Below are 65,863 nucleotides of genomic sequence, written 5' to 3' on the forward strand. Positions count from 1 at the left end.
ATCTCCTATTCAGTTGAAGCAAGGACCTCCACATGCACCATGTCCGTCCTCTATAAGAGCCAAATGCCTCCCGCGAAGCCAATAGAATCCGCGACCACCGATCCATCAAAAGGCAGAGACTCAATCATTTCCTCAGCCCTTGCCCCACTCAGTCTAGTTTCTGTGATAACCATCAGCATTGGAGCGTGCCACTCCACTAAGTCTAACACAGTTTTCCTGAACAGAGGTTTCATAGCACCCCTACAATTCCATATCAAAGTATTCATCATCTTAATAGAAGAAATAGACGAACCAGAACCCACAGAGGAAGAAGGAGCCTCATTGATTCTCAACTTCCATGCCCCCATTATCTCTGTTTTGCTCATCAACATCTCCCGGAATAGAGTTACCGAGTGATGGATTATACCCCTCTCCCCCACTGACATCTTGGATAGGAACGTGCCTAGCATCCTTGTCTCTGCACATTGGATCATCTTCACCATGTTCAGATTCCCCAACATAACGCATTCCACAGCTTTGTCCGTGAGCACCTTCCTCTCTGAAATCTCCCATAACATCGTTTCCCTTTCTATTTCGGTCAGCAATTTTTCCGAGATTTGCTCCTCTGAATTTTTCTTTAACAAGATTGAGCTTGGAAGTGGAAGGGGTGGCATTGCTGGCCTGTCCGTCACAAATCTCCACCACGGATTTGGCGTCGACTCCCATGCCGAGCTCAACAATGGCAGGAACCCCATATCTCTGCTCTCCGCCGTCAACGGAAACATGTTCTTCCATGCCAGCATCAACTCCAAGTCGAACCATCCCCAAATCTCCGTTGGGTCCTGCTTGATCCACCTGATTGTTTCGTCTCCTATTGGGACTATTTTTCCTTTGTAGAACAGCGCCCAATTTTCTGCTTTCTCCATGTTTGCTACCACTCTGACTAAGCCCTTCCTTACCTTTACTTCGTGAAGCTGGTTTATAACGTGTATCCTGGAGTAAAACATCAGGAAGCACTTTTGACCCATTATGCTTATTTGGGCTTGAGCTAGCCCCAAAGGTAAACCTTTCTTTCTCACTAGCCGGGCCCAAGGCCTTCTTTTGAAAATCAAAATGGCCCATCTCCTTATGACTATTACCGGCCCGGTTATCCTTCAAAAAAATACTCTTCCCATCAGCTATATTATATTGATTTGACTGCTTTGCTGTTGGTGCCTTTCTCTTCACAGCCACCCTACCACTGTCCGAAGAGCTAGTCCCAGACTTGTCATAGGCCGAGTTGGAAGACTCCCCCATCTGGCTCCCACTAGCGCCATTCAACTTCTCTCGGCCCTTGTTAAATGGCTTGCGCCGAGTCGCAAGCATCCATTCCCCAAAGTCATCTTGTTGGCTTCTCAAGTTCTTCTCCACCTCAGAGTTATCGGCACCATTACTCTGTTCTTCATGGCCTTTATTAGCAGGACTTTCCTGTGTGTTGTTGGAATACTCACGCACCACAAACGGACAAACTTCCCGATAATGGCCTATCCTTCCACATTCAAAACAGAGGGTTCCAATCCCCTCGTACTGGATGACTTGCTTAAGTTTCCCAAGATAAATAGACTTCTCAAGCGGCTTGTCCAGGTTCACTTGCACGCATAAACGGGCAAACCGCCCTCGAATTCCATTAGCCGTATTAGCATCGATTCGTAAAACCGGTCCAATAGCTCTGCCTATCTTTAGCAAAGCATTGTGCTCATAAAATTCAATAGGTAGCTCGGGCAACCTGATCCAAACTGCCACTGAAGAAAGAGTTGCAGAGGAAGCTTGGAATTCAGGCTCCCACTGCCTAATGGCAAGGAAATTCTGACCTATGAACCAGGGTCCTCCTTTAAGAATGTAGTCCACATCCTCACTGAGCTCAAACTTTATAAGAAAAAAATCAAAACCCAAATCTATACAGTCCATACCTCCCTTCGGATTCCACATGCCACGAAGCTTAGATACCAGATATGTGTACCCCACCTTGCTTCCAAAAGGCTTGATGATAAGGCCTTGATACCAAGGAGAACGCATCCGTGACTTCTCCTCTCTAGAAAAACAAACTCTGAGTCTACCATCTTGTGCACTTTCATCTTCATTATCAGATTCAATATCCTCTTGCATCTCACTATTAAACCCAAAAGCTCTCTCAAAAGCTCCAGGAATGCATCCCACCAATTTATCTCTGTAGCTACCAATCTTAGCATGAGCCTTAACTAGATATGTGTACCCCACCTTGCTTCCAAAAGGCTTGATGATAAGGCCTTGATACCAAGGAGAACGCATCCGTGACTTCTCCTCTCTAGAAAAACAAACTCTAAGTCTACCATCTTGTGCACTTTCATCTTCATTATCAGATTCAATATCCTCTTGCATCTCACTATTAAACCCAAAAGCTCTCTCAAAAGCTCCAGGAATGCATCCCACCAATTTATCTCTGTAGCTACCAATCTTAGCATGAGCCTTATCTCCTTGTTCCCCTTCCAAGTGATGGCTTTCCTTAAACTTCTTAGTGCTACGGGCCAAATTATCAGCTTCCTCATCAGTGCGCTTCAAGTTTTCTCTCTCCATTCTAGAGCTTTTCTATCATTTATCTATACCATTTAAATATTATTTCTTCATTACTTTTTTAATTTTTTTTATTAATTCACAATAATGTAATTTGAAATTGATCAAATCTATGTAATTTGGAATGAATTCATTAATTAATTTTTCCCTAAAAAAATCATAAAATTTACCTTTTTTGGATTATTAATATTATAATTATTATTCATATTAATGATTTATTATTATTATTTTTATTAATCTATCATTAACCATTATTGGATTAAAATCGTTATTATTATTATCCCTTTATTTCTTTAGCCTATTGGAGATGCTCTGAAATGAAAAATCACCCCCAAGCCTATATAGGCCCAACAAACCTCCTCCAACCATATAACTAAGGCCCATTAGTCCTTTAAGAGGGCAAATACACAAGATACTATCTCACAACAATCTCTACTTCTACTCAAATTTTCATAGAACATCGTGAAGAGTGCTTATACAACTCAATGCTGTACGTAACTCTAGAAGTCACCTTGCCTTCCCTTTGAGGCTATAGCCGCTACACACATGCTTGTAGCGGCAGTAATTACATCCGTATTTTGGCAAAGCTTTCGTATTATAAATTTTAAAATAAATATAAAATGTCACGTTATTTAAATTTTAAATGACATTGTACTCTATACACTATTAAAACCAAAAATTTATATTTAAACTACAAAGTGGATTCTCTACAATTCAATTGAAATGGGGAGAATCATAAATTTCCTTAGAACAGTTGATCGAAAATCTTCATTATCATATTTGCCGTAAAGATGAAGGAGAAAGAATAGCAAATTACAAACCCAAGCAACAATGAGCCCCAGCAACTATAAATTAAGCAACAATTCTTACCATGTTCATTATGACATTTATTCAATAAAAACCACAAACATAATAACCGATAAGGGTTTCCTAAATTTTGCTGAACATAACCTCGACCCCGTCAACTGGTGTTGGATGTGGAAGATAAACCATCTCTGCATTCGGGTTGAACAATTCCCACCTGAGATTTCATTTAAATATATGCTTAGCAATGTCTTCATGACACGTGTTAGAAATACAGAATAATCGTATTGTGTTTAATGATATAAGCTATGTAACACAAGGTTCTTTTATATAAAAAAAATATATGATTATGATGCAAGTAGGTGTGAAGTGCAATACAATAAAAGTGGGCTTAGACAGAGCCCAATGGACCTATATATACCAATCACAGGGATTGGTTTACTTTATTTATTTATTTTTTTTGAAAAGGATTGGTTTTCCTTTAGTCCTTAATTAAGCCAATAGGCAAATGATGGAGAAAAAGTGCAAGTTGTGTCCTTGCGAGCATGTTTCCTGCACAGGTTCTTAATCCGCTTCCAAAAGCTTGGAATGCTCCAGGCCTTGTTGGTTCCTGAGAGTGAAAAAAACACTGTTCTTGTGGAACCATTTGTTTTAGTTGCAGGAGGGCAACAAGAAAATGGAAATAAGAGAGCACCACTCGCCAGTGGTTGGTTTCCCATGTTGTTAGCCAATCCCCCAGCCTTTGTTTTACTCAGCTTTCTCTTCCTTCTTCTTCTTCTTCTTCTTCTTCTTCTTCAGTTTTGAGAACTGAGACTGTAATGCTCTTGTTGCAGTGTGTGGCTCTTGGTTGTTGTTGTTTAAATGCTGTGTGAGTTCTGACTCCCCACGTGAACTCTAATGAGTTCAAATTTCTTTTTTTTTTTTTCGGTCAATCAAGATATAACATAGAAACTAGGAAATAACCAGTCTATTACAAAATGTGTTGGCTTTATCAGCAGCCAACAAACCTTCCACCACAGGCGGCGGATTACAAAAAACATGAAAACTATACAAAGATTGCGCGCCCATTTTAGCTAAGGCATCAGCGCATTGGTTTGCTTCCCGAAAAACATAGGTCACAAGCTTTCCTAGAAAATCCTTCAACAGGTTCCTGCAATCGGTCAAGAGTGGTTCCATTAATAAATTTTCAGTACAATTATTCAAAAGCATCACAACACTCAAAGCATCAAGTTCAATAATCAGCTGCTGAATTCCCATCTCCTTAGCAAGGATCAACCCATCCCTTAGAGCCCAAAGTTCAGCCAAGGCACTGTTAGTGAAGCCGAACCCTCTCACAAAACCTTTCAGCCAATTTCCTTCATGGTCACGAAGTAAACCTCCTCCCCAGCTCTATCCGGATTCTTCATCACTGATCCATCCGTATTGATCTTCACCCAACCTCTTGGTGGCTTCTCCCACCCCACTTGAATCACATTTTTCAATTGCTTGGCCTTGTTTTCAAAGCCAATAGAATAAAACTCAGCACTACTTTGAATACATCTCCTCCAAACTTGCGGGTTAGTAGTACCCGATTTAAACACAAACTCATTCCTATGCACCCACAGCTGCCACAACCCCATCGGAAATAGAACTTTCCAAGGCACCCCTTTGACAGTTGTATTCAAAACATCTTTACAATTATATTCCAACCATTCCTTTAAAGGGAGTTTAAAAGAGTTTCTATAACAATGGGGAACTTGAACTTGCCTCCAAAATAAATGGGCAACCTCACATTCTCTAAACAAGTGATCTATGGTTTCATTGTCTTGACTACACATTCTACACATTTTATCAAGGTTTAAACCTCTTGAACCCAGCACATAGGCCGTGGGAAGACTGTCGTGGAGACAAAGCCAAATCAAAAATTGAATCTTTGGAAGAGTATCAGTTCTCCACACCCACTTATAAGATAAAGAAACCGGGTTCAGGGGATTTAAACCCTTAGCAAAAAGGTAGGCTGCTTGTATAGAAAATGAGCCATTCTTAGTATGAGCCCACATAAGACTATCCCTAGATTGAGTATCACAAGAGAAAGGAGTAGCTCGAATGGTGTTAAGGATATTACCTGGAAGTTCAAAAGATAAGCATGAATCCATCCATACAAAATTTTCATCAAAGCACTGTCGCACAGTTAGCTCAGCCTCTCCCCGGTTTAAGGGGCCTTCCACCAGCTCTCTTAACCTCCCACAAGGCAGCCAGAAATCCTTCCACAAATTAACAGACTCACCATTATTCACCATCCATTTCAATCCCCTCACATAGATAGGGCCACCCTTTTTGCAAGCGGCCCAAATACGCGAACATGGCAGCTTATTACCATCCACAGACACTCTATTGGAACATAAATATTTGGCTGCCAACAATTTAGCCCAAGGCTTTCCCTCCTCATGAGCCAACCTCCAACAAAGTTTGGCTAGAATGGCTTCATTCCTATGTTTCATTGAGAAAATCCCCAAGCCACCCAACTCTTTTGGAAGAGTAACAGTACTCCATTTTACCATATGCATTCTTCTTTTCTGCTCAGTTGACCCCCATATAAAATCTCTCATCATTTTATCAAGGGATTCACAAACTCTAACCGGGAGGATGTGGCACTGCATATAGTACTCAGCAATAGGGGCAGTAGCTGTCTTGGCAAGCACAAGTCTCCCTGCTCTAGACAGAAATTTAGTTTTCCAGCCAGCCAACTTGCTCTGGACTTTATCAAGTATAAAATTGAAAGCATTTCCCACTCTACCTGTATGAATGATGGGGAACCCCAAATATCTTCCAATATTATTAGTAGCTAAGATGCCAAGCCTTCTGCATATAGTCCTTTTTCTCCTACCAGCAACATTGGGAGAGAAGAAGACTCTAGATTTACCAACATTCACCTTCTGGCCAGCTAAGTTACAAAAATTCTGAAGGACCTCCATAATGGCCGTGCAATTTTTATTGTTCGCTTTAGCAAACAATAGAATGTCATCCGCAAAAAGCACATGAGAAAAACCAGGGCCATTTCTTGAAGCTTTGATCGTATCCCACCGCTTCTCCTCACACATACTAGAAATTTGAGCCCCCAAAAACTCCATACATAGGAGGAACAGGTAAGGGGATAAAGGATCCCCTTGTCTGATGCCTCTTGAAGGACAAAAGGAACGAAGCTTACTTCCATTAAAGAGCAGCGAAGTAGAAGTAGTGGATACACAACTCATGATAAGATTGATAATATTATCAGGGAAACCAAAGTGTATGAGCACCATCCTTATGAAACTCCACTCTAAACGGTCATAAGCTTTCTCAAGATCAATCTTCACCACCATAAACCCCTCTCTTCCTCTTCTATTTCCCAAAGAGTAGATCAGCTCCTGAGCAATAATAACATTATCCGCACCCCTTCTTCCTTCAAGGAACGCAGCTTGCATGGGAGAAATGAGCTTAGGTATAAGAGGCCTAAGTCTAAGCACAAGGATCTTAGTAACCATTTTATATACGGTGTTACATAGGCTAATGGGACGGTACTGGCTGACAGTTTCAGGACCCAGCTGTTTGGGAATCAAAACAATCAAAGTCTGATTAAGGGCATCAGGCATTATTTGATTGGCAAAAATACTCTTCACCTCATTCTTCACCGAATCACCAACCACAAGCCAGAACCTTTGATAGAACCCAGCATGAATCCCATCACTCCCTGGCGCTTTATAAGGTTTCATGGATCGAAGAGCATCCCAAATCTCCTTATCGGTTGGCATCCGACCCAAAAAACTTGCCTCTTCTACTTCTAACTTCATACACCAGTTAGAATCCCAATGCTGCACCCTCGGACAGACTAACTGGTCTGTTTGATACAGCTTGACAAAGCTGTCCAGAAAAATTTCTTGAACTTGGTCCAAATTATGCACCCACTCCCCCTTATCATTCATAATGCTGCAAATTCTATTCTTGCTTCTTCTAGCCAATGTAGTAAGATGGAAGTAATTAGTGTTTCTCTCTCCGTAAATGGTCCAATTGACCCTCGATTTCATAGCCCATAACTCTTCTTCAAGTTGGAGAATTTCATTGTACTCTCTGGACAGTTGCTCTTGGAGCTTTAACAAAAAATTGCTAGGCCTATGGGCAATGCTTCTCTGTGCCCCGAGTAACCTTGCCAAGATAAGTTTTTTTCTTGCAAATATATTCCCAAAAATTTCCTTATTCCATCTTTGTGTGTTGATAGTAAACCTACTTACAGCACCCAAAAGATCATTCTCCATACCATTCCAAGATTCACTAACAATGGCGGGAAAATCGACATGACTCATCCACATAGGTTGGAATCTAAAAGGCCGACTTGAGGAATTAGAAACATGAGAAGATAAGCAAAGTAACAGAGGACAATGGTTAGAGTTAACTCTAGCCAGATGGGTAACAAAAGCTTCAGGGAAAGCAGTTTTCCATTTAGGGTTGGCCCAAACCCTATCTAATCTGCATTGTATAAGACCTCCCACTTCTCTTTTATTAGTCCAAGTAAATTTGGGCCCCGAAAAACCCAAATCCATCATATGGCACTCAGACATACAATCCATAATAGCCCGAACCCTCCTTAGACATATAGGATTACCCCCAGCCTTTTCCTCCTCAGAAATAACCTCATTGAAGTCCCCCAGCAGAGCCCAAGGCAGGTCATGTAAAGTAGCAATCAATTTAAGATTATCCCAAAGCATGCATCGTTCAACAAACCTAGGACTAGCATAAATGGCACTAATAATCCAGCTAAGGGATTGAGATCTTACCCGGATAATTGCATGTATCTCCTATTCAGTTGAAGCAAGGACCTCCACATGCACCATGTCCGTCCTCTATAAGAGCCAAATGCCTCCCGCGAAGCCAATAGAATCCGCGACCACCGATCCATCAAAAGGCAGAGACTCAATCATTTCCTCAGCCCTTGCCCCACTCAGTCTAGTTTCTGTGATAACCATCAGCATTGGAGCGTGCCACTCCACTAAGTCTAACACAGTTTTCCTGAACAGAGGTTTCATAGCACCCCTACAATTCCATATCAAAGTATTCATCATCTTAATAGAAGAAATAGACGAACCAGAACCCACAGAGGAAGAAGGAGCCTCATTGATTCTCAACTTCCATGCCCCCATTATCTCTGTTTTGCTCATCAACATCTCCCGGAATAGAGTTACCGAGTGATGGATTATACCCCTCTCCCCACTGACATCTTGGATAGGAACGTGCCTAGCATCCTTGTCTCTGCACATTGGATCATCTTCACCATGTTCAGATTCCCCAACATAACGCATTCCACAGCTTTGTCCGTGAGCACCTTCCTCTCTGAAATCTCCCATAACATCGTTTCCCTTTCTATTTCGGTCAGCAATTTTTCCGAGATTTGCTCCTCTGAATTTTTCTTTAACAAGATTGAGCTTGGAAGTGGAAGGGGTGGCATTGCTGGCCTGTCCGTCACAAATCTCCACCACGGATTTGGCGTCGACTCCCATGCCGAGCTCAACAATGGCAGGAACCCCATATCTCTGCTCTCCGCCGTCAACGGAAACATGTTCTTCCATGCCAGCATCAACTCCAAGTCGAACCATCCCCAAATCTCCGTTGGGTCCTGCTTGATCCACCTGATTGTTTCGTCTCCTATTGGGACTATTTTTCCTTTGTAGAACAGCGCCCAATTTTCTGCTTTCTCCATGTTTGCTACCACTCTGACTAAGCCCTTCCTTACCTTTACTTCGTGAAGCTGGTTTATAACGTGTATCCTGGAGTAAAACATCAGGAAGCACTTTTGACCCATTATGCTTATTTGGGCTTGAGCTAGCCCCAAAGGTAAACCTTTCTTTCTCACTAGCCGGGCCCAAGGCCTTCTTTTGAAAATCAAAATGGCCCATCTCCTTATGACTATTACCGGCCCGGTTATCCTTCAAAAAAATACTCTTCCCATCAGCTATATTATATTGATTTGACTGCTTTGCTGTTGGTGCCTTTCTCTTCACAGCCACCCTACCACTGTCCGAAGAGCTAGTCCCAGACTTGTCATAGGCCGAGTTGGAAGACTCCCCCATCTGGCTCCCACTAGCGCCATTCAACTTCTCTCGGCCCTTGTTAAATGGCTTGCGCCGAGTCGCAAGCATCCATTCCCCAAAGTCATCTTGTTGGCTTCTCAAGTTCTTCTCCACCTCAGAGTTATCGGCACCATTACTCTGTTCTTCATGGCCTTTATTAGCAGGACTTTCCTGTGTGTTGTTGGAATACTCACGCACCACAAACGGACAAACTTCCCGATAATGGCCTATCCTTCCACATTCAAAACAGAGGGTTCCAATCCCCTCGTACTGGATGACTTGCTTAAGTTTCCCAAGATAAATAGACTTCTCAAGCGGCTTGTCCAGGTTCACTTGCACGCATAAACGGGCAAACCGCCCTCGAATTCCATTAGCCGTATTAGCATCGATTCGTAAAACCGGTCCAATAGCTCTGCCTATCTTTAGCAAAGCATTGTGCTCATAAAATTCAATAGGTAGCTCGGGCAACCTGATCCAAACTGCCACTGAAGAAAGAGTTGCAGAGGAAGCTTGGAATTCAGGCTCCCACTGCCTAATGGCAAGGAAATTCTGACCTATGAACCAGGGTCCTCCTTTAAGAATGTAGTCCACATCCTCACTGAGCTCAAACTTTATAAGAAAAAATCAAAACCCAAATCTATACAGTCCATACCTCCCTTCGGATTCCACATGCCACGAAGCTTAGATACCAGATATGTGTACCCCACCTTGCTTCCAAAAGGCTTGATGATAAGGCCTTGATACCAAGGAGAACGCATCCGTGACTTCTCCTCTCTAGAAAAAACAACTCTGAGTCTACCATCTTGTGCACTTTCATCTTCATTATCAGATTCAATATCCTCTTGCATCTCACTATTAAACCCAAAAGCTCTCTCAAAAGCTCCAGGAATGCATCCCACCAATTTATCTCTGTAGCTACCAATCTTAGCATGAGCCTTATCTCCTTGTTCCCCTTCCAAGTGATGGCTTTCCTTAAACTTCTTAGTGCTACGGGCCAGATTATCAGCTTCCTCATCAGTGCGCTTCAAGTTTTCTCTCTCCATCCTAATTTTGAGTTTGGGGTGTTTTTATAACCTGAACTTTAATGAGTTCAAATTTCAAATGTACTTGGACTTAGCTTTGGGGAAAGAGAAAGTAACTGGGGTTATTTTAATTTAGTTTTTACTTTTGATAATAATACTTTTTTTATTTAAAGAAAAGTTAGAGGAAAAGTAAATATTATTATTATTATTATTATTTTCATGAGCTACTTCAAATATGATAGAATAATATCATCAGAATTAAGTCTTTTCCGGTCCTTTTTGGTAATTTGCACCAAAACAACAATTTTAGATTAATACTATACACAAATTTTACCAAACGTTTTAATATAATTTTTAAAATTGTGTTTTCCAAATGCACATTTTAAAAACACTATTTTCAAAAATGCTCATTTTTAAACAGCTTATCAAACCAAACCCATTGTCTATGTAATTTCCATCTTTGAAAAATGTAACTAGGACCTAAAGTCATACAACTTTCTCTTAGATTGTTTTGAGGACCAAAGTCATGTAATATAGTTATTTCAACAAAGACATACATTTTAAAATATCAATAAAGTTTCTTTCATTTTAGGTTTTCATGTTTTTCCTATATAATTAAAATAAGTTATGAATCCATGTAAAACTCTCAAACTGGGGGGAAAAATATAATCAATCAAATTGCCATTCTACGGGGTGCCAATGTGACTTCGCCTGTTCATGTAGGTTTGGCCCAAACCAAAAGTCAAATGCTATTTCCCACCATGTGCATGTCCTTTTAGTAATCTCCTTTTGCCATATAATTTGTCCATTAATTATAATTTTTTTAATAGAGAGTATAAAAGTTGTTATTATTATTATTCTTTTAATTTGTCCTCATGAATTCCAGAGGTACATTTTAATAAACCTACAATGTGTGTATTTATTTATTTGCAACTAGTACATTATTGTACATATTCAATAACATATATTTTTATACAAATATCACATGATATGTTTATATTTATATTATGTTTAAATTAGTTGAAATTCTTAAATTTTAATTATAGATTTATATTTTTATCAGAAGTGCAATACTACTAGTTGTTTATATAGTAGGAATCTCCTAGTTTTAGTTGTTTATATACTTTGTAGTACTGTTTATTTCATACCCAGTAAAAGCCCTATCTACTAGTTATTTCCCCCTCAATAAAGACTTTCTTATAAGTAGCCCTGAATTTTTAGTGAAGCAACGAAAATTCTATGTTCCAAAAACAAATCTCAATTCTAACAAGAGAGTAAAACTAATGGAAATGCGAAAGAATCAGTAGGTACACTATATTTCAAATGTTTGCCACTTGGTTTGCCTAAACAAAAGGCAAACTATCTTTCAACCATGACAATTCGTTTATTTAAATTGATCTTAAAACTAATTATGTGATATTACATACAAGTAATAATTTAATTTTAAATAGATGTTTTTAGTGTATGTAAGCAACATAATTCTCAATTTTGGTATAAAAGAGGGGAAGTAAAAACAGTTGTCAAGAAGAAGAAATAAATGTGTATATCTTCATTCCTGTATTTTTTGCTTTCATATAAGGAAGAAAATATTTATTGGAGAGTTTGTTGTGATTTTTGGTAAATTTTTTATGAAAGGGAAGTCTATCTATATTACGAATCATTTACTACTGTATGCAGCAATAAGAGGATTAGTGACTTCCATGTTAATAAGCATTATGATTTTATGATCATATAATTATATGGACATTTTATAGATCTTCTAAATTAATATTTCATAATAATGATAAAATAATGCACACACTTTGGAAAAAAATATTCCTCCCATTTTAATCATTTCTTTTTGCAATGCAATTTTATAGTGTAAATTTAGAAAATTTATTTCATAAGATAACAATAATAAACTTTTTATGTTTTTAATTTTGAAAAAAAAAAAAAACGTTTTAATGAATCTACAATGTGTGTATCTATTTTTTTTTTTTTTTGAGAATGAACAATGTATGTATTTGTGTGCAATTAATACATTTTCATACATATCAAATACTATATGTTTATACATATAAAACATTATATGTTTATACTTTATACATATATTATATTTTGACTAAAGTTCACTTTTGGTTTGTTTGGGGTTATTTTAATTTTACCTCCTAACGTTTCAAAATTTTCATTTTGGCCCTTTAACGTTTGGTTCTAATTTCAAATTTGCTTTGTTACCATTGTCCTTTTAAATACCAAATAGGACCTACCAAGTAGCACATATTAATTTTACATGACACTTCTAGTTTTTTGTCTTGTGTGAGAGGGCCATAATGTATTTTGGGTTTTGAATTTTTTGAGACTATTCTTGTGCCTTTGTCGTATCTCCTTATTTTTATAGTGAAATTTTACCATATTGCCATCTGTAAATGTAGGCAGTTTACTAAACTATGTAACTTTTGGTGTTTTTTGTGTGTGCTTATTATTTATTATTGCTTTTATTGTTATTGCTTTGAATACCGAGGTGCTATTTGTACAACATTATGAAAAATCTATAATATGTTATTAAAGTTAGATCCCACAATTGATGGATACATACAGTGGTGACACATGTTTCTTTTTCAATGTATACTACGATGATATGTGGTGACTTCCTAGATTTAGTTAGTTTTATATGAACAAATAAAGCCATGTGTCAAACAATTATTTGTACATGTCAGTATGTTTGCCATGTGTCAATAATAATTTACAAATTTGAATGAAATAAATGTATTTCTTTAATATGGTATTTATGTTCATGTTTTAATTTTTATTTATGAGCACTAATTCTTAATTTGTGCCTCTTAATTTTCCTAACCGTTACCTTCCAATCACTATTCAAAGTGTTTTCTTAAAAATCTAATTATATCTTTTTTTTTTACATTACTAAATCTAATCAATATATATATATATATATAGATAAAACCGAAACCTCCTACGTTTTTGCTAAGCTCCACAAATTTCCACGTTAGCATTATTTAAAAAACAAAAAACAAAAATTCCAATTTTATATTTCTAAAACCCAATAATAATAAAAACACAATAACAAAATTCGACTACGAAAAACTAAACCCTACACTCATGTTATGAGAAATTAACTACAAAACCCTACACGCAAGTTTTGAAAACCTAACTACAAAATTACATCCATGAAAAACATGTAGGAAACCGATATTGATTCTACAACAGAGAGTTTTGATTGGTTGTGCAAAATCAAATTTGATTGTGTAAACTATAAAGATATCTCTTGGGGGGTTTATATCTTTAACAGATTGGAAATTGAGTTATTGGTTTTGTTATGAATCTTTTATTCGTGGTTTTTATGTGTAAAGGATTTTTGTCCAACTTGAATATTGTTGGTTGATGTAGGCTGTAGCAACCGTGCTATGATCAAATTATCAAAAATTTGTTTATGCCTTGAGCATATATGAAATTTTGTTTAAACAAACCCGTGTGATTGTACAAAGACATAAAAATCTTGCTTTAAACACATTCATGAGAATTGCAAAAGAACTATTGGCTAAGTTCATTAGGTACAAAGCCAGATACATATTGCACAAACTAACTCTATTGTTTTCATTGTTGCACGTATAAGGGCAGAGTCCCTGTTGTACTTGTTGCATCTCTCATAATCCTGATTTGATTTGATTAAGTTTTGGATAGATTTTCATTCTTTGATGATGGACTTTATTTTTTTGGAGTCTATTTGCTTCTCTAATTAAAGAATGAACTGATGATGGACTTTTATTTGTAAGCATATTCTCATTGCTTCCCTGTTTTTCAAATTTATGCTTTGTTTAGTTTTGATATGCCTGCATTTTGCTGTCTAAATTTTACATTGAACGCAGGATAGGAGAAGGCTCTAGAGTGTTGGTGTTGGAAATGAGTTGAAACATCTCTTTTTTGAACTTTAGATTTTTTTTTCCCTTTCTTTCTATCCTTATCGAGTATTTTTCACTGTTTTTCATTTGGTTTGGTATTTTTCTTTTTTCTTTGTGAAGGAACTTGAGCATGCAAAAGAACCGAGGTGCAAAAATCTATGCAGAGATTCGTGGCTATGTGATGTCAAGTCGTTCAACATGGACAAAAATAACTATTAAATCTCTCATTATAATGCTTTTGTGGATGATTGGGTTCTGAAGATTATAATAAAATTTAGGTGATGCATATCACATTACTCAACCACATACTGATGGAAGAGGTGCTATTTTGGCCATGAAGCGTGCCTTAAGTCAGGTAACAATCTAATTGATTGCATTGAACCTTTTATGTAATGTACACTAACTGTTGGCATGCATGTGTATTCTTGTATATGCCTATATTATCATTAGCTAATTGTGCAAATGATATATGTAGATCAATATATCTTGTAGATCAATTCTATTTTTATTTTTGTACTCTTTTGTGGTGGCAGCACATATGTAGAATGTTGGAGACTATTAGTGGATATGTATTAAAATCTAACAAATTGTTATGTGCCTACAATTTATTTAAATGATTGTTTTAACCCATCCAAATCTCATGCGATTAGTTTCACATGAGAACACATAAAATTTGGGGGATGTATGGTCATAATGGTCAGGTGCAGGGCTAATTGTCTTGGTGACTAATTTCATTGCTGTTTCACTCTTTTCATTTGCCATCTTAGTATGACCCTTAAAAATAGTTCTTTTGTAGGATTGATCTAACAGTTGCCTCAAAAAAATGCTTTTGATTAAGTTAAATTTTATGCCAATGTGCCTGAAATGATAATTGTGGTTTGTTATAATATGCTCACTTTTTTATGACTTGCAGTCTAGCCTTCATCCTAACCAGGTGGATTATGTAAATGCCCATGCTACTTCTACACCTTTTGGTAAATCATATGGACCTTCACAACTTGCTGCATTCTGATTCCATAAAGTTGGCTTAGAATGTTATTTGCTCAAACTAATGCATATGGCCCTGTCTCTAAACCCCTTATTCAGGTGATGCGATAGAAGCCAATGTTATCAAAAAATGTATTCTCAGAACATGCAACATCAGGTGCTTTGGCCCTATCCTCCACAAAGGTAATTTTTGGTACTTCAAATAGGTTCATAATAAAAGAAATTTTCAACTTGTGTCGATAACACCTACTATTCTAAACTTATGAAATTTTACGTGTATTACTTTTGCGATCTATTGCCTCTAGGAAATTATATCGCTTTAGGTTTCTACAAGTGTTGTGATTATAAATGTGACAAACTGTATTGTTTATATTTATTTGTGAACTTTTATTTTGAACAAATTGTTTTATTTTCATATATTTTCAAGTCAATACCTTAAATAATATAACTATATTTAATTTTTATTTAACTATCCCGTGCATCGCATGGGTTTGCAACTAGTTATATATATTAATGATAGATTTAAAAACAAAAGATTAGCTTTTATTTTTGCTCTTCTCCTATGTGTCACATTGGATTTAAGGAGTCATGGTTAACCAAGCATTTAGCTTCTGCCACATTAATTGTCTTTAGCTGTTATGTTTATTCTTATAATAATTACCAAACACCAAGGACATCTATTTCTCTTCAACTTCCCCTCTTTTTTTGTCTTTCACTCCAAACATTTTCTTTCAACAAGAATATATGTGCTAGAGGATTTGGAATTTGGTCATAAAAACAAGCTTTTTAATTTGTTTCTTTTCCTTTTTGAGTGATTAGTAGTTTTTAGTTTATATGAATATTATTTTGTTTATCTAAACCAGCTGCTTTTAAGGATCGGTAACACTAAAGAGTGGGAAGTTGCAAAAAGAAAAAAAAGGGATGTACATACGTTGGAAAACTTGACAAGATATGTTGGTTTAATTCATCTTAGCACTCTCCGTTAGGTCCTCCCAAATCTGCTAATAACATTATTTTCCTGGAAAGGCTTCATATTTTTTGATAAGTTAAAAAAAGTCTTCATGTTATGTATATATCTGACTTCTCTTTGATTATTGGAAAGGATCATGGCAAAGTGAATAAAAGATTCTTTAATAAGTCTTTAGGTGGTTCAATAGCTATTATTGAGAAATTTAGACCTCGATTGATAAAACTAACAAGTTTTAAAGTTTTAAACCCAAGTTGTTAATTAGATTTATTATAAATAAACATTGTTAAAACAAACTGACATCAATATCATGTTAATGTCATGCACAGTAGAAAAGTAAATAAGACAAGATATGATGACTCAGGAAAACCAATGAAATAAACTAGTTTCACAGTAAAAAAACCTGAGGAGAAACTTTCTCGAAAAGCAATCCACCATAATAAAGAAAAGTTTCAGATCTAGTACAAAACTTGTCCCTAGACTGTATAATCCCCGTAGATGAACTTACAGCAGAAACCTTCTACCGCTTCAGAACCTCTGAACTCTTCAATATATGAACACCACATTTTTGCACGAATCATAGTTCATGACTAACCAATGATGCACGGCTCCCAGTACGTGACTAACTCACTAACTTTGAAGATGATTGTTGGCTGCAAAGTTCTTCACTTCATCAACAATGAAGATCAAGAAGTATTTGGTTACAAAACCCTAAGGCGCAAAGATGCAGTAGCTTTTTTCAGAGAAAATAAGGCACTTGGTCACTTTTTGCACATGTTCTCCTTGTATTCTTATGTGTGAAGGCCTTTAAAATAAGCCTTATATATGTCTAGGGTTGTGAGAAAAGAAACCCTACACATACATGTCAGCATGGGCCAAAAATTAGATCTAAAAATTCTAATTTCATAATTCTCGATAGATACATCTGTTAAGCAACTATTGAGACCTCAATAGATAGTACCTATCAAGCAGCTATCGAGAATCTGTCCAGCTTTAATGAACAGTCCTTCTTCACTTGTTTCTTGGATAGATTTACATAGCTTTAATGCTAGACTTGAACTCTTGTTATTTAAAGTATAAAACACATCCTAGATCTACCAAGAATTAGCCAATTCTATATGACATATGTTCTTAACATGATCCACATATGTCCTAACAATCTCCCCTTTTGACAATCTGTGACAAATCCATAACGAACAAATGAACATATGAGATAAGTCATAAATTACTCAACTCATACTCACTTGTTGAATACAATAAAATCTCTCCTACCATAAACTCTTGAAAAACTTTGCAAGAAGAGAGTTCATAGCAAGAAAGACTTTGACAACCTGTATTTCTGAAACATTTAAACAAAACTTATCACGACATCTTAGTGTAAAATAGAAATATAAAAAGATTGCATGCAATAAATAAGAAACATGTGTATAAAAAGAGAAAAGAAACAGCATATGGATAGATAGGTGAAGAAGACATACATCATCACACACACACACACACATCAAAGATAAGCACAATGTATGTGAAAATGGTCACAAGACTGGTGTACAAGAAGCTCCTAAAACAACAAGGAGATAAACACTCCCTCTAACAAGATGAGACACAACTTCCTTTTACAAAGGCATGTATTTCTCCCCCTAACATGTAGAATTTTAAAACGAAATCACATTTTCTCCACAATTTCTCCTCCTTTTTGTCATGATTGACAAAGGGTATAAGAAGCTAGAAAGCTTCACCCAAGAAACATAAAGATGATCAAGGATGATCAATGGGGCATAAGGAATCCATATAAATGCATAAATGTAATGAAACAAGATGTTATGGATGACAAGATAAAAGAAAGATGCAAAACATGTGAAAAACGATGCATGCAAGAGGATCTCAACAGATCAAAAAGCTATCGAGCAAAAGCCAACCTTGGTGGATCGAGAATCTGTCGATGATCTATCGGCTAGACAGAATGTTTCTCGATGGATAGAGAATCTATCGAGAAGCTATCGAGACAAAGTCCAAAAAGCTTGATGGATCGAGATTGCGTTAACTTTTGTCGAGACAAGAAGAAAAAGAGGCTTGATAGATAGCAATTTGTCGAGATGGGCAAAAACAGTTTTTCAAAGAAGAGAAAAACACAAACAAGAATGCAATCAAGCATGCTACCCAACCAAAGATCCAAACAACATGTTAAGCTCTTAAAAACATCTTTCAACTAGAAGAATGTAAAGAATTTAGATCCAAAATACACACACACACACACACACACACACACACACACTGAACAAGTCTAACCAATTTTATATTTCAAAAATAAGTCAAGACATTTTAGTAAGCAGACATTAACACATGTATCCCTTGTGATGGCCAAATCACATTGTACCTGTACATGTATCAAAAGTAGTAAATAATTTGCGTGTTGTGTGTGAAAAATATCGTAAAATTGCATAAGTGTCTACATGTTATGATGATTTTGGATATGAGAAAATCAATTTAACTCACACATAATCATAACTGCTTGATGGAGACTATCGCCTTCGAGGTACATCCTATAATTCCCACATCTCCTTGAAGACACGCTTGCAATCATATATAAAGTATTTTGATTCTTTTTACTTTTATTTTTTTCTTTGCATATTTCTTTTGTTAAGCATATCACGCATGGGCATATAAGAGAGAGAAAAGAAATACCCAACGATGTTAAGTTTTTAACATTGCACTTTTGCTATGCCGAAGCATATATATGTCATTTCATGATTGGTGGGCAACAGTGGTGAGATAGTTATTTATGCCTTTCTCTTAGGATTTTTTAGTCATTCCCGTCAAAGAGAGTGATATGAGTGTAAAGTATAAGAGATTACTTAATCTTACTCATCACAAACATGAGCCACATAGCTCATTTATTTAGTTGTGCATTGAGATGCTCATCTAAGTTACAAAAGATACAAAGTTTAGAAAATTTTGTTTCAATGGCCATTTAAGGTACACAAGTACCAATATACACAAACACACACTGTTTTTATATTTTTTGATTTTTTTTTAAAACAAAAAAAAAAAAAAAAAAACATAAAAACTTAACAACTAAACAAAAGCAGAAAAACAACATGAAAGCATATAAAAGGATAAAGTAATTTGAAAATTAACAGGAGAGTGATCCTATTTTTTAGGCAATGTTTTAGTGGGAGTTAGAGTTGCATTTTTCCTAAATTGTCCTCTAGTTTTATCTCTACTTAAACATGGGGGTATTTAGGTATTTTTGAACTAAAAAATGAGGAATCCAAACATGAGAAGCTCCTAAATAATAGTATAGATATATATATATATATATATATAGAGAGAGAGAGAGAGAGAGAGAGAAGAGAGAGAGAGAGAGAGAGAGAGAGATGGGTTTAAGTTACACCCTTTTTAAGCCGTAGATTCCCAAAAGATCAAACGGTTAAAAAGAAAACACTGTTATCCATTATTATATCATTAAATATTTACCAAATTAATAGCATACACATTATCTCTCTCCTTCTTAAATGCTTTTTGTGTCTCTTTTTCTCTCTCCTTATTAATTTTTTCAATTTTCATTGTAATTCCTTTTTCAATGCAATTCCTAGTACGTTTCTACCATCTCCATCTTTCTATGCTTTTCTTATTTTAGTCAGTTTTTTTCTCCACTAAATAAAACCTATCACTTTCCTCATCCTATTTAACAAAATGTTCAAGTAAAAATATTCACAGCAGGAGCTACAAATAGCATCAGACAACTACAGCAAGACCACAAATTTCTTGAAAGGAACTTCTAATTATTTTTTGTTTAGGTCCTTTGTATCTTGTGTTCCAATTTTACTTACTCGATTTTTTTAATCTTTTTTAAATGTTCATTGATTTGCAAACAACCTCATCACCTAAGATAAAACCTGATTATCTTAACACTAAGGATAGTCTTCTACAGACTTAGGACTTGTATTTGGTGTGGCTGCCAGATATGTCCTTATCTCTATCTCTTGTATTTGAACTCAAACTAATATGATGATTAGTATTAGTAGAATCCTTAACAGGGCTCAAGTAATCGCAACATAGACAATTATGTTTTTGATTTTGAAACTTTTCTTTGAAGAGTTGAGTTGTTATTCCATAAGATCAAAACAATGTAATTTGATATTTCTTAATTATCAGAACCATGGAAATGGTTGGTATAGCTATTGGATTTGTATGTATCGGGTTTTTTTTTTTTTTGGGCGGGGGGGGGGGTTTAGAGGGCGGGTTCATTAATTCTTTAAACTTTATTTTTACCCTATAGATTTATCCTGAAGATCCCATGTTTTGTTTTTAACTTTCAAGTTATTTTAGATTTCATTGCAACGGCACTTAGTCAATTAGATACGACTAATCTCCACACAAAGAGAGAGAGAGCTGGGCTAATTTCTGATTTCTTTATTCTCCAAAAAAAAAAAAAAAAAACTGATGCCTTTTTATTCAATTGTGCTTGAACATTTTGTAAAAATGGGATGAGGTTTTATTTAGGAGAGAAAAAAACCAAGGAAATAGTAGAAGGAATTGCATAGAAAAAAAAATTTACAATGAATGACATAATAAGGAGAGAGAGAAAAATATAGGAGCATTTAATAAGGAAAGAGATAATGAGTATGCTATTAATTTGTTAAATATTTAATAGATGTTATGGATAATAGTGTTTTGTTTTTAACCGTTTGATCTTTTGGAAATCAATGGCTTAAAAAAGGTGTAACTTTTGTGGAGTTACACCAAGTGTAACTTGAACCCATCTCATATATATATTATATATTAAGAGAATTTGAAAAGTTAGCTATTGCTTTTTTTACTTTCAAAAATTCCCCTAATTTAATAAATCTAAACCAATCAAAATAGGGTTAAAATAGTAAATTCCCTCCTAAATAAATTCCTACCCACATTGAAACGCTACTTCTACTTCTACATTGAAATACTATCCCACGTTATTTAAAAAAAAACTACCCCAGCCACCAAAAAAAAATCCCAATACACCAAAACACACGTTCATAAAAAATAAAAAATAAAAAAAAAAAAAACTCTTCCCTGCATAACCTTTAAAAATTCAAGTAAAACAAAAAAATCCTAACAAAAAAAAACACACACACACACACTCTATCAATTATCTACCCACGTTCCTATTGAAAAAAAAAAAGTTCTATCCCAAAAAAAAAAAAAAAAAATCTCAGTAGTTGAACTTCTCACAAACACAAATGCATAATATTCATTACATCTCTAGGAATTTTTTGTAATGGGAAAAATGTAGTAATCTCAAATTATAATGAATGCAAATTATTAAAATTTACCCAAAAATAGAAGAGCCTTTGAGTACGCGCGTGAGCGCGTGCTCAAAGGCTAGTGTATATATATATATATATATATGAAACTTCCTACTTTTCTATATTTTATTTTCATTTTATGATGAGCTCAACACTAATACTAAAGTTTTATGTTAGTCTAGAACCTAGACCTTCTTTCTTTTTGGCATCTAAATTATAACCTTTAACTCTTATGTAAAATTTTCCCTTAATCTTACAATATAATAAAATCCATTAATATTTAGAAAATATACAAAACTCTTACCTTCGCAATTTCTAATGTTTACCAGATAAAGTCAATAGTGCATGCAACAGATCAAATGAGTTAATACTGTACCGTACCGGCCGGTATAGCTAGAATTTACTATACAGGTGGGTAAGCCTGTACAGAAACAACATTATTTTGTCTTAGATTAAATACTAGCTTTACTAGTGCTATTCCGATCATACTAGAATAAATAATGTTGGTTCAAGAAAAAAGTTTGTAATCTTGGCCATACTTGCAAGTAAGGCATTACATGGAATCAATTGTAGCCTTAAAGAGGAATACAAAAACAATTTTAAAGTAATAGCTATTAGGACATATGTGAATCATGTTAAGAACATATGTCATATAGAATTGGCTAATCCTTTGACAAAATGCACTTTACTTGTAATTAGGTAGATCTAGGATGTGTTTAATGCTTCAAAGAACAAGAGTTCAAGTCTAGTATTGAAGCCATGCAAATCTGTCCAAAAAACAAGCAAAGAAGGGTTGTTCATTAAAGCTGGACAAATTCTCAATAGCTACTTGACAAATACTATCTACCAAGGTCTCGACAGCTACTCGACAGATTCTATCTATCGAAGTCTCGACAGCTGCTTAACAGATGTATCTATCGAGAATTACGAAATTAGAATTTTCAGATTTGATTTTCAGCCCATGCTGACATATATGTATAGGGTTTCTTTTCTCATAACCCTAAACATATATAAGGCTTATTTTAAAGGCCGTCACACATGATAATACAAGGATAACACATGCAAAAAGTGACCGAGTGTCTTATTCTCTCTTAAAGAAGCTACTACGTCTTGTGCTTAGGGTTTTGAACGACGTGCTTCTTGATCTTCATTGTTGACGAAGTGAAGAACTTTGCAACCAACAGTGTAGTTAGTCACGTACTGGAAGGCATGCATCATTGGTTAGTTACGTATTGGGATCCGTGCAAAAAGATGGCGTTCATATATTAAAGAGTTCAAAGGTTCTAAAGCAATAGAAGGTTTTTGCTATAAGTTCATCTATAGGGATTGTAAAGTCTAGGGATAAAAGTTTTATACTAGATCTGAAATTTCTTTTTATTATAGTAGATTGCTTTTCAGGAAGGGTTCTCCCCAGGTTTTTTACTTTGAAACTAGTTTGTTTCATTGGTTTTTCTAGGTCATCATATCTTGTCTTATTTACTTTTTCGCTGTGCATGACATTGACATGATATTGATATTAGTTTGTTTTAACAAGGTTTATTCATAATAAATCTAATTAACAACTTAGGTTTAAAACTTGTTAATTTTATCAACTAGGGTCTAAATTTCCAAACAAGTGGTATCAGAGCGGGTACACTCTGATTGGATTAATCTCCTGAATTTGATCTTTCACTCCCGTTGTCATGGATCGTGGACAATTTCTTTTAATTCCTCCTTTATTTGATGGCACTAATTATGCGTACTGGAAAGTTCGTATAAAAGTTTTTTTGCACTCTCTAGGTGAAAAAGTATAGCAAGCTATTGAAGTTGGCTGGACTAAGCCAAAGAAAGTATCAGTGGATTGGGATAAAGCAACAATCAATGCAACAAATTTCAACAATAGGACCTTAAATACTTTGTTTTGTAGGGTGACCAATGAGGAATTCAAGAAAATATCATCCACGGAAGTTGCCAAGAAAGCATGGACCATTCTTCAGACCACTTATGAAGGTACCAAGGCAGTAAAGACTGTGAAGCTTCAAAGACTTACTAGTAGTTTTGAAGAAATAAGGATGGAAGAGGATGAGACCTTTGATGAGTTTCATGCTAAACTCAAGGATATTGTGAATTCTACCTTCAACCTTGGAGAATCTATAGTAGAATCCAAAATTGTTAGGAAAAACCTTAGGTCCTTACCTGAAAGATTCCATGCCAAGATTACTGTCATTGAAGAAGTGAAGGACATTGATCAAATTCCTTTGACTGGGCTTGTAGGGAACCTTCAAACCTATGAGATGAAATTATGTTTAATGGGAAAGGGTGGAAAGAGTAAAAACTTGGCTCTCAAGGGTATAGAGGAAGAGATTGATGACTCTGAATATGAGGATGAAGATGATGACGAGAATGAGGATCTAACCTTAATAGCTAATGAGTTTATCAAACTTCTTCAATTTAGGATAAAGGATAAGGACAAACCTCCTAGGAAATTTAAATCCTCTAAGAAGGGTAAGAGTGAAAAATCCCTTATCTAGTGTCATGAGTACAAAGGTTTTGGTCATATGAGGATAAAGTGCCCATATTATCTTATGAAGGAAAAGACTAAGAATTCAAAAGATAAAGGGTAGGTTGCTACCTTGAGTGATACTGAGAANAATTTTTTTTTTTTTTGAAACATAAATTAGATTTTCAAAATAAAAATTATATATATAAAATAAAAAAAAAAACTCAGTTTTTTTTCTACAAAATAAGACCACTAAAAAAAAACCCATTACACGTGCTTTGCTCGTATATATATATTCCTTTTGATGAGAGTTCTTATTGTCTATTATTTTCAACAAGAGACTACTTTTAAGTAAAAAAATTGCTATAGGATAGTCTATCATCCTGATATGATGTCACTCAATTTTCCACAAATAATATACTCAAGTATGAGGTCCTTGACCCTCAAAAAAAAAAGTATGAGGTCCTTGTCTTCTTAAAAATAAAAAATAAAATAAAAAGGAAAAAAAAAAGAAAAAAAAAAGAAAGAAGAAGAATTAGAAGAAGTGTAAGGTCTTTGTATTCGCACGGAACTAAATTAGCCTTTGTTTGTGTTCTTTAAAAAAAGAATGAAAAAAAAAAAAAAAAAACCTTGTCTTTAACGAAGAAACAGATAAACCTGTACAAATATCATGGCATGACACGATTGGACTTTTTGCCTTTGAATTCTTAAATGAAAAAGAGTTGCGTGAGCCACGAAAGAAGTTTTAGTAAGAGATGGAAGAGGACGTGGGCTTCTGGTATTAGTTGTTTATGTTTAATTGTTTTAACCATCTCTTTCGAATATCGTGGCTTGGGCTTTGCGTGAACGGCAGCAACGTAAGCCTTCATGTCTTCTTTCTAGTTCATCTCTAGTTCATACTACTTGTGCACTCCGCCCACTACTTTTATATTAGTATCGTATTTTCTGCTTCTTTGATACTATGAACAAAGAAAGATCAACAAAAGCCTGTAGTTCATAAAGCAACAAGGAAAGAAGAAAAAGAAGAATCAACCAAGCAGCAAGATATGTGTTGCTGCTGCGGTGAGGATTTGAAATGCAGGCCTTTGGGCTTCCTGTTGGGCCTTCCCTTTGCTTTCCTCTCCCTCCTCATCTCCCTTGTGGGTATCATCGTGTGGATCGTCGGGTTAGGCTCACTCTTTAATTCTTTCTTTCGATTTTCTGTTTTGTTTTAGAAATTGGGAAAAAGAAATTTGAACGTTAGACATTTTTGTTGGAAATATAAAAAAATGTCAATCTCTTAACTCTTTTGAATTCGTTAGAAGGTTTATGGCTTTTAATTTTTTTCTTAAACTAGAAATTTGAATAGTACCTTGTGTTGTGTTTTGTGATGGGTGCAGGTTGGTGTTGACTTGCATATGCCCGTGCTGCTTGTGCGTAACAATAATGGTTGAGTTTGCATTGGCCTTGATTAAGGCTCCCATTCTGGTGATGAAGTGGTTCACATCCAAGATCCCTTGTTAGAATTTGAAGTAGCAGCTCTGATATGGATTCATTGTTTGATTCCCTTTTGAGGCCATGTTTGCACTTTGGTATCATCTAGTTGACATTTAAAGGCCGTTGTAATTCTTATAATTTTTTTGCCTGGTCCATCTTGATTACTATATAATCTTTGTCTTTATTACCTTTCTATTATTTTTGTTCTTCTACAAATGAAATTAATGTGTAGGTTTTTTTTTTTCCCTGGATTGTTGTTGTTCATGTTTTGTTTTTTTTGTTTTTTTTTCAGTGTTTCTTGTGATATATATATATATATATATATAACGTGTTGAATCTAGCAGCGTATAACCCAAAAGTCAGTTCAAATTCAAAAAAGAAGATAATAAGGAAACTAGGCTTTTGATTCATATTTAATTATTTATATGAACCTCGATAAAATTAGTGAGTAACGTCTTTGGGAAGCATATTGATTGTAATTTCTGGACACTACACAATATCCGGCAAATGTTGCCTTCTATACAGAGCTTCAGAGACCTCAAATTGTGTGAACTAGCTGAATAGGAACATTATAGGCTTCCATTGGGCACATTGTCAACAAATATTGCTATCCTTTAAATTTTAGACGGGCTACACATTGTGTTCAAGCTAATTAGCTAAGCAGTCTTGAAATTGACGCTAAAATTGTCTTGTTTTGCTGGTCAATTTTGGCCAACAGTTTTAAAAAAGTCCATTTTAGTTAGCATACGACATAGGCCAGCTGTGATAGTTTTTTTCTTGCCGTCTTCATTGTCATTAAATTGATCACTTACTTATTTTGGTTTTCTTCTTAAAAAATAAAAATCCAAAAATAATCAAGTCGGGACTCCATATTCAAAACCCTCAATTTAAAGGGTAAACTGCTATCATTTTTTTTTTTGGAGAAGAAACTGTTATCAGTTGAGTAACCAATTTGAGGACTCATATTTGACCCTTCGCCCTTGGATTATGGTTTTCACACCTGCCCAATCTGAAGACCTGTCTCTTAGGATACAAATCATATAATCAATATAACCCATTAAAAAAAAATCAAACAAAAAGTAAAGCTTAAAGCATTCATTAATCATAAATAAAAGGAGAAATCTGTAATAAATATTGGAAAACAAATACATTACTCATTATCATATAATCGTAGGGAAAGTAAACATGCAATGCAGTTTATCCTAAATGCATGGACATTCTTAAAATGCATGTGAGGAAACAAAACCTAATCTCTATGTCATATCAATGGCATACCGGAAAGTTAATGAAACCTTCTCTCTCTCTCTCTCTACTAAAAGAATTATCAAAATGAGTTTCAAATGCAAGAAAAAAAAAATCTGTTGGTAAATGAATTTCAATGCAACAAAAAAGCTAAGTAAACATGCTTGAATGTTTTGAGATGATACATGAGCAAAGGCATGTCATGTGAGACACTTCATGATCATTATAGATGCACATTTTATTATCTTCATATATGCACTCATCTACACATTTGAAACATTGCCATACCATAAACCCTAATATAAGATTATTAGGATGTCAAAAATGCACTCTACATGACTTGATATACACTTGGTAATGCTATATAATTAGATGCATATTATTATGGTTCATGACATATTAAAATGCATAGTAAGAATTATGTTTGTTTGTATGAATGATGTGATATGACCATTGGACACCATAGCTTAGAAGACCAAATTCACAAGGCAAGGTCAGTGTCTAATCTCTTCCTACCTTGTAACATAATTCCTGAACTTCAATCAAGGGTTCTTAGACTAGTTATTTGTCCATGTAATTTTCATACTTCTAGAACCAAAACCATGTAATATTCTAGTTAGATAAGCAAATATGTACATTTTATAGTATCAATAATGTTTCTTTCATTTTCACTTTTCTTATTTTTCTAATTTAAATAAAATAAGTGGCAACTGTATTTAAAATCCTCAATTTAGTGGGAAAATATAATCAGTTGAACTGTCATTATGAGATGTCATGGACAAAACCATAGAACATGAATTTAGATGTATGACTAACTTATTGATCTTGCAATCTCAATAAAAGTAATCAATTTCAAAATAAATAAAACTCCAAATAAACAATGCTCTTAATAAACTTCTTACAATCTCTAAACATCCACAATTGGAAATAATCTCCAAATATTATAAAATCTAAGGCGAAATAAAGACAACTAAAATCCTATAAGGCTTCAATCATCCCAAGCTCTACCTTGCACCTTAGGAAGCAATCCAAAGATTCTGTTTCCCAAGTAAACCTTATTCAGAAAATTGTAATTGATAAGGTGAGACACACATCTAGTAAGCAATTTGTAAGGTTGAAATTTATCAACCATCTTGTTGGCTTTATTCCGTGCCAATTTGCTTGTAATTTAGCACTTAGTAACCCCGTATTTAGGTGGGATTATTGTAAGGGTAGTGTGTGAGAAGATGTAAAGAAAAGCTCAAGTATGTGCAAAGAAGCAGAGCTTCGCGGCTAGGACTCGCGGGTGGCTCGTGGCTACAAGCCGCCAAATGCAGGCTCGGGAAGCTGAAGGGTCATGCCAATTGTCGCACTACAGGACAAAAGTCCCAGACTGGCCAGGCCGTTACGCCGCGACTTGAACTCACGACTTAGATAAGCCGCGAGACCAAGCCGCCAATTTACCCTGTTTGGCAAAAACTATCTCTTCGTATTCCTTTCTTACCCCACTATATATAGACCCTTATACCCACGATTTTAAGAGAGCTTTCAGAGAGAATTTTTGTGAGAGAAACCCTAAAGAAAAACAAGTTTGCCTCATCTCCAATCTTTACCTTAGAGACTCTACAAATTCCTCTACTCTCTTTCTCTCCATTGTCACATCCTTGAGAGGCCATTGACCAAATCCTTATCTCACCACACCCACGTCTGTGAGAAGGTTCATTTAGTGCTAAGGGAAGCAGTTTGGAAGGAACCAATATACATTGGTTGATGCTATGGTATAGTAGTGGAATCTGGGAAGTTAAAGAAGAAATAGGTTTGGCGTAACCTCATTGGAGCAAGAAGCTTGGAGGGCTTAGGTACTTGGGTAGATTAGGCTTGGAGGGTCTTCTACTGTTCATGTATCCCAACTATATTCTTTAGTGGACTATTTACCGCTTGGAGGGCGGCGGAGAGGTTTTACGCCGAGGGCTTCGGTTTCTTCTTCGATAACACATCGCGTGTTGTCCGTGTGTTTGCATCTTCCTTCCTTTATCTTTGTCTTATATTTACTATTGTGGATGTGTTTATATTTGGCATAGATCAGTTATCAATTCTGTGTTTGGCTTATGTTCATGTTCCGCACATTAATTGTTTGATTATAAGTTTGATTTGATTTTTTATAATTTGGGGTCTAAACGTTCAAGAGTGTTTTATACACATTTTGAACTTTCACAATTATACACAATACACAACAAAAAAAATAGAGTCTAGCAAACCACGAGTATTTTTTTTTTTTTTAATGAAAAAGCACGAGTATGTTGAATTCATGAATTCACTAAATGATATCAAACACAGTTTTCCAAAACATATAATGAACCACTTAATACGTATGTAATTATTAAATCTCAAAATCATTCAAAAATACATACAAATAATTAATTAGAGCACAATGTCTTTTATATGTGTATCATATGTGTGTATATGACACATATGTGATATTTGTGTCATATACACACATATTACATATTCTCACATATAATCCTATGAGCGGATGCCAACATCTAGTGAGGGTTCAACACTTATCTCACATACAACCCTGTGAGCGGGCTTACATACGTACACACACACACACACACACACACACACACATATATATATATGATCAATTTTAAAACAATTTAATTAGTCAAATATCACAAAAGCAAAGTTTATACAAAAAATAGAATAATTTACTTAATAGTAAGAATCATTTCAAATATAGAGGCATATTGAAGATCACAATATCGAATTGAGCATAAACCAGAGGATTCTTGACTCTCTTAGGAAATGAAAGGAACTGAGGACTTTATATAAATATTTTATATTTCTTGAGTAAGTTTGAAAACTCAATTCGCAAAAAGAAACGTTTAAATACCATTTGGAAAGCCCGAATACAAATTTGAAATCAGATGGTTTGAAACAAATTTAAAGAACAATAATCTTTTTAGAAAACTTATGTTGAAACTCAATTATTTTATAAAATTAATTTAGTCTAGAGATTATCTGTTAAATAAGATGCAGCCGTTCAAAACGTTATTTAAAAGTTGAAGTTTCTTTTTTGATAATATAAAAATTCTTTTGATAAACTTTAGGAAACATAAACTTAAAAGTATAACTTTTAAAAGGCTTGACTTCTAAAAATTTACAAAACTTGTGAATATTATGCATAATTACCTACTAGGAAAGGATCTTGCAAGATATGCGCATTAATGAAAATCTTTCCTACAAGGAAAAGCACTCTATGCCAAGGAACAAATGTCAAACCTACCTACTATAAAAGCCCCAAAACCCTCACAAGCCAAGGTACGCATAATTTCCCCCAGTTTTGGCACTCTAGAGTTGTGAGTTGACCGTTGGAGGGTATTTGGTCGGTACCACACCGGTACTCTTTACAAAGTTTTCTTTGTCTTTGTTTCGCAAGTGTTGTCTAGAGCACGTGAGGACTGTGTGACTTACTGACGATTTTCGGCATCATCACTACATAAGATAGTTCAACAAAAGTTACATATACGTTCGCCTCATTCAAAATTACATTAACTAGGAAAACAAAAGAGGCCCTTGTAAGGTTATAATCTTCATCTCATTCAAAATTACAATAACTAGTTTTACATTCAACAATTGACAAGACTTGGGAAGCCAATGTTATCATCAAATTTGAATGTGCAAACAATTCCCATATAAAAAAAAAAAAAATCCAAATTAAACCTAGTTCACATCACCAAAAGCCCACTATTCTTGATTATCAAAACCCAAAATTCAGAATCACATAACAATCAACAAGTTCAAACCTTTATCCAAAAAAAGCAAAACCAACAACACAATTAAGCCAAAGCAATGAAAGAAGAAATGCATATAAAAAAGCCAATAATTGATACAAAGACACCAAACACATACTCCCATAGACTAACAAACCCACAAGCCGCAAAAATCTCCACCTTGCTAAAATCAATAAAATTAGAGAAAGAGTGAGATGCATCATACCTGACTATGTGGGTCAATAGATGCGGTGTTTGATGCCCTTCTTTGCACTAGTGAGATCGACCACTCCTCTTGCTAAAATTGGTGTGAACTCGAGGGACTATAGTGAGTTGAGAGAGAGGCAGAGAGTGAGTGAAAAGAGAGAAAGAAAGGAGAGAAAAATATAAACGTTGGTTTGATTTTTTTATTATGTAGTGAGTGAAAAGAATCGCTATGTCTAGCGAGGAAACATAAGTGAATTATGTGTCAAACAAGTGTGTCTAACATTAAGCATGCAACTGAATAGTACATGTGATATTAGGGATGTGCACCAAACTGCACTAATCGCAAAAATTGCACCAAAATTGCTCACAAAATGGCATAACGACACCGCACTACAAATAATAGTACACCGCATCGCATTGCACCCTCTATATATATTAATAGTTTAATAACTCTAGTTTTCCAAAAAAAAAAAAAAATAGCCCTAGCTTTCTAAAAAAAAAAAATGTTTAATAACCCTAGCAAGTGTTTATTAGGAAAGCTAACCAAAAATAAAGAAAAACTAGTTCAATAGTTTAAAACTTGACTCAAAACAAAGTTTAAAAAAAAAAAAAAAAAGTTTTGGGCTAGACAGGAAAAGCCCAAAATTTGAAAAATATACAGGTTTCAAGCCGTTCAAACCGCATTTAATACTGCATCGCATATGTGATTGCAAAAATAAAGTGCAGTGCAGTTATAGTTTTGGCTAAACACTAAACCGCACCTTACCGCATATTTGGCTACAAAAATTAAGTACAGTATAGTTATGGTTTTGGTTAAACCACACCGCAAAGTACGGTGCTAAAAATGATTTAAAACCACACCGCACCACAAACACTCTATGTGAAATTGTGAATGATCAAAATGGGATTTGCACCACATTGGGTTGACTTATTTATCTTAAGCAACACGTATGTGTGTGTATATATATATATATATATGCACAATATGTCTCATCAATTGTAGCTTAAATTTTTTTTTTTTATACTTTTATTTTATATTTATAAAGCCTTTAGCCGAGGCTATGATTCCCATTTCCTTCCATTTATATATCACCATATATAGCAACTTCGGTATGATCAAATTGAGATTTAAAATAAATATAGAAAGTCAAAGCTGTGATTTGGGACTACCATTACTATAGTTGACCTATTTGGAGTAATCGAGCAATTTAAAATCATAGGCAAAACGTAATAGTATCATGTAGAAAAATAACTTTAGGGAGAATAAATAAACCCTTAAACATACCTGAGCAATGATACTCAATGAATGGCTTAGTGGGTTAGGCCATGAATCTTTGGGGCGATTTTATCTTTGCTCTTGCTTATTTATTTTATTATTATTTTTTAAAATAAAGGTATAAGAATTACCTTGGGTTCTTGACACAAACTATCTTGTTTGTGCCTAGGATCGTTGACCCACAGTAACACGATGATATTTTTTGCCAAATCACGTCGATGTGATTTGATTTGGCCTCCAAATTTCGTGCGTTTGTCCCTTTCGGGTGGAAGACACAGCAAGATTGCTTTTGTCGCAGGTAGATATGCTTCTGTCAGAGGAATTTTACATGATATTCCATCTATAGACTGACTACGGTATCGTGGTGTTCATATCTTTTGAATGAACTATGTGACCCTTTGTTACAGTAAGAGAACAATGGCTTGTCTTTTTCCACAGACGACACCAAATTGATGATGCCAAAAATCTTTAGTTGGATCACTCATTCAATTTAGAGCTTTTGACGGATCTTGTAGGGTCTGCAAGATAAAGAGAATTGATCAAAGAGATCACTAGGTTGTACCCAATGGAGGAGCCTCCAATGCTTGAATCAGCATAAGCCCATATCTTTCGTATATAGATAGCAGTTTTATAATAGTTTTTGACGTACCTTAACGAGTGAGTCAGATTACCCTTTTTATAGGTGACCTAGGTAATTGTTGGATATAATTGTAGGTGATTATTACCTTGAGTAACAATTATTTTCTTAATGGGAGTTTAATACCTTTGAGTAATGGTCATCAATGAATTATTGAATGTGATTGAGCAGTTATTTATCTTTCTTTAATGACTTACTGGTAACTTCATGTCGTCCATTATGCTGGATGACAAATTGATTTTCTTGGACTTATAGGAAGCTTAAATTAGCTTATTACATAAGTTGGGATTGTTTAGGATACAACGTTTATCAAAATCCCACGACTTGCTTAAGAGAGAATTACATTTCCTTTCAACCTTGTAACTTTTTCCTCAAACTTTCTTTTTATCTTAGAAAAAAAAGCTGGCTTCTAATTATGCCCTGCAAGAAAAGGCACACACAAGTATTTTTCATTCTACTTAATGCTTTCAACTCCCAAAGCCGACTTAATTGCATCTTGTACTTATTGCACGGTGTTGATAGTGAAGAACAATAATATCTTGTTAGTATTCAATTGCATGGTTTTCAGACTCAGACCGTTTATTGAACTAGAAAAGAGAAAGATTCAAGATTTTTAAGGTTGGACTGAGGTTTAACCAAGGTCGAATCATGATGATGTCATAATTAATTTAATAATAATAATATAAAATAATGGTATTAAAATGGTAAACGTAAAAATTGTTACTAAAAATATGTCTTAAAAAATTTAAACAAAATTTTCAGTGAATTTTCACCATTTTTATAAGTGAAAGCTCAAATAGTGTAAAACACTATAACTTGTTTAGACCCCCAATTTTAAACTTACGGCTAAATTGTTTTTACTCTAACTTAAGTAAGTGCGGAACAAAAGTAAATGAAGTGCAATAAATCGGAACTACTCGAGTGGATAACTATAAGGAATAAACAATAAATGTAAGGTACAAAGAGTAAGAGAAGAGAGATGCAAACGCAAGATAACACAGCAATGTGTTATCGAAGAAAAAACCAAAGTACTCGGTGTAAAACCTCTCCACGGCCTTACAAGCCAAAATTGATTCACTAGTGAATAAAGTTGGAGTACACAAATCTTAAAAAAACCCTTTAAGTCTAATCTACCCAATGTACTTGAACCCTCCAAGTTCTAGTTACCAACAGGCTTCACCGAGCCATGTCTTCACTAGTTATCTGGATCCTGCAATTATCTCCAAATTGCATCCGCCAATCGATGGCATCTTCCAATACTTCCCACATGCACCAAAACTTCACTCAGCACTCAGATTGAGTGAGGTAAGTGTTTGGACAAAGAACCTCTTAAGGATGTGTAATTGGAGAGGTAGGATTAGATGAAAACTTAAGAGAAATTGTGTAGATGATTGTGGGTTTACAATCTCTAACACTCAAGTGTATTGCTAGGGTTTTCTCTCTCAAAAATTCCTTGGAAAAACTCTTTTCAATTTCGTGGGTAATGTGGGCTTATATAGTGTTAGTAAAGAAATGAGAAAAACACACTTTAAAAGGTTCAAGCAGTGAGTTTCACGAGTCACTCGCGACTTGGCCTGAGTCGCAAAGTGACTCGCAAAGTCTAGCCTGGCATGAGACTGTTCAAATTCCAACATGTGCTTCTTACATGACCTTTCGCGAGGTGTCCACTTGCGAACTAGTTATGAATTCACATTCATCACAAATCTTCACCAAACTCTCACACTCAACCCTTACATTAAATTCCACAAAAATAGAGGGAAATGATTGAACAAAAATACAATCAAATTTGACACAGAATTAGAGTCAACAAAAACATAGTTGTAAATCACAACTTTATAATAAGGTTAATAGAAAATAATAAAGTATAAACAAGTGTAAAAAAAATTGTGTTTAGTAATCTTTCAAATAAAAAAAAAAGTCTAAAATAAAATCATTTTCAACATAAATTTATAAATTATATATTCACATATAAAAAGCATAATTTTCAAACTAGAAATAAAATAATCAAATAAGATTAAGAGGGAGGTAATATGGTAAATTGAAAAATTATAATTTAAACTCAAAATAAATAAAATATGAAATCCTAGCAGTATACACCAAAGTGTATATATATATATATATATATATTCTTTTGTAAGTAGATAATTTTCTTTGTGTATGGTAATCCAATAGTTAATGTGGTATAATCATGGTTTTGACTAGTTATTGAGGTTTTTGTCGAACCGAATTGGTGCTCGATTCCCAGTTGAACTGGCTAGTCTAGTTTTATTTTTTAAACCGTGGGTATAATATGCTAATATAGGATATTGCAGGTTTTTATTATGATAACAAAGAGAGAAGCATATGGGGATTCAAATCTCGATTATTTATAAATGAGGGAAAGTAACTGAACTACAATAGCTCTTGGCATAAATACTTTATATTAAGTAGGTATAGAACATTAAAAAAAAATGTGTAGCGTAAAATGATCCATGAAAGTAAATATGATACGAAACTTTGTTTAGAGATAATTATAATATGCTGTTAACCCCGTAGTTCGAACTCTTTCCCCTCTAGACCCCCAAACACTTTGTGCATGGGGAGGTGCCAATTTAGTTACAAGGCTTTTGGCAAATATGATATGAAACTTAAATCAGCATGTTGATTTAAAAAGAGAATAAAGAACACGTCAGAAGGACAAAAATATGGGATGAAAATTTGAGTTTCAACCGCCAATACATAAAACAAAGAGTTTAGAGCTAGGCGAGCTTAAATCACGAGGGAATGATATCCATGAGATCTTGAGTACGAAACCTCTTATTAGCATCTTGGGGCCATCCTTAAGAGATTTTCCCATATAATAACCTGGTGTGTATGAGACTAAGGGACTATATACATCCAAGGGAATAATCAGATACTCGAATAGAGTTAGATATTCTTGTTGCTATAAAAAAACTGAAAAAAAAAAAAAAGAAAAAAAAAAAAAAAACCTAGGAGAACTTCTTTAATAGATAATATCAGCTTTTATGCATGTTTGGTTTACTTATCACTTACGTCCACAATATTGCTACTAGAATTCAATTGTGGATTATCACTTTTTTTTTGGTCTTTGAACAATGAGAAAAATTATCCTTATCAACTAGGAAGCTAGGAAGTCTTTGAATAGGAGTTGATAAACACTGTGCATCATGGTTTTCAAACCCGGACTATTCACAGAACCGGTAAGGGGAGAGGTTCAAGGTTTTTAAGGTCAGATCGAGGTTCAACTGAGGTCGAACCACGATAATGTCATAATTACCTTATTAAATAATTAAATACAAATATTGATATTATATTTATAAAATTTTATATATGGGGAAAATTAAATGATTTTGAAGCATATTTTAAAGAAATTTAATAAAAGTAAAATAATAAAGCATGAAAAAAAAATACTTTAAAAGTTATAATTAATTTTTGAAGTATAAAAGTATGAATATATTTATATACTCCCTTTTAGAGATGGCTAATTAAAATATATAATATAATAAAATATTATGAATATTAGTTATAATATAAAATAAGAGTAGTAATGAAAGTTTATTTAATTTATTGGTATGAATTCTATTAATTTTACTTCAAGTATATTTAGTTTTCACTTAGAGCATCAACACTTTAGTATAGCCTAGTGGTAAGACTCTAAATCTAACCTAATTTAGTCGAAGTTCTATTCCCAGTAAGTAAGGTTGGACCGTGATTGAACCCTGTCGGTTCTACCTAAACCAAACGGCTACTTAAGTTGATCAAGTTTTTCTTTCAATTTGGAGTATGTAATCCCATAAAAAAAATGGAGCATGTAAATTCATAAATGACTGATCACTTTGCACAATAATATCAATGAAAAAAATTATAATAGACGTTAGTCATTTGGGAGTTCTAGTTTTTCCTCAAATTAATACTAAAACACTTTGCTTTGACTAAAAAAGTTGTAGGACCTAACTTTCTCTTCTTCTTTTTTTTTTTTTCTTTTTTTTTGATGAAATTTGTATTTATTTATGAAAGTACGTAACTTTCTAAACTACAAATCATAAAAAAATGTCACATCACTAAAAAATGTCAAATTATTGTTCCGTTAGCCACATAAGTAACATCACTAACGGCAGTTAGTAAAAAGACTAATACAACTCATTTTTTAAACTTGAGGGACTAATTGTGCTCACTTGAAACTTGAGGGACCAATTGCACATATAGGGTAAACTTAAGATACCAATATTATAGTTTTGCCTTAATAAGTTTATTGATGGTAAATTATAATGTCCTATACTATATGAACATGTTTTTTCTAAATATGAAAAAAATGAAAACCATATAATTGAAACATTATATAACTTAGGTTGCACAAAATACACAACTACTTATAAAAACCATCCATTTTTTGGAACATTCCTGGCTCTTCAGTACTGCTTGCCGTTTTCTTTTTCTTTACTTTTTTCCTTGGTCAGCGCTTCCTGCTTTTAATGTTCAACGAACTAAAAATTGCGGACCAACTTTCAGTCAGACCTTGGAAATGTCAAGTCTTCACCCTTGGTTCAGTCCCCACCAGGAAATCAAGGGACTCACTCAGCCCAAATTCACGACCTGAGCCCCCAACGGGCTCGCCCTGTTTATTCATACCGCCCCCACGTGTATACTCCTGCAAGCCATCACGTAAGCCCCACGAATAAGACAATCACTTTTAATTAATAAACAAATCTATATCAAAAAATTAAAAAAAAAAAACAAAATACTACGAAAACCAGACATTCATCTGGTTTTCCAATCTAACATTGTGCTGTATTTAATTAATTAACTCCTACTATACTCTATTGCCAACAGTCCATATTCAAATTCCTTGTAACTCAATTGTTTTTTTTTTTTTTTTAGCTGAGACCTTTTCACTCAATTGATATGCTTTCAACATTGAGGATTTTGTTTCTCCAAAAAAATTTTTTTTTTTGAGGATTTAAATTAAAATCAGTTCACACTGTAAATCTTTTCCTTTTTTCTCACATCTGCTAGATTATAGAGCTATAAATAGTGAATAATAAAGTAGTATAAAAAGTGAGTTTAAATAAGAATGAATAACAGCTAAACAATTCAACAAATATGACTTTTGTTGTGCAAAATATTGTATTTATAGCATTAGGCTTTGAATTCCTACTTATAGCATTGAATTATAAAGGAAAAAAAAAAAAATTTTAAGGCATACACTATTTTATAAACTCCTGATATGATGAATGAATGTTGGTTACAAAAATATAATGTTAGTAGTGAATTCAGGCAAAAATCAATCAATTGTTGATAAAAATATTATAAAATAATTTATGTACTTAGTATTGCTAAAAAAAAACTATATTAAACTATGATTTTTTTTTCTTGGATGAACTATTAAACTATGATTTGGGTCCTCTAGATCCGCAAAATGGTCCAAGATTCCCAATCTCTTTTAGCTTTACTACACACCGCAAATGCAGACATCCCTTTACATAAATGATTTATAATTAAGCTCAAATTAAACCCAAACCCACAGCAATGGCATCAAAAACCACAGCCATAGCCCATAAATAAACCCATTGACAAAAACCAAAACCTCCCCTACTTTTTTCGTTTTCCACGTTCACGCCCAGCCAATCACCCCTGAATTCTTCTCTTCACAATCTCACGCCCATAGTTTTCCAAAACCAGCTGGTCTTTCTTTTCTCCCAAACCCCATTTTTGACAACCATATATAAACACCAACAGCATACCTCTTTACCTTCAAACAAAACTCGATATTACCATAACAACAACAACAAAAAAAGAAAACCTTATCATTCTCATGGCTACTACTAATAACATAGGCTCAGTAACTACTCCAGCTCCAGTCCACCCAGCTTGCTCAAGCGGGACACTGGGTCGGCACCTGGCTCGGCGGCTAGTAGAGATCGGCGTGAGAGACGTGTTCTCTGTGCCCGGTGACTTCAACCTCACACTTCTTGATCACCTCATAGCCGAGCCGAACCTCAACCTTGTTGGCTGCTGTAATGAGCTCAACGCTGGCTATGCTGCCGATGGCTACGCGCGCGCCAAGGGCGTCGGCGCGTGCGTAGTTACCTTCACCGTTGGTGGGCTTAGTGTCATCAACGCTATTGCTGGAGCTTACAGCGAGAACTTGCCTGTGATTTGCATAGTTGGTGGGCCCAACTCCAACGATTATGGAACTAACCGGATCCTCCATCACACGATCGGGTTGCCTGACTTTTCTCAAGAGCTTAGGTGCTTTCAAACTGTCACTTGTAATCAGGTAAGACAAAGAGAAAGTCTGATCTTATTTTTTGGATTAAAATTTTACTGGGTCATATAAAAATTGTGTATGTGTTTGTTACAAATTTTACTAGGTTTTATAAAGTAATGTGTCACTGGATCACATGACCTTAATTTGTGAACTATGATCATGTTCGTTGTCACATTAGTCTATAAGCTTTTATTTTTAAGTTTGATGAGTTTAGGTGATGTTCAAGTGTAATGGGTGGTGTTTTATTTATGTGATGGATAATGTGGCAGGCGGTGGTGAATAACTTGGATGATGCGCACGAGCTGATAGACACGGCGATTTCGACTGCATTGAAGGAAAGCAAGCCGGTCTATATTAGTATCGGTTGTAATTTGCCAGGGATTCCTCATCCAACTTTCGGGCGGGATCCCGTGCCGTTCTTTCTAGCACCCAAGTATGGATCTCTCTCTCATGTTCAGATTTTTGGTTTTTGGAATTTTTGTGAATTTGATTAGTATTTCTTGAAATCTTGCGCCAAGATATGGCTCATTTAGATGTTATGAGTTCCAATAATTAAAAATATGTTTTATGTATTGGTTTACTTAGTAAGTGCGATGGTAAAGTGCAATTGGTGGATCATGGTTCATGGATGAAGTAGGAACAGTGTGAATAATGTTGATCTCGATGTATCTGGGACACAATTGAAGTAAATAGTTGTATGACTATTGAGTAAAGGAAGAAGCATACTTGCTAAGTTTTCTTTGTCAACTCAGGCATTTTAGTGTTTTAGTTGATGTTTAACTTCACATCTACAGAAACAGTTGGAACATATTTTGATGACAATGAACTTTCTTGACTAGTGTAAAACTCAAAAGAATTTGTATTCGGCCAATCAAGCTGTTTATTTTCTACGTTGCTCAACATTCCCCTTATGTTTGGATGGGGGGAATGAGGCGAGGCTTGGATAGAAGAGTAGAGGAGAATGGAAGATGACTACAATGTACTAAATTTTAGTATATTCCAGCCACCTTCCCCTTCCCCCTCTCCTTTCCTTCCATTCCAAACATTCCCTATATTTTTAGCATATCAATCCCATTTCGTTACTCATGGCAACATTTGATATTTTGAATAGATATACTTTCTAGCCAAATAGGAAGTGATGAACTCAAATCAAAACCAAGTTATCATATTTGACAATTTTGATAATATTGATTTCACATGATGTAACCATGAATTGTAGTTTTTTTTGTTTTGTTTTTTCTTCATGTAATGCTTGTGTCTGTCATTGTTTACAAAGTTTTAAAAGGGTAGAAGTTCTGAGGTAGGATTTAATTGCTTTAAATAATTGGAAGTAATATCTATGATAATCTTAGTGGCCACCCTTTTTAAACAGGGTAAGCAATCAATTAGGATTAGAAGCAGCTGTGGAAGCGGCCGCTGAGTTTTTGAACAAAGCTGTGAAGCCTGTGCTTGTGGGTGGCCCCAAGTTAAGGGTAGCGAAGGCGCAAAAGGCCTTTGTAGAACTTGCTGATGCCAGTGAATATCCAGTAGCAGTTATGCCCTCAGCAAAGGGACTGGTGCCAGAGCACCATCCTCACTTCATTGGGACGTATTGGGGTGCTATCAGCACCAGCTTCGTTGGGGAGATTGTGGAGTCTGCTGATGCTTATGTCTTTGCTGGCCCCATCTTTAATGATTACAGCTCTGTTGGTTACTCCTTGCTGATCAAGAAGGAGAAAGCAATTATAGTGCAGCCTAATCGTGTGACTATAGCCAATGGTCTATCTTTTGGCTGGGTTTTCATGGCTGATTTCTTGAGTGCATTGGCTAAAAGGCTAAAGAAGAACTGCACAGCTCATGAGAACTACAGCCGGATCTATGTTCCGTCAGGCATCCCTTTAAAATGTGAGAAACATGAGCCTCTTAGAGTTAATGTTCTCTTCAAGCACATTCAGGTAAGACACAAGAAACACTATCTAGAGCCATTCATTTTAGTCTTAGACTGGTTAAGGGTTGTGAAATGAAAACTCATTCAAGACGTTATGTTGTAAATTAAGAGTTCTATTCATTGAATTTCTAATATGGTTTGGTAGCATATGCCTGGCATTTTTTCGCCATTAATTTTTTTCCCCAATTCTTGGGATTGTTAGATTGTCCTGGTCCTTCAAACTTCTACCTTCTTATCATTTCTTCTTTTTCTAAATCATCCCCATAGAGGAAGTGTTTTAAGTCTTTATTATGATATCTTTGGTTTGTAATTTGAAACACGGCACAATTAAATAATCTTATGTAACACACAATTTCTTATCCTGTGTCTTTGTTCATGGATTTGCCATTTTTGGTTAATTCATCTATTGATTAAACAGGAGATGTTAAGTGGAGACAGTGCAGTAATTGCCGAAACTGGGGACTCATGGTTCAACTGTCAGAAGCTCCGCCTCCCTGAGAACTGTGGGTAAGCCAGGGTCTCGACTAAAGTCTTTACTCCTTCATGATTGAATACAATATTTTTATCAGCCGGAAGGGTGCCAATGTTTTATATGGATTGCATTTAGGTATGAATTCCAGATGCAGTATGGATCTATTGGCTGGTCAGTAGGTGCCACTCTTGGATATGCACAGGCTGCCAAAGATAAGCGTGTGATTGCTTGCATTGGTGATGGTAGTTTTCAGGTTAGTTATAATTTTGATATGAAATATTATAACAGGAGATGGGGATTAGGGACTTGGACCCTATTCACTGCCCCTGTCCCTACCAAGCAAATCTTTCACTGTCCTTGCTCCATCCCTGCTTTGGGACTTTGTGGAGATACCTGGCCTCCTCTGTTAACGCATTGCTAAACCTTGCTGTGGGATTTCTATTTTATGGAATATCAAGATGTGATCAAACAATTTCCACTTTATTTAGGTTACCGCTCAGGACATTTCAACAATGATTCGATGTGGACAAAGGACCATTATATTTCTGATCAATAATGGAGGTTATACAATTGAAGTAGAGATTCATGATGGCCCATACAATGTGATTAAGAACTGGGACTACACTGCCCTTGTTGATGCCATCCACAATGGCGAAGGCAAATGCTGGACTGCCAAGGTTAGTATTCGAGAAATCGAGTTCTAACAACTGTCTGAAAACCATGAACACATGCTTTATTTGATTTTTGCTTTTACTTTTAAGCTTCTAGCGATTATAACTGGTTTTGTTCTCATTTGTTTCGTTTTTACCACAAATTTTCTTGTTGAGCGTGCATTTTCAGAAGTATTCCTCCATTGTGCTCTGTCATTCATTCCTGAACTTATTCCAGATAATTTAAGAGTCACATGATTCCCAAATTCAAATCTTCAAGGATCTAAGTAGTATATATTATTTAAATATTGAAGCTCATGACCAAAAAAGATTGACTAATCCCAGAGGACTCAAAACGTCCCAGTCAGAGTCAAAAAGTTTGCAGAGCATTTGCTTGTAGTTTCTCTCATTTAGATATTTAAAAGATGCATTCTGGAACTTGAATCTTATAGCAATATATCATTTTGCTCCTGAATTATATTGATAGATTCAGTTGGTAAAATACAGGTACGTACAGAGGACGAACTGACAGAAGCAATTGCAACAGCAACAGGCGCACAAAAGGATTCTTTATGTTTCATCGAAGTATTTGTGCACAAGGATGACACCAGCAAAGAGCTGCTGGAATGGGGATCCCGAGTTTCTGCTGCTAATGGCCGTCCTCCAAATCCTCAATAATTTTTTATTGGCCTTACTACGAGTCCTTTTTGCAGAACTGAAATTGGTATTATGAGCTCTAATCCAGAACTATAAATTAATAAGAAAAGATAGTTTTGCTTGGGTTGCAAGGCATCTATACCAATCCTGTTGCCGCATCCTCCTTTTTGTTGTAAAAATAAAGTTTAATTGCTGTATGTTAGCATTGAACCTTTAAGAGCTTTTGTAAATGACTGAGTGTAACAATCTTGATGATGAATATATGCATGTATAATATTGATGGTACATGTTGTGGGAGTAGTTCCTTTTGGTTTCTATTGGTCCGCCCTTGATACGTGGCCCTTGGATTGTGGGTAACTTGGTGTTTAGGCTTTTACGAGGGAGGGTGGTTGAGTCTGTACTCCTGCAGAATGGGCCTAGGCATCCATTTCTGCCACTACCAATCAATCGTCAAACTTGTAACCTCAAAACCCATATCAGCCTTTTTTAAAATGAAGTGTCAAAAGGAGCAAAAGAAAAGGCAGATTATTTAGTAATTACTTTGCAAAATAAAATAGCAAGGAAATAAAAAGGATTGATTCTTTTTTACGTGTTTAACCTGCTGTGAGCTTGCTTTTTAGCTCTAGCAGACTCCAGATTATCGAAAGAAACCCAAGTCTACTGGGCCTAGGATTGACTTTCGAGTAGCCTTTTGTTAAGCTTTCGTGAAGAGCGAAGCTCCTTTTAGCTGGGTTTGCTCAAAAGAAGTCTTATGGGAGGGGTTCGGCTTGGACCCGATAGGATTCTGTCGTGTGTCCAGAAATTGACATACAGCAGCATCTCTTCGGGCCAGTTTATTGGGCCTAAGCCTCTCCCCCATAGGAGATGGTTTTTAAATATATATATATATATATATGTGTGTGTGTGTTGGGTTCAAGTCACATACGGTATAACTTTTGTTAAGTTACACATTTTTTACACCATAGATTACTAAAAAAATCTACAATCCGAATGTTCTGTGTAATGTGCATGTTCGATATTAGTTATTTTATTATACTCATATGCGTTATAATGTTTGGAAAATTAATTTCGGTTATGTATTATATGTCACTAAAATAATGAAGAAAAAAATTGTAATACAATATATCCATAAGTAATCATAATTAATTAGGCCCTAAAAATGCCACTACATGCTTGTTGAATTTTTTTTTATCAAGTGTACATGTATATTTGGCTCCTACATTTGACATTTTCAATACAAAAATTCTTATTATTTCTTTTCCATTTTGTAGGAGATTTTTTTTTTTTTTTTTTTGATTCATATCTTAAGTTTAATTTTACAAAAATTTGTGTTTGTGTTTGTGTGCATGTGTGTGTTTCAAAAAAAAAAAAAAAAAACGCTCTTTGTCTTCCCTAAACATACCTTTTACAAACCTCAAATGTCGCTAAAGCACTGTATCAAGCTTTGATAGTATTGTTGAGTGTTTTATATTATATGCACTTAAAATCAAAGCCAATTTCATACTCTTCTTAACATTCTCTCTCTCTCTCTCTCTCTCTCTCTCTCTCTCTCTCTCTCTCTCTCTCTCATTTTCTTTTGGCCCTTCAATATTTTTGTGAGACTGGAATATAGAAAATAACAAGTGTTATAACATGAAAAACATTGAATAGAGAACCTTTCATTTTTGAAATTAATGAATTTAAAAGTAGAAAAGTTCAAGAAGATAGAAAATGGGGTGGAACCAAATCTCTTAATCTTTTGCATTTATGGCCTAAACTGGCCATTGATAAGAGATGGCATGAAGTGAAAGGCTAAATGAAATATTACTCATACAAAGTGCCACATGACAAAACATCATGCTCTCTCGCATGGTAGTAATGAGTTGTATACCACATCGATCGAGAACCTAGCTACATATTGGGGATGTAGCTGCTCAACATGGTAGTGCCTTGGGAAAAATTGCTTACCAAGAACTAATCGGCATTGGGTGCAAGTTTCAAGACAATCACATCCGTCTTGAAAAGTGGATCCCATCTAGTTAGGAATCTATTTCAGAAAGGCCCCACCCACTTGAAAAGCCTCCCCACCATCATGATTGCCCCTCTAAGGTAAGTCTATAAATAGGGGTCGAAGGAGTGAGATAAGGGGGGTTGGAAAAACAGAAGGTGAGAGACATACACGAGAGAGAATTGGGAGGAACAACAAAAGAGGAAAAGCTCACCAGTAACTTGGGGAATCCTCGAGGGATATACAAAAATGGGTAGGGGGATATGGGCTAGACCAAAAAACTCTGACATTTGGGCCACTAGATTAGCCAGAAGGGGTCTTCCTATTGCAAGAATCCCATTACCCACATTATATGAATAAATTGGGGGCCTGTCCTTAGGGCTAACGAGTCACCTTGGGGAAACAGGCTCACACGTGTACACCCAAATATATATATATATATATATATATATATATTTTCTCTTCTTTTTCTTTTTTCAATTGGTATGAATTATTTAGTCTACATATGCAGCCAACATGTCCTGATATTTAAGGGAGAAGATCAATTTTCTTATGGTCACCATTTTCATGTAAAAAGAAAACTCCATACATCTTTGCTTAGTCAAAATTCTACTTTCTTGAAAATAATTTATCCTTGTATATATTATATCTGTAGGTGAAGAAAATACGATTGAGAGCTTCTTATCCTATAAGCGGTGTAGGCTTGTAAGGATAATCAGTAAGGTGGTTGGATTGTTGTATCTTGGGGTTGACACACATAATTTCTAGTCTACTAAACCGAAAATTCCGTATATGGTCTGTATTATCTCAAGAGAGCGACCTAGTCCATGCCTCAACTCCGTCACCTAAAAACTTCTTAGAATTGATGGTAATTTTGTTTATCATGTAATGAGATTATTTTAAAGTACCATCAAAGTAATATCTCTCAACTTGTTCTCTAATTTTATGGTGAAATCTAATTTATGTGATATGTTATTATTTAAATGATAATTTGAAGATTATGAAATTCAATTTATTTATTTTATTAAGGCTAAAATGCAAAACTCGCCCTCTAAATTTCACAACTTTTCATTTCAGTTTGTAAGTTTGTATTTTGTCATTTCAGTCCTCTAAGTTCAATTCTCCTCATTTCATCTTTTGTTAACATTCCATTCATGTCTACCACTAACCATATTTAATTTTTATTTAATTATTTATTTCTTATGTTAAAAACCGTTTTTTTTTTTTTAAAACCCCAAAATTAACCCCTACTCACATCAAAAGAACCAAAAAAAAAAAAAGTCCTAAAACTTCAATCAAACAGTAATAAATTCATACAAACCCACCAACAAACTCAATGCTATATTTCTTTAGTCTCTAAATCCACTACGCCTATACACTAATCTCTTTCCTTCTCAAACCCCAAAACCCCCGCCCCAAGAAATCGCCAATAGCAACCACAAAGCTCAGATACTGAAAGAAGAAAGAACAATCGAGAGGGAGCTTATCAAGGCAATCACAACTAGGAAGCTCAACCCGTTGAAGCCCAACTCGGGACGGTCTGTACCTATTGGCAAATACTACGTGTGTGTTTCGTATCACGAGGAGTCTGACTTCAGTTGCAGAGTCTGGGAGTGGCACGGGCACATGGTGTTTTACAACGATGAAAATGGGTACACGCAAGAGTGCATGTATGGGAATTACTTCGAGAGAATGATGATGATGATGAGGAAGGTGTTTAGGGATGAAAGCGATGAAGAAGATGAAAGTCATGAGGAAAGGATTTCAGGGTTGATTTCTAGGAGAAGCCATAGATTGATAGGAGAAGCCATGAATGGTGAAGTTTTAAGCCCCTCCACCAACAAAAAATGGTGTCACCAACTACAAAAATATCGATATTCCTCCAATGGAGTTGGGCGTGAAATGGTCTTGTTTTTTTTTTTTTTTTTTTTTTTTTTTTTCTACAATGAAGTGGGAGAAGAGAGAAAACCGAAGTGTGGCAACTCGCAACTGATCATGGATTCATAATTTTTTTTCCTAATGGAATCATGGATTCATGATTTTTGTGGGTTGGTAGGTTTTATTTTTTTTATTTTGAATGTTTGAACAAATGCTACTAATTTGAATAGTTGTCTCTTAGAAATTGTGATTGAGATAAATGGGAACTAACTTGGAAAAAAAAAAAGGATATGTGGTAATGCCTAAATTTAAGAAATATAGATCAAAAGTTATAGTAATGGTTTTATAGTAGAATTGTTTTTTTATTTCTTCAAATTCAAAATAAAGAAAAGGAGATTTGAGAAGGGGAAAAAACCATAAATGTGAGAATAGGGTAAGGAAACTGAAAATTCAAGGAAAAAAATGTGAAAAAAAAGAAAAGAAACCGGTATGTCTTTTTTTTTTTTTTGGGAGAATGAAATCGGTATGTCTCGTTGATAAAGTTAAAAAAAAAAAAAAAAAAAAGGGTGAAACATGGTGACATTCTTTTTTAAAGTAGAGTTGTTTTAAAGACATGAGTTAGTGGGACAATGGTCTTATTTTGTAGGCAAAGTTTTAAGTGGAATTAAATATGTATTTTTATTTTGTTGCCCTCAAGTTTTGTCAAACTTAAACTTAAGGTGCAGGTGTGTTTTTAAAACATATAAAAGTCCAGTTTTAAGAAAGAGAATTTTATGAGGTGTTGTTTGACGTCATTGACCTTATTCCTAAAACATTTGTAGGAGAAATTATTAGTTATTGAATAAGGTATTTTTGACCTACAAAAAAGTTTAGATCAAATTGGGGAATTATGTTATATATATATATATATATATGAATTTGGCATGTGTTAGTAAATCATTTTAGGAAACTTTTAATAGAAAAATGAAAAAATTATTATTAATTTGACAGCTTTTTTCAATTCTTCATTAAAAGTTTCTTAATATGTTAGTAAACTATTTTAATAAACTTTTATGAAAAAATAAAAAAGTAATTACTGATTTTATAGCTCCTTTTATAGTGTCATCCGTCGCTCCTTTCGTTCTCACCTGGTTGCACTTTTCCCAAATACTTGAAACTGTGAGTAGAAATTGACTTCGGGTTTTTGAGAGGAAAGATTTACATTTATTTGTTTTGAAGAAGGGGACCAATCTATGGTACACTTTAGAGGCTGTTGACTTTAGTAAGGTAAAGACAAAGGCGTAGTTGAGGTAACTTATCTTGGTGACAAACTTAGGAACCAATTATAAGCTAGGTTTTTACTTAAATTATCCATTATTATTATTATTATTATTTTTACTTTTACACAAACTAGTGTAGCCTATGCATATAGGTTTAAATTATACATGGTGTTAGTTTACATTTTTTTTTAAACCATACATTTTTAAAATATGTAATGGTCTATCATTATATATATATATATATAAAATTTTAATTTTAATTAGTTTTACATTCTCAATTTTTGCACCCAATAATTCACTTGCAACAAATATAAAAAACTTAAATAGACATAGGGCGGAAAATTGGATTCCAATTGAAATCCAATTTAGAATCTAATTAAATTTGGACTCTTCGATTTTCGCGCTTAATAATTTACTTGGCATAAAATTAAAAATTAAATAAGACATGTGGTGCAAAATTGAGAATCCAACTAAAATCTAATTGGATTTTCTCTCAGCTATATATATATACACACACACTAGTTTCTAACCTCATGCATATACATGAATACATTTAAAGATATACAAAAAAAATGCATAATATAATTCCTATATATATATAATTTAAGTACTATTGATAGTCATTCTTATATTCTGTTAACTCTTTAAAAAGTCTTGTAAGAATATTGCTAGGTAGAAATGTAAACGGTTCATATTTATTTATTACTTCTTAATTTTTGTTATTGTGAAGCAATTTTTTTTTTTTTTTTTTAATTTTACAATTCATCTATTCTAGATTCTTTGGTTTTTATACTCAATAACTCACTTTGATGAATATTTATGATTCTAAAATTAGGAAATAAAACTATCTCTAAAAATAAATAATTTAGGATACACAGCGCAAAATTGGACTCCAATTTGAAATTTTAATTGGTCTTTCTCTTTTATATATATATATATATATAGACTAGCATGTAACTCTTGCAAACGTATGGATGCGTTTAAAATTAAGCAAAATTTATATTATACAAATATAAATAATTAGTTAAATTATTAAAAAAATAGCATGTAACATATGCATAGTATAGATACATTTAAAATTAAACACATTTTTTATTATAAAAATATAAATAATTAGTCATTTAAAAAAATAAACGTAATTAGTCACATATTAAAATTCTTACCTAAATTTAATACTACTTATGATAATTTTTTTTATAATTTTTAATAAGATAGAACGTGTTGTGATTTTTATTGAGTATATGTGATTTTTTATTTATTTATAAATTTTATAGTTCATTAATATTATATTCTTAGCATTTTGCACTCATTAACTCATTTGACACAAAGATTAAAAAACTTAAGTGGATAATTATAGTGTGATCCCCACATAAATTTAGACACATGATGCAAAATTAGATTCTCAATTCTAATTCTAATTAAACTTTCTCTAAGTTTTACCTATATATATATATATATAATCTATTAAAAAAAAAAGCAATTCTCAAAACTTAACTAATAAATAACATGATATGCGTGTGTGTTTGACACCAGCTTATAAGCCATTATCTTGTTTTATTAACTTTTATATGTAATTTTTTAAAATCTCAAATTTTCTTACATTTTTTAATCACTTTTTTTTTTTTTTTTTGGGAAAAGAAATCACCCTTTTAAAATATAAGTATAATTTAGTAGACTTTCGACAAAGAATTAAATAAATTATACCCAACCAGACAAGCATGCTATAGTTGGTATGCACTTCCCCTGGTAGACGCAGCGACCAATGGGGTGAGGCAGACAGCCACTCATTCAAATCTTACTCCTCCCATTGTAGGCTTCGGCCACAGGCTGGACCACCCAAATCTAGGTACTCATTTGTTAGTTGAGCATAAATTTGCAACATGCGCTGTTTTTTGGTGGACTTGGAACCGTTGGATTTTATGTGGGATCTCTTCTTATTGTGGTCCCTATTTTGACTTACGGTATTGGGCTTTGTTGCTCACAATATGACATTGATCAAAATGCCCATGCTACTAGTGATCCTGGGTCATTGGGCTTGAGCTCTTAAGTGTTGGAGCCCAAAGAAAAATGGAATAGAACAGATGACAAAGGACAATTTTTTGTTTTTTAGAAAGGACAAAGGACAAAAATTGGATTCAATATCTTATGTATAATAGTAATATATAAGGCTCTTAAATTAAATTCAAACACATATTTGTATTAAATTTAATTTTTTTTAAATATAATATGTAGGGTTACGATTTGTAGCCCAAGCTCAAAAGAGGTGGAATGTGAGCCCAATAAGCCTAATACAATGAATTTGTAGAGAATGGGTGAAAGAGTTAGGCTATTTGTGAATTAAACAATGGCTAATAAGGATTTGAAAAACGAGTAAGTACAAAAACACACTTAGAACTTGATTAAATTGGTGTCCGAAGAGATGAACTATGAACTGAACTACTATTTCAGAAAGTTAATACAATTCTTAGGGCTACAGTAAATCTTTTTCTCTCTCCCTTTCCTCTTCTTTTTTTCGATCCCTCTCTTATAAGGGATCTTTTACATTATATAATTTTTCTTCAGACCATCTTGATCGTACACCTATTAATCATCTAAACATTCACTCGAGTATATGTCTCATTAGGCGTCTTCTTTGGCTCTCTATGCTTGGTGGTGGTTCAGATTGCACTATTCAGGGGTCTTCTCCACATAAATGTGGCCAGAAAAATTGTTGCAGTGCATTAAATGCGGTGGTAGCAGCTTTTCTTTTTAATATTTCTGTATTCTTATTATCTTTACACGTGCCTGAAGTTCATCCTCATCGTTGGAACTTCCTAGAAGATCACCTAAATCGCTTCAGTACTTGCTTGGCCAATATTTATCGTATCCGAGAAGGATATACTCCTCGGACTATGTTCTCCCATCCTTTACTTATGTGATTTTCCACTATGGGGTCTCTCCCAATCATTTACTCCTCCTCAGACATACCCACATTTTCAAATAGGGCCTAAGGCCCAATATACAAACTTAGGCTTTTATCCCCACAATAGCCCCTCAAAATTTTAATTTTTCTTTCGCATCCGAGGAGAAAAAATGGGATTTTGATTTGCCACAGAAATAAGGGCTAGAAATGTAAAAATACCCCAGTTTACACGTGTGGGAGCATAGATTTAGACACTTCATCATTGCTACTAACATTTCGGAATTTGCGAAGCATCATTAATTGCTCCAAGCGACGCTATGTCTTTGGCATCCAACAGTGAACCAATGATCCAGCGAATGACATTTTTCCTCGGTTTCAGCGGAATAACTCCCATTCATTTTCTGGCCCTTATATAAAGTCTCAAAGGATATCATTTCTTTTTTACTTCACAATTTCTCAGACTCTTCAGCGAACTCAAGCATTCAAACTTACAAAGATTATCAAATCATCAATCTTATTTCTTCGAAAATCCTTGAGAATTCTTCTAAAGATTTCAAGGATCAAGTTCCAACTCGATTCGTGTAAGTTCTAACTTCTTCGAACCCTTCTTTATCTCTTCGGCCAGCTTCCTCGGCCTTTAAATTCCCATTTCCCAGTTGCCATTTTTAGTGCTTCCCCCTTTTTCGCTTATCCAAAATGGGTAGATTTAAGTATTTAGTTGATAGTCCTGCTTTGATAAAGACATTTAAGGAAACCTATGACATACCACAGGAAGTAAACCTGAGGTATTGTCCCCCAGAAGGAATAAACACTGACCGAGAGGTAGGAGAGATTATAATCCCAATGATAGCCTTTATAGAGGGGAGAATGACTCTCCCCATGGGTTGCATTACTAGAGATTACCTATGTAACCATAGAATTTGTCCCTACCAATGCGCACCTAACCTCTTTAGGATCTTAGGAGTAGTTGATGCTTTAAACCAACACTTGGGCTTGGGGTTCACCTGGCTAGACGTAGTCCATATGTACAAATGCCACCAACAAAAAGGGGCAGGATTTTACCTTAAATCCCGATCCGACATCGTCAGGCTCATTTTCTGTCTTCCCAAGTCTACTAAAGGGATGAAAGACGACTACCTGATCATCTTGGGAGCATGGCATGACGGTCTTTATTACCCAACCCAGGCAGGAGAGTCAGGTGGGATATCTTAAATTTAGGTTCCCTAACAATAGATTTAGGGTTTTCATCATTAGCGTTGTTTTTCTTCTCTTCCTATCAATAGTTTACTTTAAGTTTTTGATTATGCTTAGCTCTGTTATGGTGTTAACAGATAGAAGGCACGTTGCTCCTCGGCTCAGCCTAACTAACGTTGCCGCGCTTAACTAGCTATTAAGATTAGAGATCTTTGTAAGTGAAGACGGGTAACTTCAGGCCGTCCACCTTGTTTTGGACTTCAAGCCTCTTTCAGACACGTTTCAACCGGTGGGCAACGCTATAAGGCAGGGAGACCATCGGATAAACCGAATAGATGTATCTCGACCCAACTTTCTAGCTCCGTTCGATCTTCCCCCCATACCACATCCTATACCGAAGGGTGTACCCTTGCTTGTACCTTCAGTTCAACAGATTCCCCTTGAAGTAGTTGCAGCAAGAGAAGGAGTTGCTTCCTCAACCTCTTCACTCGAGGAATAGATTGACAAGTTCCATTTTGAAGGAGAGGCATTTAGGGAGGTTCAAGTGATTCCACTCTCGGACACCGAGGAAGAGACTGATAGGCATTCCAGCATCCATGCCCCTGTTTTAATAACTGCCCTTCTAGACGACTCTTCGAAAGAGGAAGAAGGAATGGCTTTGAATACAGGGAGCAAGAGTCTAAGAGATCTTATGAAGGCAAGGAATAAAACACCTGTGCCTAAAGAAACTAGTAAGTCCTAGCCCACTGTTAATCTTCCCCCACCCCCTCCTCAGCTTCCTACTAACCTCAACCTGAAGCCAATCCCTAAGCTAAAGAAGAAAAGGCCTAATGCAACTCTTGAGGAAGGTGAGGTGGTACCCTCAAAAGGAAATAAACAGAAGAAAGTGGTTAAGGATCAACGGAACAAGAGGACTTCGTCTGTTGAAAGCCGAGAGGACTCTCTTGCCGCTAATGTGCGCCGAGGACAGTGCATCTGGTCCCCTAAGCTAGAATTGGATGGTACCCCCCTTCCTTGGGACACCTCAATCAGGAATTATAAAGGGGGGTGGGCAGGTCTTATTGTTGAGGCTCTAGAGCAACCACTTCTCCTACCAAAGGATATGGATGCTTACAGGCGCTTCAGCCAACACGAACTCTTCTTATCCCTTAAGAGGGACTTGGCCATGGTAAATGATTTGATCCGTTTCTCCAAGTAAATTGTTGGTCATTTTTATTCGTCCATTTTCTTTATTTATATTAAATTTTTTCCCATTTTGTTATGCAGATTACCCAACAAGTTTATGTGGCCGAGGAATGGAATAAAGACGCTCACAATGAAGCCAAGGCGGAGGCCCATCCCTGTCCGAGGTTGAGAAATCTTTGGGAAATCTTAAGGAAGATTACGCTAAGCTGTCCGACAGCTAAAAGAGGCGATAAGGGCCAGGGACAGTCTCGATGCAGGCCGAAGATCAATGCCGGCAGTTGCATATGACTGAGATTAATCTGGAAACAAAGAGACAAATGGTGAAGGATCTTCGAGCTGAGCTTCAGAAAGCCATAGAAACTGCCTAGCTGGCCAAGGAGGCAGTCAAGGCTGAGAAGCAGGCGGCCTATAAGCTTGGGGTAGAGGAGACTCAAGTCAGACTCACAGAGGAGCTATCTGCAGTATGTAGGGACTACTGTGACGTATCTTGGGGTAAAGCCCTTAATGCTGCTAAGGTCCCTACAGATTTTGACTTGAGGCAATCTGAGAGTGTCTACTACCATCCTGATATTTGCGAAATCCCAAGTCCTGACCCATCTCCCTCTAAACAACTTCCAGAGGCATCGGAACAGCCCTTGGTCGGCCAAGTCCCTCCTGCCCTTCCTGAAGTTTCTAAGGAGTTTGATCAAGCTGGTAGCCAAGGCAAGCAAGCTGGGGATCCTCAAGATAAGGGTAAAGACTTGGGTAAGAAGAAAACTCCTTCTGAACCCAAGGACCGAGCCCCAGATGCTGCTGCCACCCAATCCAGCCAGACTATTGATCTCGTAGTCTCCACAAAGAAGGCTTAGATACTAGGACTTTTATTATTATTATTATTATTATTATTATTATTATTATTGTGTTGTAAGGAACTGAAAAATACTATCTTTTTGATTAATGAAAGCGTGCTTCTTTTATTTTCTACATTTTCATTGCACACCTTATAAAATTTATTATTATTGCAAGTAATGTTAACCTGTAACTATCTTAATCTGAGCAAGCTCAACAACAATATTTTGCTAATGATGCAGATAACTTAGATAAATATGGGCAAAAATTGGGTCATATAAGAATTGTTAACGAACTTATTAAGTAATGAAAGGTATAAAGGTCTTATATATTCTCTAATACTTAAGTAAATAATTAAAGACTTTACCTGAACTGGATTATGTACAGAACTTACAAAGGATACCGTGGAGTGTTAATCTTTAAACCAAGTATATGGTCCGAGAAGTCTAACATGGTTGAAGATCCATTTCAGCGTTTATGAAAGTTGTTATGGAGTGTTAACTAACTCATATCATCTGGTCTGAAGACTTCAGGCATGATTGAATTTAAGTTTAAACACTTATAAGAATTGTAATGAAGTGTTAACTAACCCATATCATCTGGTCCGAGGACTTCAAGCATGATTAAATTTAAGTTTAAATACTTTTCCTAAAACCTTTATGTAATAAATAAACATAGTGATCAAAGAAAAAACTTGTTTAATAATAATAATAATACCTTTTAGGGTTGTTTACATTCTAGGGACATGGTATTACATGACCATCTAAGTCTTCCAAAAAATATGCCCCAATGCTAGCTCCTGAGGTAATACGATATGACCCGTCCCAATTAGGTCCTAATTTTCCCCAAGCTAGGTTATTTGCAGTGCCCATAACTTTCCTAAGCACTAGATCACCGGGTGCTAAAGGCCTTAGCTTTACGTTGACATCATAACTTTGTTTGAGCTTCTGTTGATAATATACCAATTGGACCATTGCATTTTCCCTCCTTTCTTCAATCAAGTCCAAATTTTTCTCTAGCTGCTCATTATTACTACTCGGACTGAATGAACTAGTTCTTAATGTTAGGAAACTAGTTTCCAGAGGGATAACAACTTCAGCCCCATAAGTCATTGAAAATTGGGTCTCCCTAGTAGACCTATGAGGCGTAGTTCTATATGTCCAGAGGACATGTGGTAGTTCTTCCACCCATTTGCCCTTCGTGTCATCTAGTTTCTTCTTTAGTCTATTTACTATAACCTTGTTAACAGCTTCCACTTGCCCATTCCCCTAGGGATAAGCAGGGGTGGAGTATATGTTCGTGATTCTCAATTCAGAACAATAATTTCTAAACGTTTTACTGTCAAACTGTAGGTTGTTGCCCGAGATGAGGGTATGAGAAATCCTAAACCGAGTGACAATATTTTTTCAGACAAACTTCTTTGCGTCCACGTCTCTGATGTTAGCTAGAGGTTCGGTTTCAACCCATTTGGTAAAATAATCTATACCGACTAGAAGATACTTCTTGTTTCCTATTACTTTAGGGAATGGACCCACAATATCTAAGCCCCATTAAGTGAATGGCCACAGGTTGGATAATGGATTAAGAATTCTCCCTGGTTAGTGTATGTTTGGTGCAAACCGTTGACACTGATCGCACTTTTTAACATATTCATGGGCCTCATTTTGCATATTTGGCCACCAATAGCCTTGGATAATGGCTCCATATGCCAAGAATCTGCCTCCAGTATGGCTTCCACAGATTCCTTCATGTAACTCCTTAAGGAGTGATTCAGCTGCTTCAGGATGTATACACAATAAATGCGGCCCTGAAAAGGAACGCTTGTATAATTTCTGGTTCTCGGATAGCCAGAATCTAGTAGCCTTCCTCTGAACTTTGTTAGCTTCTAACCTTTCTTCAAGCAAAGTATCCTCCTTCAAGAATTGAATTATAGGGTCCATCTAACTCGGCTCAGCTCTAATTTGATGAACTCAGACTGCCTCTTTTCTTATCTCTGTGGGTTTGTGCAAGTCCTCAACGAGGATAACTTGAGGCAGATTTTATGCCGAGGAAGTTGCAAGCGTGGCCAAAGAATTAGCATGTGCATTACCATTTCTAGGGATGTGCAGCAAGTTAAAAGATTCGAACTCAGATTGTAGACATATAACTTGGCTTAAGTACCCTTGCATTCTTTCATCTTTTGTCTCAAATTCCCCTTTTCCTTCACTGACGACTAGTCTTGAGTCCGAGAACACTTCTATTAACTTTCCTTCTATTCTTTGACTCATTGTCATTCCCATCAATAGAGCTTCATATTCAGCCTTATTATTTGTGGCCGTGAAACTCAGCCTTAATGACTTTTTAATAACGATCTTCTCAAGGGATATTAGCACTAGCCCCATTCTAAAATTTTTTTGATTTACTGCACTGTCGACATACATCTCCCAGAATGAGGGGCCTTGTTGAGAGATCATGCCAATCGATTTTTCATCCATGTTCTATACTGGTTTCAATTCTTCTAACGAAGGCTTAGTGAACTTGGCCATTAGATCCACGAGGACTTGTCCCTTTGTGGAGGTACAAGGCATATACTTGATGTCAAAAGCCCCTAGGACAATACCCTATTTAGCTATTCTCCCTGTGTAGTCAGCACTTCTGAGTATAGTTTTAAGCGAAAGTTGGGTAAGAATAACAACCGTATGTGCTTGAAAATAATGAGGTAACTTCCGTGTACCAAGCACTACTGCTAGGATGGCTTTCTCCAGTGGCAGATAACAAATCTCGGCCTCATGCAGTGACTTACTCACGCAATAAACTGGCCTTTGCACACCACGGTCCACTTGTACCAACACCAAACTTACAGCATAAGGAACCATAGCAATGTAGGCAAACAGGACTTCATCTGACTCAGGGCTGGACATGATTGGTGGCCAAGCTAGATAGTCTTTAAGTTGCTGGAAGCTAAAGCACATTCTTCAGTCCACTTAAATCCTTTCCACTTATTGATCAGCAAGAAGAAAGGTCTACACCTATCTGTTGATTGAGAGATAAATTGGTTTAAAACAGCAGCCATTCCAATCAACTTCTGGACCTCTTTGGGATTCCGAGGTGGTTGCAAATTGTTGATGGCCTTTATTTGATCGGGGTTGACCTCAATTCCCTTGTGAGTTACCATATAACCCAAGAATTTGCCCGATCCTACACCAAACAAGCATTTGGAAGCATTTAGTCGCAACTTGTACCTTCTAAGAACTTTAAAAATGTTTCCAAGATCCTTCACATGCTCAGAAAAAACCTTACTTTTCACCACCATGTCATCTATGTAAATCTTAATACTCTTACCCAACTGCGGCTCAAACATCCTCGTCATCATTCTTTGGTAGGTGGATCCCGCATTTTTCAACCCAAATGGCATCACTTTGTAGTGGTAGTTCCCAATAGGGGTGACAAAAGCAGTCTTCTCTTGATCATCTAGGACTAAAGGTATTTGGTGATAACCTTGAAAAGTATCCAGGAAACTCATCCGATGATGGCCAATAGTGGCATCCACTAGCTGGTCAATTTTAGGCATAAGGAATGGATTCTTAGGGCAAGCCTTATTCAAGTTCGTGAAATCTACACACACTTGCCATTTTCCATTCTTCTTCTTCACCACCACAGTATTCGCTAGCCACTCAGGATAAAAAACTTCTTTAATAGCTCAAGCTTGTTTGAGTTTCGTTACTTCCTCTCGCACTGCATCAACGTGCTCTTTGGATGGGCACCGAGGAGGCTGTTTCCTAGGGGTGATCAATGGGTTGACCTTTAAGTGGTGACATATGAATTCTGGATCCACCCCCGGGGCTTCATAAGCATTCCAGGCAAATACATCAATGTTTCTTCTAAGGAATTCTATCAGCTCTTCCTTCTCTTGAAGAGGTAACTGAGATCTAACCTGAAAGAACTTCTCCGGATCGTCTCTGATAGCGACTTTTACCAAATCTTCACACCTTGCCCCCTCGGCTGAATTATCAGTGGGCAAAGCCAGAGGTTTTAACTGTTATAAATCCTTTCTAGCATGGGCCGAGGACTCAACCTCGGGCTTATGTTGGATGGTAGCCACTAAGCATTGTCTGGCCATAGATTGATCTCCCAAAGTTTCATTTACCTAACCTTCAGATGGATACTTAACCTTCTGATGCAGAGTAGAGGAAACAGCCCCTAGTGTATGAAGCTAGGGTCTAGCTACGATTGCAGTATATGGTGAATACGCATTTATAACAATAAAATCTACCTCTATTATTTCTAGACCAGTCTGCATAGGTAGTCGTATTTGGCCCTTCGGGATAACAACTTTTCCGTCGAAACTTATCAAGGGGAAACTATAAGGTGTTAAATCATCAGGTTTTAAGTTCAGTCCCTTATAGAGATTAGGGTATATTATCTTAGCTCCACTGCCTTGGTTCACCGTTACCCTCTTCACATCATACCCCTCAATTCTGAGGGTGATTACCAAAGCGTCGTCATGGGGTTGGATGGTTTCAATCTTATCTTCGTCCGAGAATCCTAGAATTGGTGGAAGATCCATTTTAGCCCTCTTTGGATCTTGATTAACGTCTCCTATGGATAGACAGGCTACGGATATTACACTGGATGGGCGAGATCCTATTCTCCTAGGTGCAGTGAAGATGATGTTGATAGTTCCCAAGGGAGGTCTTGAAGAAACATCTCTTTGAGATTCTGAGCTTGCCTGGCTCCCCTGACCACTGAAATGTTACAGGAGTTGTTTTAACTTACCCTTACGGACAAGCTGTTCTAAGTGATCCCAGAGACTTCTACAATCTTCTGTGGTATGCCCATGATTCTGGTGATATTAGCAATAGAAGTTATGATTACGTCTTTCAGGATTTCCCATCATCTTATTCGGTCGTTTGAAGAACATTTCATTTTTAATCTTCTCCAAAACTTGATGCACTGGTTCTCGGAATACGGTGTTGATTGCTTGAAGATTCGCCGATCCTGATTGTCCAGCAAAATCTCTCTATGGTCTGTTGTTACTGTAATGATCTGACCTGAAGTCCCTCCTTTCTTGAGGGATAACTTTATCCTTCCCTTTCCCTTGCTGTTGATCCTCTTCAACCCTTTTATACTTATCAATCTTGTCCATCAGTTGACGCACACTAGTGACAAGTTTTTCAGTCAGAGATTTCCTCAAACCATGGCTAGTAGGGAGGCCGAGCTTAAATGTATTGAGGGCCACTTCGTCAAAATCATCATCCATCTTATTAAACATCTCCCAGTACCTATCTGAATACGTTTTCAGGATCTCACCCTCTTGCATGTTCAAGGATAGCAAGGAAGCTAAGGGCCGAGCGACTCTTCGACAGATGACAAAACGGGAACCAAATGTTTAAGTAAGCTCTTTGAAGGAGCTAATAGAATCTGCTTTCAGGCTGTTGAACCACCTCATCGCAACTGGTCCTAGACTGGAGGGGAAAACCTTACACATCAAAGCTTCATCCTTGGAATGGAAAACCATTCTTTGGTTGAAATGGCTCATGTGTTCCACGGGGTCTGTTCGACCATTATAGATAGTAAACATTGGCTGATGAAAACGACGGGGAAGTTTTGCCTCTTCAATCCTACGTGTGAAAGGCGATCTGGAGATTTGGTTTAGGGCCTTGCTTATAGCGTCATTCCCTATGCCTCCATATGACGGGCTTCAAGGTTGCCGTTTACGATAGTGTTCATCTTCATAGGAAAAGGATTCACTAGTTGGGGTTCGAGACCTCCACCTATAATTAACATCTTGTTCGTCATCAGAATTGTCATCAGAGTTCGAAGAAGTCCGCTTCCTTATTGCATGGCGCAACTCCTTTTTTAACCGATCAATCTCTAGTTGCATGTTCATGTTATTCCCTGCATAAGACATATGACTTCCACCTCGAGATTGGTTTCGGTCAGTATGTGTGGTATGCACACTACCTTCACAATCACCTCTCTGCTCCAGGTTGAGAAAATGATTAATGTGTTAGGATGCCCTGGATTCTACCGGTTGTTAACCTGGTTCAGCCATCGTCAACTGTTGCTCTCACTCTTGCTCAAGCTCTCTCCACAAACGCCGCCAATCGTAGGGTTACGATTTATAGCCCAAGCCCAAAAGAGGTGGGATGTGAGCCCAATACAATGAATTTGTAGAGAGTGGGTGAAAGAGCTGGGCTATTTGTGAATTAAACAACGGCTAATAAGGATTTAAAAAATGAGTAAGTATAAAAACACACTTAGAACTTAATTAAATTGGTGTCCAAAGAGATGAATTATGAACTGAACTACTGCTTCAGAAAGTTAATACAATTCTTAGGGTTACAGTAAATATTTTTCTCTCTTCCTTTCCTCTTCTTTTTCTCCATCCCTCTCTTTTGAGGGATTTTTTACATTATATAATTTTTCTTCAGACCATCTTGATCGTACACCTGTTAATCATCTAAACCTTCACTCGAGTATATATCCCATCAGGCATCTTCTTTGGCTCTTTGTGCTTGGTAGTGGTTTAGATTACACTATTCAAGGGCCTTCTCAACATAAATGCGGTTAGAAAAATTGTTGCAGTGCATTTAATGTGGTGGTAGCAGCTTTTTCTTTTAATATTTCTGTATTCTTATCATTTTTACACGTGCCTGAAGTTCATTCTTATCGTTGGAACTTCCTGAAAGATCACCTAAATCATTCCAGTACTTGCTTGGCTGATATTTATTGTATCCGAGAAGGATACACTCCTCAGACTATGTTCTCACATCCTTTACTTACGTGATTCTCCACTATGGGACCTCTCCCAATCATTTACTCCTCCTCAGACATACTCACATTTTTAAATAGGGCCCAAGGCCCAATATACGAACTTGGGCTTTTATCCCCACATAACATATTTTGTGTTTAATTAGTCGATACAATTAAGTGTTTATTTATTTTTTAGAAGTTTTTAGAAGAAGTATTTGAATTTAATTGAGGAATCTAAGATATATAAGGTAATATGTTGAATACAATTTTTCTGTCACAATTTTTGTGTCTCACTTTATATTTACTAATTGTATTTTAAAAATTTTTTCTTATACAATAATCCAGGTTTAAAAATGGAAAAAAAAAAAGAAAAAAGAAAAAAAAAGAAAAAAGAAAACTCATATACATGGTAAGAGCACCCGCATTAGATGTGCTAAATGTGCCAAATGCCAAATATTTGGCACATTTGGCACACCAAACACAAAAAACTCCCTTTATCAGATGTTCTAAATGTTATAATTTTTGCAACATGCTACAGTATCCTCACTTATTTGCCACTGTACGGACAAATGTGGCAAATGCTTTTATTATTTTTTTATTCTTCTTTCTCTCTCATTTCTCCGTTAGTCTCACTCTCTCAGCCCAATCCTCTCCTCCCTCTCACCCCAATCCTCTCATTTGAACCCTAACCCTCTCCTCTGAACCCCAACCCTCACTACTCTTCCATGCCGGCGAAGGTGGGTTTCCGATTGAAGGTGGTTTTTTTTTTAGTGTGGAGGTGGGTTTTTGATTGAATGTGGTTTTTTTTTTAGTGGGTTTTTAGTTGAAGGTGGGGCGGTTGAAGGTGAGTGTTCGGTGGAAGGGTTTTCAGTTGAAGGTGAGTTATTTTCGTTGGGTTTTCGGTTGAAGGTGGGTTTTCGATGGAAGGGGCTTTCGGCTGAAGGTGAGTTTTTGGTTGAATAGGTTTTCGTTTGAAGCTACGTTTTCAGTTGACAGTCAATGGGTGGTGGTGATGAAGGTTTTGGGTTGGTGATTGGTTGAGGCAGTTGATGGGTCGCGGAGGATTTGACTGGGGTTTGGCTGGATTTGTTTGGGTTGGGGTTTGGCTGGGATTTGTTTGGGTTGTGGAGGATTTGGCTGGGATTTGATGGGTTTTGGTTTGTGCCGTGTGTGGTGGCTTGTGTTTTAGTTTGTGTGGCTTTTGTGGGTTTCAATTTGTGTCATGTGTGGGTTTTGGTTTGTGTAGTGGTTGGACTTCAGCTTTTCTGGAATGTGCAGTGGGTGGTGGTTGTGGCTAATTCGGCGGAGCTGTGGCCGGCAAGGCTGTAACTGGGTTGGATAGGTGGTTGTGTCGTTGATGGGGGAGAGTATAATATATTATTTTAATGCATAGTAAATATTATTTTAATGAATAGAATTAAATTATAAAACATCTGATAAATGAGATGTTGTAAAATGGTGTGGTAAAATAATAAAGTAGGGTTTTAGTGTGGTAAAATGGCATAATTTTTGCAACATCTGATAAAGATGCTCTAACACAATTATTGAAAAAGAAAGAAGAGGACAAAAAGTGGGATATAGCTTTTCTAATCCTGCTAATAAACTGTTCCACTTTTGCCATAAACTTTATACGGTGTTCTCCATCTCTCATACTACAATTTGGATTTGAATGGCCTCGGTACTAAAAGAAAAGTAATTTGACTTTTGAGTATAAAAGCCACAAATGCAACCAATAATACGTGCTTGGAAAGTAATGAAAGTCACAGCTCATTCGAGTTTTTAGTTTATTTTTGGTATTATTCATGAGTCTTATTGTTTTTTTGGTACTATTTATGGGTCTCACTATATTATTCAGTTAGTTTTTAGCTTTTTTTTAATAGTATTTTCAGTAAAAAGTTTGGTACTATTTATGGGTCTCACTATATTATTCAGTTAGTTTTTAGCTTTTTTCTATAGTATTTTCAGTAAAAAGTTTTCTGTTTTAGCTAAATAAACTGTTTCCAAATGGACTTAACAAATAATATTCTGAGAGAGAGAGAGAGAGAGAGAGAGAGAGAGAGAGAGAGAGAGAGGGACATTAGATTTTTCTTTATAATGTTTTAACTTGTGGAAAGGGAATCACTTTATCATGGACACTAATTATAACTAAAATTAGTTTATAACTTTGCATATGTACGGTACAATTAAAAATAATTATTGTTAATACAGACACATAAATATCAAATATATGTTTCTACCTACTTACCTAGCTAGTAACAGATAGTAAATATTCATAATATTATAAGTGATTTATAAATTTGAATTATTTTTACTTATACAAAAAATGGCTCATAAAAGTAAAATCATTCAAACTCTCTTTCCTTTTAATTTTATATATAGAGTTAGATATATGATCATGTTTTTTTGTGGTTCATTTACTTGTTTTCTATGCTCAGTTAACTCACTTGGAACAAAAATTTAAAAACATAGACAGTACACATGGCCCCAAATTAGACTCTAATTGAAATTCAATTTGAAATTTAATTGAATTTTCTCTTAATTTTGGCTATAGTAATGGTTTACCATTCGATCCATAAACTTATCTTTTATACATTATTTTAAACTACAAAAACTTGAATTTAAACAATTGATTGATGGCATGGCTATTAATCTTTGATCACTTCGAAATTTTACAAGCATGAAGAATATACAAGGATAATATAATCTAACGGTGGATTTGTCAAAATTTGAATCCAATTAAAAAAATTAAGTGGTGTAACATTGTTTATAGTTACAACAGGTGTAACTTGAACCCAACTCTATATATGGGTTAAGTTCACAGGGTTGGGTTCAAGTTACAGTTGGTGCAACTCTAAGTAATGTTACACCACCCAATAACTTGTTTATAGAATTCATATTTTAAAAATCCTACCGTTAAATTACATGTTCTAAATGTTCTTAACATTCATGTCAATTTTCATGTTAATTAAATATTATTTACCATTCGATTTATAAACTTATCTTTTATACATTATTTTAAACTACAAAAACTTGAATTTAAACAATTGATTGATGACATGGCTATTAATCTTTGATCACTTTGAAATTTTGCAAGCATGAAGAATATACAAGGATAATATAATCTAACGGTGGATTTGTCAAAATTCGAATTCAATTAAAAAATATTGAATGGTGTAATATTGTTTAGAGTTACACCAGGTGTAACTTGAACCCAACCCTATGAACCTAACCCATATATAGAGTTGGGTTTAAGTTACACCTGGTTTAACTCTAAGTAATGTTACACCATCCAATAACTTATTATAGAATACATATTTTGAAAATCCTACCGTTAAATTACATGTTCTAAATGTTTTTAACATTCATGTTAATTGGATATTATTTACCATTCGATCCATAAATTTATCTTTTATATATTATTTTAAACTACAAAAATTTGAATTTAAACAATTGATTGATGACATGGCTATTAATCTTTGATCACTTTGAAATTTTGCAAGCATGAAAAATATACAAGGATAATATAATCTAACGATGGATTTGTCAAAATTCGAATCCAATTAAAAAATATTAAGTGGTGTAACATTGTTTAGAATTATATTAGGTGTAACTTGAACACAACCCTGTGAACCTAACCCATATATAGGGTTGAATTTAAGTTACACCTAGTTTAACTCTAAGTAATGTTACACCACCCAATAACTTGTTATAGAATTCATATTTTGAAAATCCTACTGTTGAATTACATGTTCTAAATGTTCTTAACATTTATGTCAATTTTCATGTTAATTGGATATTATTTATCATTCGATCCATAAACTCATTTTTTATTCACTATTTTAAACTACAAAAACTTTAATTTAAACAGTTGATTGATGGCATGGCTATTAATCTTTGATCACTTCGAAATTTTGCAAGCATGAAGAATATACAAGGATAATATAATCTAACGGTGGATTTGTCAAAATTCAAATCCAATTAAAAAATATTGAGTGGTGTAATATTGTTTAGAGTTACATTAGGTGTAACTTGATCCCAACCCTATAAACCTAACCCATATATATATATATATATTAATTTTCTATGTTAACTTTTAAAAAAAAAATTAATTATCTATTTTAACTAGTCACATTTTCAAATATACCATTTAATAAACCATCAAAGCCATAAATGAACCAATCAAATTATTTTTGCTTAGCTCGAAAAGAAGACTGTTTATATATGATTATTTAAAAACATGCTGAACTTAATTTTACTTTTAGGACCAACTATTCAACAAACTAAAACCAAAAAAAAATAATATGTTTATGAAAAAATTGGTGAATATGAAACTTGGTTTGAGTATATATAATATTATATGTTTATTAGTGTATATGCATTAAATATCCTTATATAACTCTAGAAATTAATTATCTAAAATTTGAAATAAGTTTATATAATATCAAATTATTATTTGTAATTTACTGATAAATATAAATATTCCATTACATAGTAAAAATTATGTACATTTCTTTTTAAAATTTAATTATTTACAAATAAGATTGGTCAATATAATTTTTATTTGTTCATAATTGAAAGCTATTCTAACTAGTTAACTATAATAATTTCTCACTTGAACCTCTACTCACTACAGGAACCAGTTGATGACCTTTAGCAATCTGCGGGAGGAAATAGGTAAGTATTTTTTTTTCTCTAACTATTTAGTTAGTTGGCACGGTTTGCAAACAATATAAATTAGTAACACCTCGAGTCTTAGAGACTCGAATTCAGCACTCATACCTCGACCCTTTGACGCTCGGTTTTCATGGTTTGACGTGGCCTGATGCCACGTGGCATCCACATAGATCTCGAGTTTCTGAGACTCGAGATCTGCATGGCAGCCACGTGGAATGACACACAGATCTCGAGTTTCTGAGACTCGAGATCTATGTGGATGCCACGTGGATCTCGAGTCTCAGAAACTCGATTTTTATATGCCCCCATGTCCAGTCCCATCCGGTCATGTCACTGACAGGCAGGTGCCTTCTGGCGTGAACATGTTTTTACTGTATTACTTCTGGCGTGAACATTGCATATTTTTACTTTATTCTCTGCCAAGACTTAAGCCCGTGACTTCTTTATGTCACTTGGCTAAAGCTCCAACAGGAATTGCTTCTCTCTCAACTCATCCTCTCTTACTCTGCATTACTCCTCTCTCAACTCTCATACTCATTCTACAGAGCAGAACAATACTTCCCTCT

At 35.3% G+C, this 65,863-nt stretch overlaps 2 protein-coding genes across 2 annotated transcripts; both read left to right on the forward strand.

The window, feature by feature from the left end:
- Positions 1-25,027: 25,027 nt before the first annotated feature.
- LOC112019412 (signaling peptide TAXIMIN 1) lies at positions 25,028-25,809 on the forward strand. The gene is made up of 2 exons (XM_024051932.2): positions 25,028-25,253; positions 25,468-25,809. The coding sequence occupies exons 1-2, from the start codon at positions 25,135-25,137 to the stop codon at positions 25,589-25,591; spliced, it is 243 nt and encodes an 80-aa protein (XP_023907700.1). The 5' UTR covers positions 25,028-25,134; the 3' UTR covers positions 25,592-25,809.
- A 12,378-nt stretch (positions 25,810-38,187) lies between these two features.
- LOC112019413 (pyruvate decarboxylase 1) lies at positions 38,188-42,940 on the forward strand. The gene is made up of 7 exons (XM_024051933.2): positions 38,188-38,958; positions 39,219-39,382; positions 40,322-40,883; positions 41,295-41,383; positions 41,484-41,601; positions 41,837-42,025; positions 42,506-42,940. The coding sequence occupies exons 1-7, from the start codon at positions 38,494-38,496 to the stop codon at positions 42,674-42,676; spliced, it is 1,758 nt and encodes a 585-aa protein (XP_023907701.1). The 5' UTR covers positions 38,188-38,493; the 3' UTR covers positions 42,677-42,940.
- The last annotated feature ends 22,923 nt before the right edge of the window (positions 42,941-65,863 follow it).

Source organism: Quercus suber, unplaced genomic scaffold (genome assembly GCF_002906115.3).
Source record: "Quercus suber isolate HL8 unplaced genomic scaffold, Cork oak 2.0 scaffold_670, whole genome shotgun sequence".
NCBI lineage: Eukaryota > Viridiplantae > Streptophyta > Magnoliopsida > Fagales > Fagaceae > Quercus > Quercus suber.

Coding starts and splice junctions, on each gene's coding strand:
- LOC112019412 (XM_024051932.2), top strand. CDS start 25,135: ATGTGTTGCTGCTGCGGTGAGGATTTGAAATGCAGGCCTTTGGGCTTC. Junction 25,254..25,467: donor ATCATCGTGTGGATCGTCGG/GTTAGGCTCACT, acceptor TGATGGGTGCAG/GTTGGTGTTGACTTGCATAT.
- LOC112019413 (XM_024051933.2), top strand. CDS start 38,494: ATGGCTACTACTAATAACATAGGCTCAGTAACTACTCCAGCTCCAGTC. Junction 41,384..41,483: donor CGCCTCCCTGAGAACTGTGG/GTAAGCCAGGGT, acceptor GATTGCATTTAG/GTATGAATTCCAGATGCAGT. Junction 42,026..42,505: donor GCAAATGCTGGACTGCCAAG/GTTAGTATTCGA, acceptor GGTAAAATACAG/GTACGTACAGAGGACGAACT.